Here is a 72089-nt window from a genome sequence, read left to right as displayed (position 1 = left end):
TAACCCTTTGATTGCCCTAGATATTAACCCCTTCCCAGCCAGTGTCATTATTACAGTGAAGGTGTATATTTTTAGCACTGATCACTGTATTAGTCTATATGTAGCAAAATACATATTGGCCTAAATCAGTGGTCTTCAAACTACGGCCCACGAGCCAGATACGGCCCTCTGAAGACATTTATCATGCCCACCGGAAAAGAAAACAAAAAACGGCGCTCTCTGGCAAACAGCTAGGCTGCTCCCTGGGTCCTCGGCTGTGAGGACCTAGCGAACGGCAGCATGCAAGCCCCAGATTTCACTTGCTGCAGCCAGAGAAGCAACAGGAGAAGAAAGGAGGAGAGCACACCAGGTACAGTGCATTGCGGTGTCCAGTCCATTACAGTGTACAGTGCATTGCTTTGTCCTTTGCGTTACAGTGTACAGTGCATTGCGGTGTCCAGTGTGTTACAGTGTGCAGTGCATTGTGGTGTCCAGTGCGTTACAGTGTACAGTGCATTATAGAGTATAGTGCATTGCGGTGTCCAGTGCATTACAGTGTACAGTACATTTCAAATACTGTATTGTTTTTTCCTGTATTTTTGCACTACAAATAAGATATGTGCGTTGTGCATAGGAATTTGTTCATATTTTTTTCAAATCCACAGCAGTGTGAAGGTCCGTGAACTGGCCCCATTTAAAAAGTTTGAGGACCCTTGGCCTAAATGTATGAAGAAATTAGATTTTTTAAATTTTTTATTAGATATGTTTTACAGCAAATTGTCAGTTATTTTTTGTTTATAGCGCAAAAAATAAAAAACCCAGCTGTGATCAATTACCACCAAAAGAAAGCTCTGTTTGTGGGGGGAAAATGACATAAATTTCATTTATATACAGCATTGCATGACTGCTTAATTGTCAGTTAAAGTAAAGCAATGCCATATAGCAAAAAATAATGGTTGGAACATGTAACATGTTCCCAAAGGTGAACTTATTCTTTAACTAATGAATGTAAGGTGATTTCACATAAGTATGCAGAGCTGTATGCTGCTGTGATGTTTAGTGAACAGGGGTAAGGTCCATTTTAAGTATATTGTTACCTCCATCCTTCAAAACACTCAATGCTTTTGTTTTTGAATAATGATGGAAATTACAATACACATAATTCAAGACTTCTGTGACAGCATTACAAAAAGAAATAAAGCAGACATAAAGACAAAAGCTGGTCCAGTGCTTTACTGCATCCTGGTATCAGGATATTTTTGGTGATCATAATATTTTGTCCAGCACCCGTATCGTTTGTGATCCTTAGTACTGTAAATTCCCATAAAACGATTTAGAAAGTGTTAAAGTAATTGGAACTCTTTGCTAACACTGACAGCTTTCTAAATAGGGCTTCATTGGGCCCACTAACCAATATATTTAAAAGGATATATTACATGGCAACTTATTATAAAGATATGTCAATCACAGTGGTTTGTGGTAGCAGAACTATGAAACTAAAAGCATTACATAAAACACAATACATTCCACATACTGTATGTATAACATTGTTCTTTGTTCAATGAATCACATTATAGAGTGACAGCCTGCAACATTTTATTTTCCTAACTTGCATATTGTTGACAAAAGCAATAACTGCATTCATAGATCTTTGTGTAAAGATGTCCACAATGCTGTACTTACATAAGCCAATTCTTTTTTTTTCATCAGGCCTTTTCTGTGCAGAATTGTGGGAGAAATGAGCCTATGAATGTCAGATCTAAAATAAATATGCTAAATTCTTTTTCCCAAAAATAGGTCAGCACCATATTGAATCTAAGGACTCATGAATATTGTATTTTTCTCAACTACACGAAGGCTTGCCAGATTGCCAGCTGACGCTAAAAGCAACATGGAAATAAATCAGCAGTAAAAATGTATCCATTTAACCTTTCCTCACGCACCTAATCATTTAGCTGCTGCGAAACACACAAATCCTGTTATACAAGAGACTGCAGCAAGCCAACATACATTCTGTGAGCATTAAAAAATACTCATTTGTTATCATTAGAGTGTAACAATGCATTATATGTAACATTTTAAGCTTTTCAAAAAACATTGCACAAACTACTTATGAAAATGGAAAATTGATTAGACTATTGTATGCACAGACCAGTAAAATCATAAGGCATTAAAATGAAATGGAAGGAACAGCAGGTTGAAGCAAAGGCTACAAGGATTGTGCATCTATGCAGGTCCACCTTGTGTCATGCCTGCTTGACTACCCCTCAAGGACAACACCATCATGACAGATAGGCGTTGCATTTAGTAGTAAATTAGAATACATATATTTATTTCTCCTTTGCTTTTCTTAGTAATAAATAGTAAGAACAAAATGTTTAAGAATTGCAAGCGCAACATTTACATAATTTGTGCATCCCAATATACACTATACTGCCAAAAGTATTGGGACACCCCTCCAAATCATTGGATTCAGGTGTTTCAATCACCTCCATGGCCACAGGTGTATAAAATCAAGCACCTAGGCATGCAGACTGCTTCTACAAACATTTGTGAAAGAATGGGTTGCTCTCAGGAGCTCAGTGAATTCAAGCGTGGTACCATGATAGGTTGCCACCTGTGCAATAAGTCCATCCATGAAATTTCCTTGCTACTAAATATTCCACGGCAGGGGCGGACTGACCATTTGGAAACTCAGGCACTGCCCGAGGGCAAGGGGTCAGTAGGGGGTCCCATGAGATGCCCCTGATACCTTTTTCATAGGCTTTTTTGAGTTTGGGCAAGGACACAGGGGCCCCATGATCCCCTATTGCCCGGGGGCCCCATGAGTTGTCAGTCTGCCCCTGTTCCATGGTTAACTGTTAGCGGTATTATAACAAAGTGGAAGCAACTGGGAACAGCAGCAACTGTCATGTAAAATGACAGAGCAGAGTCAATGCATGCTGAAGCGCAAAGTACTTTGAAGACAGCAAGAGTCAATAGCTAAAGACCTCCAAACTTTGTGTAGCCTTCAGATTAGCACAACAACAGGGCATAGAGAGCTTCATGGAATGGGTTTCCATGGCTCAGCAGCTACATCCAAGCCTTACATCACCAAGTGCAATACAAAGCGTCAGATGCAGTGGTGTAAAGCACACCACCACTGGACTTTAGAGCAGTGGAGACCTGTTCTCTGGAGTGATGAATCACGCTTCTCTGTCTGGCAGTCAAATGGACGTGTCTGGGTTTGGCAGTTGGCCCCTTAGTTCCAGTGAAGGGAATTCTTGGGGAATCAACATACCAAGACATTGTGGACAATTTCATGCTCCCAACTTTGTGGGAACAGTTTGGGGATGGCCCCTTCCTGTTCCAATATGACTGCGCACCAGTGCACAAAGCAAGGTCCATAAAGACATGGATGAGCGAGTTTGGGGTGGGGGAACTTGACTGGCCTGGACAGAGTCCTGACCTCAACCTGATAGAACACCTTTGGGATGAATTAGAACGGAGACTGCGAGCCAGGCCTTATCGTCTGACATCAGTGCCTGATCTCACATATGTGTTCCTGGAAGAATGGTCACACATTCCCATAGACACTCTTCTATACCCCGTGGACAGCCTTCCCAGAAGAATTGAAGCTGTTATAGCTGCAAAGGGTGGGCCAACTCAATATTGAACCCTATAGACTAAGACTGGGATGCCATTAAAGTTCATGTGCATGTACAGGCAGGCGTCCCAATACTTTTGGCAATATAGTGTATATTTACCCCTAAATAAAAATTCACAAAGTCTGCTAGTTAAAATGCTATGACACTGGTGCAATATTTATGTAAAGTAGCAGAATGGTAAAGTTCAAAGTAAACATATGCATTGTACTTTAGAATTGCTTTATTCTCCTTTCCTTTGCTACAGACACAGGGGAAAAACGGTTTAAGTAAATCTTTTGTGTAACACTAGGATAAGATTAGGTCGAGTTGATGACACTGAATGACATTGCGTTCACATAAATGTGTATTTGATGCTTGTATGGTAGGTGCAAATGTGCATTTTTTTAGGCAGATGTTTATTTTGATCAGTTTACAAAATGAAAAGTGAGCGGACATAAAAAGATCTAAATCAAATCAAAGCAACTCAACATTTGGTGTGCCTACCCTTTAGCTAAAAATCAGCATCAATTATTACACTTGCACAAAGTCAGGGATTTTGTAGGATTAGAGTCAGGTATATGATTAAGCAATTATACCAAGCAGGTGCTAATGATCATCGATTGCATATGGAGGTTGTAACACAGTTATTAAATGAAACAGAAACAGCTGTGTAGGAGGCTTAAAACTGAGCGAGGAACAGCCAAAGTCCGCTACTAAGGTCGGGTTGTGGAGTAAAGTTTCATGTCACAGGTCATACACCGTGGCATGACTGAGCACAGCAACAAGAAAAAAAGGTAGTTATACTGCACCAGCAAAGCAAAGATGTCAAAGGAGGCTGGGGTTTCAAGATGTGCTGTTCAAGCTCTTTTGAAGCATCACAAAGAAAGGGGCAACATTGAGGACCGTAGATGCAGTGGTCAGCCAAGGAAACCCAATGCAGCAGGTGAGACACGTCATGTCTACTTCGCTTTGACATCAGATGTTCAGTAGTGCCATCAGCACAGAGCTGGTGGAAACCAGTGTGACCCTGGTACCAGGGGCGGACTGACAAGTCATAGGGCCCCCGGGCAATAGGGGATCATGGGGCCCCTGTGCCCTTGCTCAAACTCAAAAAAGTCTATGAAAAAGATACCAGGGGCATCTCATGGGGCCCCCTACTGACCCTGGGCCCTCGGGCGGTGCCCGAGTTTCCAAATGGTCAGTCCGCCCCTGCCTGGTACACCCATCTACTGTCCGGAGAAGTCTGTCCAGAAGTGGTCTTCAAGGAAAAACTGCATCCAAAAAGCTATACCTCCAACATGAAAACAAGGCTAAGCAACTCAACTATGCATAAAAACGTAGGAACTGGGATGCAGAAAAATTTCTGGTGCTCTGAACTGATGAATCAAAATCTGAAATATTTAGCTGTAGCAGGAGGCAGTTTGTTCGCCAAAGGGCTTGAGAGCGGTATAATAAAGAGTGTCTGCAAGCAACAGTGCAGCATAGTGGATGTTCCTTGCAAGTTTGGGGCTGCATTTCTACAAATAAAGCTTGAGATTTGGTCAGGATCAATGGTGTCCTCAATGCTGAGAGATACAGGCAATATATATCCATCATGACAAGCCTTCAGGGAGGCTCAGGTCACTGGCCATTGGGAGCTCAGAGGAGCCATTGAGACCAAAATGGTGCTGGAATAAACAGCCACTATCCCAGCTAAACTTATCTTTCTTTCAATGGCCCCCATCCCTCGCCGGTGTCAGCATCTTCTTCTTCTTTTGTTCCATCCCCGAGAGTATACATATTATAAACGAGCAGTTAGTATTGCACACATTAACCATTTGACGCCCGGCCAATAGCCATATGGCGTCCTGAAAAATGTACTAGCTTTCCGGGAGGCCGCCATATGGCATCCTCCCGCACATGCAGTGGCGCGATCTGTCACCGGCCGTGTACCTCGGACACGGCCGATGACAGATCTGAGTACCAGCCCCCGTTGCCGGTACCATGTGACCTGCTGTGACCAATCACAGCAGGTCACATGACAGTTGTATACAATGGATGGCTTCATTCATGCCATCCATTGTATACTACTGCCTAGCTGTGAATGGTCACAGCTAATCACATGCACATGTCATGTGATTAGCTGTGGCCAAATCACAGCTAAGCACAAAAAAAAAACCCTGAATGAATCAATGTCATTCAGCTAAATGCTTGCTTATAGCAAAGTAATTCTTTGCTATAAGCAAATTGTGTAAAAAAAAAAAAAAAATACTGATCACTTTCCCAAAGTAGTACAATGTTACTATGGTAACATTGTACTACTTTGGACATAGTGAAATATGAAAAAGAAATCTTAAAAAAAAAGAAAAACAAATTAATAAAAAATTTAAAAAAAAAAATATATATATATATTTTTTTTTTCACACGGTCACCAGTCAGTGTCCCTGATCACCGCCATGCCAGTTATATGATGACGCTGTACTGCACTGGTGACAGTATGTAAAAAAAAATTAGTGAAAATATTTTTTTTTATTTTTTCATTTTCCGAAAAATTATGACATAAAAAATAAAATTTCAAAAAACTCGCCATGCCTCTTATAAAGTACGTCGGACTGTCTACTTTGCAAAAAGGGGTCATTTGGGGGATATCTGTACTGTTCTGACATTCTTGGACCTCAAGAAATTAGATTGGCTGTCAGTACTTCAGGATTGATCAATATTCAGATCTATACCATAGTTTGTGTACTCTATAACTTTCCTACAAACTAAATAATACATCCTAATTTGGGTTATTTTCGCCAAAGACATGTAGCAGAATACATCTCGGCCTAAATTTATCAAGAACAATTATTTATTTGCAAACTTTTATAACAGAAACAAAGACAAATGTGGGGTTTTTTTTTCAAAATTTTCAGTCTTTTTTTGTTAATTTAGCAAAAAATAAAAACCCCAGCGATGATTAAATACCACCAAAAGCAAACTCTAGTTGTGTGAAGAAAATGATAAAATTTTAGTTTGTTGCATGACCGCGCATTTGTCATTCAAAGTGTGAGAGCGCTGAAACCTGAAAAATGGCCTAGGCAGGAAGGTGTAAAATTGCCCGGTATTGAATTGGTTAAAGAGTAACTCCACTTTTGTTTTTTGGATTATGTATGATGCTACAACCCATTTGTGGGAAAAAAAATGTTTAACAAAAGTGGACAAAAAAGCCTTTACCCAAATGTTGCAAGTGGACTATGCCCAGAAGCTCTACTCTTTATGCTCAGTCTTCATAACTGGTGTTCAGATGCTGGCAGCAATGTAGAATGTACTTATCCTCACTAAAATATGATGTTAATTTTTGAGGAACTTTGCTTTCTCAAAAGGAGCCATTGACAGAAACAGCACATCGTGTGCAGGTGTTCTGTACCTGCAAGGGGTGATGTGCACCATTTTGCTGGACCTGTGAAAGTCATTGTGGACATTGTAAGTGGTGACATTCAATCTGGGTCTCTCAGAAAATGACATTACCAAAATGAGAAAGAAAATTCTGTAGTTGTAGGGGTATTTCACCTGAGCAAGCCCAACATGGGCCCAAACAGAATTTGTCAGTTTGGGAATCTGCAGAGGACTAGGGTAAGCATCATTTAGCAGCAGAGATCCCAGCTACAGATAGTGGAAAGCTAGCTTTGAGTGTAGTGAAAGAGCCAAAAGCTATCCAGAAGTCCAAGGTGAGTGCTGTTGCCCCTAGCAATATGTGTGAAATTAGACAAGCTACAATTTTAAGCTTCTGGTGCCTACTGATGATGTAAAAGTATTTCTCACTCCCTTTGAGAAGATTGCTGCTTGGGAAGCATGGCTTAAGGAGCTGAATTATTACAACCTCTTCTGCTGATGAAGTTTTGGGTAATCTACCAACTGATGGGCTAAGGCCTCAACAACACATGTTTAAAGCAGAAATTCTTTTGGGGAAAAGATCCAGTGTGACAGGGAATACCAGCAAGCCTTGGATAAGTAGAAGCCATCTTCCTTAGCAACAGGTGGGGGTGTGTCTCTGGTACACCAAATTTCCAGAGCATGCATTGTCCAATGGCCCCAAAGACATGTGTGCGTGTTTCAGCCTGTAGTGAGATGCCAAACTGAAAGCTTGACAAAACATGGAGCAGGTGAGTTGATTGGTATGCTTTTCTAAAAAAAATTCCCTGTCTCTGAGTACAGTGGAAGGTGATCAGATTGAGGTTTGTCATTACCCACTAAATTGAATGACTGGTTCACCCCATGGCTGCATGGGTGGAATGGCAGGTCCAGAAAAAAAATGCAGCTGATTGAGTCGTCACAATCCCAACATTCCCAAAAAGAGATGAAACCTTTGTCAGTGAGTGGTAAGACTCATTGTTCTCCCATAAGTTACATAAGAGAGAACAATGTTCCTGCATATGCTATGTCAAGCAAAAAAGAGACTAGCAATGATGTTTCTGCCTTGAAGTGGAAATAATCCCCATTTGAGGGACTCACTATTTGTTTCAAGAGAGACTTCCCACTGTGCCGTGCCCTGTGCAGTGAATTTGACAATGTTACCCTCTATGTGTGTACCTAAGCTACATAAAATGACACTAAATGATATCTTTATTCTCCAAAAATAATCCATACACATCCACTATTAAATATCCCTGTTTTCATTTCATGCTTGAGGTGATTGTAACTGTATTAGTGCACTTGCAACAAGAACAATTGAGTACTGTCTGTAATACTTTTTTTATTTGCACTAATATCCACATTTTCAGGACAAGCTTTCAGGGTGTGTCCCCTTCTTCAAGGTCCAAACAGTACTTATGAATACATTTCTTACTGTGATTTTCTGCCTCCTTTTAACGTTCACCATGAGGTACCAAACATGTCCATGTGTACTGCTCTATGCACACTATAGATCTCATAGTCTATAGTCCATCTCAGAAGTCAGCAAGAGAGGGTGGCTACGATCCCACATACAATGGAACCATGGAGAATGTTCTAACAGGAAGCTGGATAAGCAAAAAAAAAAGAATTTGAAAGAGGCTGACAGCAATAGAAGGTATTTTTTTAAATTAAGAATACATACTTGCATAATTTTTTTTCAAAACCAGAGCTTAGTGTCACTTTAAGCAGCATGTAATATAATTGTGCTAGGTGTGATTACTGGGGAAAGTGTTCCATTTCTCTTCTGCGCACTAGTTGGGGCCCAATTGGTGTGAAGATGATCTAAGATGTAGATGATAGTTAACAAGTACTTATCTTAACCGCTTCTGCGCTGCCCTACAGCAGAAATACTGCTACAGGACAGCATGGGTGCACAATATATCTATATATATATATAGATATATATATATATTTATATCTGGTTTTGCAATTCTGGGTAGGGGGTGCAGCCATTCGCAGCCTTGGCTGTCAATCTCCGGCACCCGGTGATTGCCAAGTATCTCCGACGGGGGAGAGACCTGTCTCTCCCCTGTCAGTTCTTGCACACTGCCATACAAAGCAGTGTGCTTACAGTGAAGCACACACACAGTCCCCATAGTGAAACAGCACATGGTTAACCCTTTGATCGCTCCACATGTTAACCCCTTCCTGCCCAGTGTCATTAGTACAGTGTCAGTGCTTTTTATTAGCACTGATCACTGTATTGGTGTCTGTCTTTCTCTGTAAATAGGTGCCCTGATTCAACATCCCATCTGGTCTCCTGCTTACAGACTGGCTCACTGGGCAGCGTGGCAAGACTGATGATCAGCAAACATTTTGCTCCTCCTTTCACTCTGGCTCTGGCTCCATGGCCTGGTCCTCTCCTACAGCAGTCAGCACACTTCCTCCTCTCTCAATCTCTCTCCTCTTACTTCCTGCTCAGTCTCTTGGGCTTTTAGATATATACTGTATGCCACCGCCCACATGCAAGTTCCTCTGGGAAATGTAGTTTCCAGATGTACTGCTCCTTACTAAAGTCCTGCAATGCAGCATACAAATTCCTTATGGCTGTTCTTTAACATGTGAATGCTACTCTTCTTCAGGATACTGCCATCTTGCGTTGGCTTCAACATCCTGAGCTAGACATTTATAGCAGGGTGTTACAACAGTAATGTATAAACTATTGAATATCCAGTCGAATATCCAATATACTACAGTATCTCCTCCGAAGATTGCACTAGTACTGTGGAGTACTAATAATTGCAGAAATGTGTTACAGGCTGTACAGCACAAATGTTGACAAGATTAGAACTATTTGGTGCAATAGTCATTGATACTAATGACAGAGGTCTCATAGTTCACGTTTTTGTTCTTCTTTGTTGCTTCTAGATCATTTTGGGCATGGGGAACATTAGACAGTTCTAACAAATTAGCGTTGTTGAAGACAACCTTGGGTAAAATTATGATGGGCAACATTTCTGTTGTTCAAGCCCGAGATGCTGATGACCAGTGTAAAGTAAGGCGAATGCTTGCTACAGCAGCAGATAACTCTTGCAAGATGAAAGGGTCATGAGATGAGGAGGAACTGGCAGAAATCCTGTCCATAACCCAGGAAAGGGTTAAAGAGTCTCCACTGCAAAATAAATAGATATTGATAAAATTATGGAAATTATGGGTAAAGAAATCGGGGTCACTGACAAAACCGTGGATTATTCTGGCAAGCTCAATAAAGCTGCTGAAATGCAGGGAGAAATTCTAAATCCTATATATGATAATTAGGGATGCACTGATGCCCTTTTTTGATTGGCGAGTATGAGCACTGATACTTCGGTCAAGTACTCACCGTTACCGAGTACTGATACTTTGCGGTGTGAATTGCAACAATACAAATTGTATGGATGCAAATTGCACCGCAAAGAATAGCATGCGATTTGAACAGGAATGCAGTTCAAATTGCATGCTATTCTTTGCGGTGCGATTTGCATCCATACAATTTTTGTGGATGCAAATCACACATAAAGTATTGGTCTCAGGTATGGGGAGCATTTTCACAAGTACCCATAAAAATACTCGGTAATGGCACCAATACCAATATTGGTATTGGTATCGCTACATCCCTAATGATAATGATGAATGGTGACCAGCATGCTGTGACGATCGCGGCGTCAGACCCCAGCCCTTCTCACCAAACTTGTGACCGAAGGACTAGCCAATCTAAAACCATGCGGTCACGTGCGTAACAATGCCATGCCCAGCTGCACCCTGCACAACGATTTTCCAGCTAATGGACCACAATCGATGTACCTGCAGCCTGAGCGCGATTGTTACTGGGTCAGGTTAGTTACGAAATTAACCCTTCACACTGCCACCACCTCCTTTTTGTACAGAGAAAGAGGAAACTCGGCAATATCAGCAATAACACTATGATGGTTGAAATAATCATCTGTATACCACTGTCCCCGCAGGCAGGTTATACAGAGGGCTAAACACACACAGTAGCGCTCTTCAGCGGCAGGAATTCGTAATTTGCATTAAAAAGCTTTAGAAACACTTTCAGAAAGTAAGATTTATTACTAAAAGGTCAAAAGGGTGCAATAAAAATATTTACAGAAACAGATGTAGCCAATATATATATAAATATACAGAGAACAACAGCACAGCACAGATATAACAGAAAGGAATTTAGAAGGTTAAAGTACTTGCCAGTCAGCCTTGGTTTAAGCAGCTTCAAGTTTCATAAGTCAAAAGGGTTTTTCTTGTCTCTCACTGTCAGTTTCGATGTCAAAAACAGGAGACCTTCTTTTTTCTCCCTTAACTCAGCTTAGCTTTTCTAGTATCTCCACCGGGTGCCTCCCTGAAGCAGTAGACCAATGGTCTCCTTTTGGGGAGGGAAGTGTAGGTGGAGCCCTAAGTTATGACTAGAAACTCTCCTAGCTGCTATTATGATTTATAACTCATTCTCAGGGCATTTGGCAGCCTGGGCACTAGTATAGTAATACTCAGCAGCATCTGCAGAATGGTTAGAGATGAAACATGTCATATACACTTGAATGGTTCAGGAGATATACTTTCCTGCCCTCCTGTATATTCTAGCTAGGGAATGTAATATACCAAACGATTTGTATTAACTTAACCAATCTGACGATATGCCTGGTTTTATGTAAGTCTCTCATATTCCAAGATATGAAATCATAGGGGAAAATGGATGTTGAATGTGGTGTCTTGTTTTATGCCTTCTCTGGAATGTCTTTGAACTCCCGTGAAGGACTTGGTTTAAGCTTTTACGATATCCCTGATTGCACAGCTACTAGACAGCTAGGCCCCAGCTCCGTTGGGGGTTTCATAGCTCGGAGCTCTCCTGCTGTGCCTGGTTTGCCTGTGACCTCTGTTATCACAACCACATGCCACTCAAAAGCGAGGGGGGGATGAGTGGAGGAGAAAGTCTGCTTTGGGAGGGAGAGAGATGAGACAACATGGAAGGGTTCTTTACAAAATGGAGGACTGTGTCCATCTCTGTGGACATGATTGCTACACAAGCCATACTAGAAGACCCCTCACCCAGTAAAGACCTGGTTGTCCTTAGTAAAGGTCAGATGCCAGGACACCTGCCTATTGTGTATCTGTTGATAAAGTTGATGTTTCATAAGGTACTCCAAAGCAAGTAAAGACCCATTAATTTGATATGCAAAGCCATGTGACCTGTCTCCTCTTCTATCGAAGAGTGTTTCCTGCAGTGCTATGGAGAAAGCACTCCAAAAGACACTGCAGAATCTGCTCTACTGTGATGTACAGTGAGAGCAGATAGTGGTATCTGCCTTTACTAATGAACCCCTAAGTGTTTTATTTTCTTTTTGAAGTCATTAAACATATACAGTAGGTTTACAGATCCTTTGCAGGTCTCAATATTATTACTGAAGAATCTAGATATGTAGCAACCTCCTAGTTTAGCTAGGGGGAGCTAGTGTTTTAATTGTTGGTAAGGAAGACAGAGTAGCGGCCTGGGTGTAATAGCAAGAAGATCAAATCTTGATTAGGAGCTGAGAGGCTCTGCAGGCTAGCCACTCTGACATTTCCGCCTGCTCTAGGACTTTAGAAGAAGGCCCTAGAAGCAGTGGGTGAATCTGAGCTGGCACATTTGAGGGGTCCTAACGAATTCTCAGTGGGAGGTTGGCAAGGGGCTGGGACATCCTTAAAAGTGTTGGAGCCTGCTCAATTGCAGGGAGAATTCAGTAGAAGATAGAGAGGAAGATGTGAGGCTGAAGGAAGAAGACTGCAAGGAGGCCCAGTGGGATAGAGCCTACCTGCAGGCCTGGAGCTGGAAAGAAGGAAAACTCAGAGCTCACCGGCCCCCTGAGAGAGGACCGCCTGTATGGCAGAGAAGGAGTGGCCCAGCTGATAGGCCTGGTAGCAGCCATCATCCCACAAGTGCTACAGGAGAGGATCTGAGTGAGTACACCTACACCCCCTGGGCAGATAAAAGAAGGGGCACTCTGGTGGCAAACCAGATTGGCCACCTGTCAGTGACTGTTCATATTCCAGGATACCTCCAGATTGCTAGGTGAAGAGAAGTCTAGGGTCTGCGGTGGTACACTAAGGACATGCTGGCTAGCTCTCCAAAAAATACTGAGCTGCAGAAAAGGCTTATAAATAGTTCCAGGAAGTTGTCCTCAGTTTATCAGTACCCATGGGCATCTTGTACACACCTAACCCTATCCCAGTTCAATTCCCTCAAATAAAACAACAAAACCATTGCTCAGGGACTGATTTTTGACCCTGGAAGCAAGCTTTTGTGACATTGTGTGATGCCTGGCTGTGCAGGACTATAGGGGGACACAAATCTTCTAGAGACCCCTAAGGGGGTTGTGCTACATATATTGTATAAGCATGGGAAAGAAAAACATGAAACTTACAACAATGCATAAGTTAAAAAGGGACATGTGACGAAAACAGAGCTGCGTGAAGAGAACACAGGTATTATGTATAAATTAAACAAAATTATTATACAAGCTTGTCTCAGAGTACCATGAGCAGTGTCTCAATCTATCAAGTTGCTAGGTTGTTTTGCTGCACATGGGCACCTGTAAGAGATGACTTTCTTAGTTGCTGCTGAAGCTTATCACATTGCGCAGATGCAGCTTATGGAGCCTAAAGATAATTTCTGTTATCCTGTGAAACTTTACCAATATGTCCTGGAGCACAAAAGGCATGTAGGATACTGGAAAACACCCTCAAGGGTGTAAAATGCTGTATTCCTCTTTTGCCTCCTCTGTCAAATGAATCTGACAATATTCTCTTGTGAGGTTAAAGGAGAGATTACATATCTTTCAGGGCCCAATGTTTCAATCAATTCATCAACCCTTGGCTTGGAGTACATGTAAGACTTTGACACTTCATTTTGTTTCAGGTCATTTCAGTTGATCGATTGTAAACACAGCTTTGGGTCTCTTGTGATTGCCGACTATTCACATGACTGCAGCAATAGAAAGTTTTATTCTATTCTAGTATTGTAAAGCATGACCTCCTTTTTGCACATTTCTGTAGTGATGCCTAACAGACCAAGTAGGTGTTTACCATGTACCATTTCAAAGGAAGAGAAAACAGAAATGTGAGAACTAAAACTCCTCTGCAATGGTGGCAGCACGCAGTTTCAGTTTCTCCCATGTCTGTCCACTTAATTTAATGTACTTTTCTGGGTTTTGTTGATCAAGCCCATCTATCTGACATTAGTACACAAATGTATGAGTCATAAAGGGTGTTTCTTGGTCCATCAGGACCTCTTTAGGTTTACCTGTGTGTGTGGCTGGACATGTAAAGCAGTACTATAGTTTTGCGGCTGGGAACAGCATGAGTAGTGAAATTTATTATAGGCAATGAAAAGGGCTATCATAATGGGGTTAGAGGCAATGCTTACTATTCCATACTCTCTGGCATTTGCATGAACCCTTGCCCAAAAGAAGCACTAGAGAATTTGTTGTTTGGCCTTATCACAAGCCATGTAACCCTGTGGCCCTGTGGCCTGGTATGGTTCAGGAGTATAGTTTCCTGGCTTGCCTGACTACATAAGGGTAAGGTTAAGGATTAGGGTCTGGTATAGATTTTGGGGGGACCCCATTTTGTTCTTGCTTTTTCTGTGGGTTTCTCCTTGACATACACACTAGATCATCTGCTAGAATATGAGAATTATCTGCTAGATAAAGAGAATTCCCTGCTTGTTTACAAATGGATTGCTACCTCTTGAGTTCTGCAGCTTGACTCCAAGAACAACCTCAGCCCTCTGGTACACCTGGTTGAGTGAAAGTTACTACACACCAGGGGTGGACTGACAACTCATGGGGCCCCCGGGCAATAGGGGATCATGGGGCCCCTGTGTCCTTGCCCACACTCAAAGCGCACCCAAAAAGCCTATAAAAAAGGTGCCAGGGGCATTTCATGGGGCCCCCTACTGACCCCGGGCCCTCAAGCAGTGCCCAAGTGCTCGAATGGTCAGTCCGCCCCTGCTACACACACATACACATAGGCGTATACCCTGAAGATGTGTGTGAGCACGGAACATGTTGGGAGGGGCCTTGCGTGCAGATGTCATGCCTGCTGTTTCCGGATATTGAATTGGCGCCCATTTTAGTAAGTCCAGACCGATTGCCTGTTTGATATTGTCACATAGTTATTTTAATTGCTATGTATTAGCTATTTTACAATAAAATGCTACACCATATACCTTTATCTGGGCTCCATGGTGTGAGCTCTTTTCCATCTGGGAAACCTGATTGGCAGCCAGGAGCTTGAATGCTGAGTAGAGTACCTGGGATATTCAGCATTGGCTACAATATGTGCCTTTGTGTTTTAGCCCTTTGGTGGGTGCACAGAGGTGGAGGATTGCACACTGCTGGTGACAAGGTGGAGATGTTTTTTTTTTTGCACTTTAAGGCTTTTTTATCTGGATATACACTATACTGTTTGGACACATATATATTGTAGCACTATTGATTGATTGTTCTATATAGTTATTGTATTATTTAATGTATTTATTTATGATATTCTGATCTATGTAGAACCTGTGATACTAATTTTATATTATTGATTGGAGGTGTTTCTTATGTTTGTCACAGTGATATTCTTTTTCCAGTGTTGAACAGCTTGAGGACTGCTAAACTTTTGGCTGCCCTCCACAACTCATGAGATCTTGGCACAACTTTGGCTACACTGTTTAACTCCTGGCTGTATTGTACTATTGCTTGGCTATACTGCACGGCTATACTGCACACCTTCTAGCTGCACTTTCCCAACAAAGTCCCATAGAATCTCCAGCTGCCTGTGGACTGTACTAAACTCAAAGTCCCAAGTATATAACTGTCACCTTGCAGCACTGTAATCACTGTACTAACTCAGCTGCCAGGATCATCAGTTGACTCCTGATGATATCCCTCCAGGCTTTTCCTAATGTTGAAGATGTAGACTCACACCACCTCTGGACAACTTGGTCTCTCTCCCACAGCTTCCTCCCTCTTGTGAGCTCTTTCCTGACCCTCTGGATAATTGGGTTGGATTTGCGAATAGACCCCCCACCTAAGCCTAGGTGGGTTCTCTGTGTCTTCAAGCTGCCTTCCTTTCCTGGCTTCTGCCCAGGAGGGCAAAGCCCTTCCACATGGGTCTCCTCATGCAAGCTGGACTCAGAAACACTGCCCTACACACGTTGCAAGCTTTCTCTTTTTCTGCTCAGGCCTCAGACTATTTATAGGCTCTTCCCCACCTGGGCAACTCTTCCCCAGGGATTGGCTGAAGTACCATAAATATTTAGGCTGCCCTCCCTCCCACTATGTTCCATACCATTTTGGAAAACAGGAGGAAGTAGCAAAGCAGCAGCCTGTGAAACCCTGAACAGCCCCAATTAATCAACCATTCTCTTCTGATTACCGAGGACCCAAGACTAAATGTTCCTAGCAGCCTGCTGTAATCTAGGAGGGTGCTACACATGGCATCTTTAAGACTGTTATATCATTCAATTTGGGTATATAGAAAAACAATGAAAGCTGAGCAACAGTTTTCAGCCACTCTGTTTTGACCCACTTACTGACAGAAGAGGAAAGGATCTACCCCTGCTCAAATGGAGATTAAAAAGATGTGCTAAAACTAACACCTCTTGATGCTAAAAAAAATAGGAGCGTTGCCTATTGTCAGGCAGTTTCTATTCACCCTCAGGAGAATATTTATAAAGCAGTTTATATTTTAAACCGTATGCATCAGGAACATTCACCTGCAGCAAATGTTTATTAATTGTTACATTGACTGCTTTAAAAATATACCCCATAAACAACATTATGTGAATATTATAGGCATAAGAGACAGCAATAGCAATAGTCCCTGAAAAAAAACTTTGCTGTTAGGCACCTATTTTAACTGCTCAAAAATACTTCAACTAATATTCTTCAAAGCTTAGGTCTCTTAAAAGTTTCCTATTATTCTATATATTCACTAATGCTTTCAATAGGATAATTCTGACAGTCTAAATATTTTAGACATCTTTCTTCAAATGTCAAAATCCTAGTGATAAAATAATTTGGCATTAATTGAAACTGTCAGTAAGCTGGATTTTTCACAAGGGAAAGAAGCCATGACTAAACACTAGGAGGAAAAATGAATAGGCAACATTTCAATCACTAGTGTCACATAAAGGAACAATAACCATTTTTTTTAAAGAAAAAACCTCCGTGCTAAATGGATACCATATAATACATAAAAACTAAATCAATTGTAAAAACTAGTGAATAAATGAAAACAATATTCATATTACATAAGTGCATTTCAGTGCATGACATTTGAAAAATATGAAAACAACTATTTATATATATATATATCTCATCAAGTGAAAAATTCCTTAATAAGTCCATAATATCAAATCAGTGTAAATTAATGTGCTCCAATGTCCAAGGACTTGCTGCTTTACACCCAAGACACCTTGGACATTGAAGCACATTCATTTAGATTGATTTGATATACGTATTTTGCATAGTTTATGGATATTAATAACCATTTTTGTTTCTTTATGTAGCACACCCTTTCATGATGCTTGGCTAGATATATAGGTTCCGCTCTCACCTGAATCTGGTGACACCTCTGATTATACCCAGAACACTTCGACACTCTGAGAATATTTTATATGGGTTTTATTGAAGAAGACAAACCCTGAAAAAGAACTAGCTACAGCTAGAAGAACAGCTAAAAGAACAGATACCACTTTGCATAACACAGTAAGAAGTCACTCTTTACTCTTCACTCGCCAAAGACTCCAAAACTGACTAGTATCACACTGACTAGGGTGACATTGACACATGAAACAACTGTTAATGAGATTTAGCAGCTTATTGACATTTGCTATAGCAGTACTATCTAGAGCAGAAATATCCTACCTAACCACTGGCCAGTGGAATGAATTTTAAAGTCTCTCAACGTTGGGGCCCTTTAATCAATGGAAGAGCGCTCACTCTCTGCATGGGAGAGTATTTGTAATCCAGGGGTAGCAGGATAGCACAGTCTCCTTTAAGCAGAATCTTCCAGTGAACATTGCAATAGAAAACAACACTTCAACAAAGTCTTTACCATACAGGTGAATCCTGATGTATTAACACTTGCTCAGTATATTTAAAACAGCAAGCTTCTGTGGGGACTTGGAACTAAACACACTCCTCAGCCACAGCACAAGTTTTGAGGAGACAAACCAGTAATATACAGAGACAGAGTTCTCTCATCAATCAGCAGCAGGAATAGCTAATTCTGAGCAGCTTGGGCTTTCCAAGATCTGTGTCACTCTGTGAATTAAGAGAGCAGGCTGTCTCATGACCATTCTCCAGAGATGAACAGCAAATGCAGCAATATCAAATCCTCATCACAGAGTACTCACTGTTTCTGGATTGTCCTCTAGATAGCATTAGACAGAAGTAGAAAACCTCTCTCTTTCAGCAGCTCAAGACTTTGAGAGACACATGCACTTGAGTGGCTGTAATCCTGAGTGTCAGGCAGGACAATCCTTAGTTTGCACACTGTCCTCCTGCAACAATTTCTCTGCTACACACTACCAGCCCAGTCCATGGGCTCTAGCAGCACAGAGAGTGAGACTCTGTGACTTCACAGGAGTCTCACTCTCCTGTGAAGTCACAGGAGAGTGAGACTCCTTGCTCCATGCGGTCCCCTGAAAATGTCTGCCTCTCCACATGTGCTTTTTCTTCCCTTTTCCTCTCTCCCTTCCTCCACAGCCAATCATAAGTTCAGCTGCAACAGTGCTGCTATGGGTGGATCCTTCTCAGCTGTAGCAAACACCAATCAGAGCACAGTCCTGCTTTTCCTGTCTGTCACTCACAAAGAGGGAAAAGAAAAAAAAATGCTTTGCAACTGCTGTTTAAAATTTAAAGCAACCAGAACATCTCTACATTTATATAACAATATTTTGTGTTTATATAGTACTGACATAGAATGAAGAACTATAATGTGTCTAAAGATCAATTCATGTCATTCTATCTCCCATAAATAGCTTTTGTTTCCATACACACAAATGCATTGGGAACACTACACATTCTATTCCAAATCAAAACATGAAGAAAAATATATCAAATTTCTGTTGTTCCTCTAAAAAAATTGAATAAAAGTGAATAGAAGACTGTTCAAAAAAATAGCAGTGTTTGCATTCTTTACAAACTCAAACATTCACTATATAAACTGAAAAATGTTTGAAGATTTTGCTTTCCTTTGAATCACTTAATTAATATTTAGTTGTATAAGCACTGTTTCTGAGAACTGCTGTACACCTGTGTTACATGGAGTCAACCAACTTCTGGCACCTGTGAACAGGTATTCCAGCCCAGGATGATTGGACTACATTCCACAGTTCTTCTCTATTTCTTGGTTTTTCCTTAGAAACTGCAATTTTTATGTCACCCCACAAGTTTTCTATTGGATTAAGATCCGGGGATTGGGCTGGCCACTCCATAACGTCAATCTTGTTGGTCTGGAACCAAGATGTTGCACATTGACTGGTGTGTTTGGGGTCGTTGTCTTGTTAGAACACCTATTTCAAGGACATTTCCTCTTCAGCATAAGGCAGCATGACCTCTTCAAGTATTCTGATGTATTCAAACTGATCCATGATCCCTGGTATGCGATAAAGAGGCCCAACACCGTAGTATGAGAAACATCCCCATATCATGATGCTTGCGCAACCATTCTTCACTGTCTTCACAGTATACTGTGGCTTGAATTCAGTGTTTGTGGGTCGTCTGCCAAACTGTCTCCGGCCACTAGACCCAAAAAGAACAATCTTACTTTCATCAGTCCACAAAATGTTACACCATTTCTCTTTAGGCCAGTCAATTTGCTCTTTGGCAAATTGTATCCTCTTCAGCACGTCTTTTTTTCAACATTGGGACTTTGCGGGGGCTTCTTGCAGATAGCTTGGCTTTACATAGGCGTCTTCTAATTGTAACAGTACTCACAGGTAACTTTAGACCTTCTTTGATCTTCCTGGAGCAAATTGTTGGCTGAGTCCTTGCCATTTTGGCTATTCTTCTATCCATTTGAATGGTAGTTTTTCGCTTTCTTCCATGTCTTTCAGGTTTTGGTTGCCATTTTAAAGCATTTGCGATCATTTTAGCCGAGCAGCCTATCATTATCTGCACTTCTTTATATGTTTTCCCCTCTCCAATCAACTTTTTAATCAAGGTACGCTGTTCTTCTGAACAATGTCTGGAATGACCCATTTTCCTCAGAATTTCAGAGAGAAATGCACTGTAACCAGCATGTACAACATTTGCTGCCTTCCTTCCTTAAATAAGGGCAATAATTGCCACCTGTTTTTCAAAGAATGAATGACCTCACTAATAGAACTCCACACTGCTATTATTTTGAACATGCCCCTTTCAATTAGTGATTCAATTACACAGAATCTCTTCACTCCTTTCTATATCTTTTCCTTTAAGCGTCGTGACGTCAGAGGGGCTCTGATGTCACAACGCTTAAAGGAAAAGATACATCAAGTATAAGCAGTGGGGATAACACACAGAGGATCAGTTAAAATTGTACCAAAAAAGCGGTTTTATCATGTTTGCCATGTGAGTGCACTATAAATACGTTTAAATAAATACATTTTAAAGGAGATAAGGCACTATATTATATTCTTTGATTGTATGACATCTACATTCATGAGGTAACGAGCCAAAAAGGAGTGAAGAGACCCCCTAGAGGAGAGAGGGAAAACTCCATCCATCCATCCAACTCCAGGAGGAAAGATTCATAGGAAACAGCGAGACCCCCTGTTGGAAAAAGGGAATACTCCATGCATCCATCCATCCATCTGAGATAGGGGTACTTTAATCCATATATTTCCAAGTCCAATTAAAGGGACACAAGCTGTTTATGACCTCACTTAACGGTTTGGTCATATAAATCAGGTGAGCGCACACTGGTGAAGGAGCACATAAGTTAAAGTTTTGTGGACTTTTATGTTTCACTAGAGGAAGACACGTAGAAAGAGCACGGATTGTGTCATAAAATAGGCAGGCAATGTTTGAAGGACTGCACACAAAAATTGGACTCACATATAATATATATATAATTTTTTGAAAAAAATGTTTTTATGAAACGGATTTTTTGAATTTTATATTGTTTATGAATAAGTTTGTTAAATATATTTCATATTAGTGGAGTGCGACACGTTTTGCATTTGTTTTTGGTTATACTGACATACAAGTATGAGTATGTGTATGGTGCAGGCGACCCACTTCAATAAGTTAGTATATATATTTTTATGTTTGAAAACTTAATAGCAGGCTATGTAAAGGGGTATTTATATTTGAATTATAAATTTTTCACACCAAAAAATACACCATAGTAGCTCACAAGAACTCAGCTTTATACATCAGACATAACCCTGAATGCTTAACTTTGTATACTGTGCTGACCTGTGCATTTTGGAAGCTATGCTGTATGTTACGCACTCCTAACTGCTGCAATCTGTTAGCAGTGCTTTATGTTATATTCTTCTGATTTATACACTCTGTAAGCTGTTCTGTAAATTACATATTTCTTACCCCTGCAATCTGTTGCACATTACGTACTTCTATTTACTGAATGCTATATGCTTTCTTATAAGTTACTTGCACCTGGCTGCTGCTGTGTTGTACATTACTTACTCCTGACCAAAGGGTTAATTGTATCAACAGTTAGTTAGGAGGACCGAACTATTTTAATGAATTTCCCCTTTTTAATGAATTTCCCTTTTATGGTAGGCCAAACAAAGTATTGGTCCAATATCTATTATCTGTGAATGGAAAAAGATTCCTTTCATTGATGGTTATATATTTTATATCCTTATTTTCTTTTTAGGGGGAAATGTGTCAAAAAAGGCTGCTATAACTGTATTTTTGTAGTTTTGGTGATTATTTGTTTAGGTGGTGCCTGCTGCCCACTTAAATTCCTTTTGTTATATTGCATTTGTTATGACATTTAAGTGTAGGAAGATATAAATGACCACCATTTATTTTGGTTATGTATTAGTAAAATACTTAAAGGATAAGTTCACCTTTTGTAAAATGTTTCATGTTACACCCATATTCAGGGTGCAACCTGTTACAAACAGACCACCCACTACACCCCCATTGATCCCTGTTGTTACAGCTAGCATTGGATCTTCTCCCTCCCGCTGTCATGATTTTAAAAAGTACAGCCATGCAGAGCTCCGCCTGCCCAGCCTCATCACTCATTCACAGTATTCTGTGGATGAAAACACTGCAAGCTGTGGAGCACAGTCATAGTTCATTGATTCTTCCTGTCAATATATCTGCTTGCTTGTACATCCTGTACGGGCAAGTAGATATACTGACAGGTATGCAGGAGACCTGCATGGCACCAGTGATCTACTGATCACTGGTGTAATGCCCTACAGGCTCCTGCAACAAAAATAATAAATACCTGCAAAAAAAAATGTACATTTATTATTTTTTGTTAAAAGTGAACTTATCTTTTAAAGCCAAAGTCCAGGTTTCCTATCACTGTAAATAGTTCATTTGGGCCAAGTTGACCCAAGCAAACTATTTTTGTTAGTAAGTTATTTAGTGTCTGTTAGCATTGTTTTGTACTGTAGTAACAACAGCTACATGCAGTATGAAGCTCTGTATTCTAGCAGCAGTACAGTTGACTTCCAGTCTGCTGCCAGAGCAAAATCGAGTCAGTCTGAGTGCTTCTTTATCTTTATCAAAAATTCAAGGCTTCCTCTGTTCTTTTGTTATCAAGTCATTATCTTAACCAATATGTATTGCTTTATAAATGTAAACTCAAAGTGCTGTGCTAATTTAAGCAGTGATCAACATCTAAAGCAAATCATACTGTATAGTATAAGTGAGTCCATATGCAGTATTATATTGAAAAGAAATACCAGTCCCAAAGTGGTAAGAGAATCCAAATTTGTATCTACAAAGTTCAGCGACTCCTCATTTGGTGTGCCAGCTTAGTGATCCACCACCATGTGCTCTCTCAAACTCGCTTACCACAGAGTATTAACTCTATCAATCAAAAAAGAGTCAAATGCACATATATATCCATAAGATCCCACTTAAGATGTTGTACACCTCCCCTGGGTCCGGCTTCACCATTAGTAAAGCCTCATCTTCCAACTTGCAAAGCCATACAGTAGAAAAAGAGCCAAAGGAACCACATAGTGTAAAACCACAATATTAAATGTATTAAAAAAGTACTAATTACTCCAGGGGCGGACTGACCATTTGGGAACTTGGGCACAGCCCGAGGGCCCGGGGTCAGTAGGGGGCTTCATGAGATGCCCCTGGTACCTTTCTTAGGCTTTTTTGAGTGAAGTTTGAGTGTAGGCGAGGAAACAGGGGCCCCATGATCCCCTATTGCCCGGGGGGCCATGAGTTATTAGTCTGCCCCTGAATTACTCACATTATAAAAATATATAAGCACTTATCTATCATACACCAGTCCCAAGGTTTAGACTGGCTGCTTCTTGAGATCGAGGTGTGTGATGACGCCATGAGCGTTGGCTCCACTTTGACGGCAACTGAGACAAGTAAATGATTAAGACATGGCTTTAGAAACCAGGAAGGGTGTAGGTTTTAGAAAAGTAAACTGAATTATTTTTTAATGGCAGACAGTATATGAATAGGTATATTAACTGTATATTTACTGTTTGCCTGCACTTAAACTTTAAAGAAATTCTGTCACTGGATTGAAAGGGGGCAAACCGGTGCTGGTATGAAGTGCAGAAACCTGGAGGTACCCTGCACGTCTGCACCACTTTCCAAATCATTATTGCTATGACCAAATCTCAGTCCATTTTGTAAGACAAAGCTCCAGCACTGCATCTGCTGCAGGTATATGCAGGGGCTTCTAGATACCTGTGCTTCATACCTGCAGAAGCCCCTTTAGCTTCCTCCGCAAAGTCTTTTTAGGTCTTCAAAGTAAAGGACACAATACAGGGCTGATACAAAGATCATATACAGAGGAGGACTAGCAGTCAGACAATTCTGCTTCATAAACTCATCTTTGTGAATTACTGATTAAAATAAGTATGTCCTAATATATAGGGAGATTCAACAGCTTGAATGAGACTGAACGCGTTCATGTTTGCATTTTGCATGCATTTACAAGGAAGTAGGGAAAGACTCTGGAGAAACTAAATATCCCAGAAACCAATCAGTAATGACAGAGCAGATGAAACAACAGCATGCGTTTCCTGTTTGCATGGTTGCTGTGTACAGGACGATAGCTGCAATTACTGTGGCTGTGCTTATTTATGTAGTGCAGCAGCATCCGGAGCTGTATAAGCCCTCTGTGCTCAGCTACAGTGATACATACAGAAAAAAAGAGTCCTTGGAAGAAATTTGCAGGCTTGTATTTCCTAGAAAATGGGAGATTTTTCTTCTAAAGAAACACATAAACAGAGTTAAAATTATTTTTAATTATTTTCTTTGTACATTTATGCTGGTATTTCTGATTCAACAATAATGAAACAATATAATCTATATAATTATATAAATGTGTACTTTTATTAAACCTACAAACCTTATAACTAAAGAATAGAAGTATTGGAGATTTCAATATATATATATATATATATATATATATATACCGTATATATATTTATATATTTATTTATTAAAACCTGCTCACAATCCTTCTTTGTTCAATGTGCAAGCCAAATAAAAGTTCCTGCAAGACTGATTTAAAAGGGATCTAAATGTAATTGCTAAACATACGAGTGGATCTGGGGCACTGAAAGTGAGAATGCTAAGTTGTTGTTAGGAAGATTTTCTTTGACTTCCTGTCAGGGCCAGAAACAAATGAAGCTCTCTCCAATCCTTACCAATGAATTAAAATTAGTGTTTTAGAATGTTTAGAACATTGGGAAACCTTGCAGATACTGAAGATAGCATACATTTCTTTAATAAAGATGAGGAATTAGATGTGGGGGGAGTAAGATGCAGAGGCTATTCCCGCTGGCCAGTTATCGCTTTCACAGTCAACCTGATGCGCCAGTGAGCGATTCAGGATAAAAGAGGCTTAGAAACTTTCAGTGTCATAATCCAAAAAGCTATTAACAATCCTGAATACACAGTAAGCATCATCAGCAATAAAGACTGCATTAGGAGGGATGAAAGAGCAACTTCAAGTCTTGTCACAGAGAAGAAGATGGATGAGAGGACAACATTACTGGTTTACTACACTAACTGGAGTATGACATGACACTATTTCCCCTGATACTGTCTTTCCATACATATGACCTCATGCAGGTGGTCCAACACTACCTCCACATACCACCTCCACTGCTTCATTATCAACAAACATACAATTATCTCTCAACATCATACTCACTGCCATCTACATACACTCACACTCTTCCATGACAACATACAGAAAACATGCCCATCAAGCATCACACTCTATACTCCCTTCACATATTCACCATATTCTGCTTACATACCTCAAGCCTCATGGTTCAGTGCAGGTGATTAAAACTCAGCAAAGTTCTTTCACTCCTACCACTCTGTCCACCGTACCTCCAAACTATTCTACCATAACTCACAACTTACTGCAATGCAGTAACTTCTAAGTTTTGGTAGAACCATTCTACTGTAACTCATTTTAATTCTACCATTACTCATAAATGTCTGCAGTGCAGTAACTTATGAATTATAGTTGAACCCTATGAGTTATGGTAGAATAGTTCAACCTTAACTCATAAGTTTATGCATTGCAGAAAGTTAGGAGCTAGGCTAGAACAGTAACTCTTAATTTACCGCAATGCATACGTGCCTTTTTTTTACCTTGTTTTGATGTATCTGGCCAAGAAGGGAGCAAACGGGAATGTCACAAGGGTTGCATACTCTTGAAATACATCAAATGTTTGGCAATTTAGCAGTTTTATGCTATTTTATGCTGTAATTATTCTATATGCCAAACCGGGTAAATACCTGTAGTTGGTGTATGTGTTTGTTTTGAAGGTGCAATCATTTTCCTAGCAAATAGAAGTAACAGCACAATTACCTGTACAGGTGGCATCATAAGAGTTTGTGTCTGCATTACATTTCAGTTAATCAAAGCCCCAGAGGAATCACCAAAACCTCAGATCAAACACCAGAAACTAGCCACACCTCAAAGTAGGTTACTTCATGTACATTATTCTTCTTTAAATTGCTTCCTTGATCTTAACACTATAGGCATGTAAGGCACATTGAACATTTGTTTTTGTATTAACAGTCAGTGAGCCAGATCTAACAACAACATCTAGGCTTACAGAGTTGACTTTGTACATACTCTTACATCTTTCATGCATCTTTCTAATGAAACACAAGTTTCATTAGACCAGTTTGTGTTTATAACCAAGGAAAATTATTGGTATACTGCTTTGCTACCTCCCTGCAAAAAGAGGAATTGACATCATTAGCATAATAAAGGTTTATGAACTATATCCCAGTTCATTAGTGTACTACAAGATTGCTTCAAATCCTGGAAGAAGAAAATGGCACTAGACAACACAGAGAACTGGTTGCAGAGCATGTTTGGCCTATAGATCCTACAGGCGACAAGGCCTTAAGGGAGATTTTGAAGTTAATTCCCAAACTGACCTTCCTCCACGTAAAAAGCTTGGCCAGATCTTTCAGTCAGGGGGAGGAGGAAGTAGCTCATATAACATTGATGTAGCAAGCCATAAAATACAGGATGGCTGTGGCATTATATTTGAAGGCTCACTGTTAATAGCTTGGCTGTCATAGCTTTAATACTATGGGGTTGATTTACGAAATCTGGAGAATTAAAAATCTGGTGCAGCTATGCATGGTAGCCAATCAGCTTCTAACTTCAGCTTGTTCAGTTAAGCTTTGACAAAAAAAACTGAAAGCGGATTGGTTTCTATGCAGAGCTGTGTCAGATTTTGCACTCTCCAGGGTTAGTAAATCAACCCTTATGTGTCAGTAACCCTAACCAAGTATGTAGATAAAGACTGGTAAGTTTCCAGATATTTCCTGATACTTGTTCCAGGAGGTGACCCAAACCATTGAACTCACTGAGTCACAATAAAAGACAGGCAATTAGCATTTTTTTTCTCCCATAATAGGCTTACTTTTTATTTTAAACATTGACAGAGTTTTTTTTTCTACTGAGACTGGCACTTTCTGGGTCTGTACAAAATACTGTATGTAAACCTCTCTACTCTTTGTGTTTGCAGCTTACCACATACAGATGTTATTTTTTTTTTGTTCTATGTTTGAAAGGCAAGTAAAGCAGCTTTGTTTTGCACTCACATGACAGACTTAATTGAATCACTTTCATCCGCTTTCACAAAGCCAAGTCCATTCAGGCATAGTAAAATTTAAGTGCTATCTCTCCAAGCAGCATCCCTTCAAAAGAGCTTTTTCAAATGAGGAAAATTCTGCTGTTAGAGAAAAAATGTTTGGTGCAAAAGATGTTGATTTTGATACTTCTATTAAGAAGGACGAAAAAAGTGATATTTTATTTCCAGGTCAGGTTTATGCCATCTGTATCACTGAAGACAGGGTCAGAGATCAGGAAAGGTAACATGGCTTAAGAAAAGGTGACGATGGCATCGGTGCAAAGGTCGCCAATTTGAACATTTGTATGTGGGAAATGGAAATCAGTGAGAGCCATTTTGCTTTTGCCTTTTTTGCGAATATGGTAAAATAGAATTGTACTACAGTCCTTCCTAAAAGTGGCCTTTGTACGCAAATTCAAGGTTCATTCATTAGATACAGCACCTTCCCCTTTCCAGCTTTTTGTGTGATAATAGTACCAAAATACGAGGGGTGTCAAGTCAAACCGGGACTTTTAAATTTTCCAGGTATAAAAAGAGATGCTAGTGTGGCGGTACTACAAGCAGTAGTAAGTGGCAAGTGTGTCCTATTACTGATAGTTGGCGCACATGTCACGGACCAGTCCAGAGACCATTAATCAAGATGGCAGACAACACTGTTACTGCGTGCATGGAACAGCATGTGGTGATGACGTTTCTTGTGAACGAAGGCATGAAACCCACGGATATCAATCCCCTCTCATTTGCATCCAATGTTGGATGTAGCGGATCAGCAAAATGGCAGCCGATGTCGTGGATCAACAGTCATGTTGTTTTGAGGAAATCTATCTAATGGGGAGAACAGAGAGAGACTCTTAAACTAAAAAGAAATGTATATTTATATTACTGTCTCATAACCTTCTGCAGATCAGAAATATGTTTGGAAGTAATAAGTGTTTAAGTGTTCTTATAGATAAGCAAATCTGTTTAACTACTTGCCTACTGGCACTTTTACCCCCTTCCTGCCAAGGCCAATTTTCAGCTTTCATTGCTGGCGCACTTATGACACTTATGACACTAAATGGCAATTGCGCAGTCATGCAACATTGTACCCATATGACATTTTTAGCATTTTTTCACACAAATAGAGGTTTCTTTTGGTGTTATTTCATCAACACAGTTTTTTTTTTATTTTTTGCACTATAAACAAAAAAAGACTGAAAATTTTAAAAAAAAAGTTTTCTTTGTTTCTATTATAACATTTTGCAAACAGGTAATTTTTTTCCTTCACTGATGTGCATTGATAAAGCTGCACTGATAGACACTGATGAGGTGGCACTGATAGGCAACACTGTTGGGCACTGAGAGTCTGCACTGATGGGGTGGCACTGATAAGGTGGCACTGGTGTGCGTTGATCAGGGGGCACTGATGAGGTTGCACTGATATGCTGCACTGATGGGCACTAATAGGCAGCAATAATGGGCACTGATATGCAGCACTGATGGGCACTAATAGGCAGCACTGAAGGACACTGATGTAATATAAAATGATGTAGCGCTTACACAAAATAAATAATGCATAAACAATAAGTATTGTGCATATACAGTGACCCCACACACTCGGTGACTTGTAATCGAAAAGTGAAAAATATAAATATAAGTGCAGCCTGTGGGCTGTAAACCTACATGAATATATTGATCACACACGGCTTAAGCAATAGAGTGAAACAAAGTGAACAAACAACTTTAATAAGGATGATGTAATTAAATAAACTCTAGTGATCACACTAATTTCCCCATCAATTGATCTAAATGAGATCAAAAAAGCTATCTAAAGTGCAAAAAAAATATAGTCCAATGACTATATCTGTGCTCTGAAAAAAAGACACTGAAAAGTCCAAGTGAAATATTATAATAAACAGGTGTACATATACACTCAAATAATCAAAGCCAAAGTGAGAAATACATAACCACATAGACTACTGCATGCGTAATGGTGACAAATAATATTCCAACGTGAATATATAAAATAGAAAAACTTCAAACTCCCTACAAATTCTCCACAAAAATAAAAAATATATTTAAAAGTCCAAAAGATGGTGTTTTCCAAAACACTTAATCTTCCAACAAACACCCGTGTTATATATATATACATGTTTATACAATTTTTATCAGTAACTGTGTATTTAAGGGCCAGTTATAGCCATGTTTTGCACCTTCTCAAGGACATGTGTTGCTGCACAACATGCAGCATCACAATAATGTGTGCTGTGGTGCGTCACACTGTCAATAATTAGGATATGCCCTGTTTGGCAATGCACTGTACCGTATTCAAAATGAATTGCACTTCATTTTACCAGTCCACTTAACCTGCTTTGCCGTGTGTTATGGTAACAAGCATGTTGAAGAAACAGTGTGAACAAGCCCTAAAGTTGTGATTGATTATGTCTACAGCAGTTGCATTTTATATCACTACATTGTTTCAACATCTAGTCAGATAGATCTAATCCCAATCCTCAATCTTGGAAGATATTTAGGTCCCACTGCAGGTGCTTTCCTACTTACTGTACATAGCTACACCTGTTAGAATCTTAGAATCTGTTAATAAACTGGATTAATGTAAAATATAGGTAATTTGCTTTTACAAATGTTTATTACTTCCTTATACTCCTGACAAAAGTAGCAGAGAAGGATCAAGGGTCTGGTATGGATTTTTAGGGGGCCCACATGGGTTTCTGTTATTCTCCAGGGCATTTCAAGAAGGAAACACCCTCAATGCCCCTCCACCTCTCCTTCTGGCCACCCAGTCTGCATGTCTGGATGGATTTGGATGGAGATCCCAGTAAAATAAATGGCATGGGGTGCCCCCAGAATCCATACCATACCCTTATAGGGTATGGTATGGATTTTGGGGGCACCCCCACATGCTCATTGCCCCTCCTTCTCCTGACCAGCCAGGCTGCATGCCTGGATGAGAGTCTGTATGGATTTTGGGGGATCGTTGCTTTATTTTGTTAGGTTTTTTTTGCGCTGCGTTGCGTTGCGTCCCCTACCAAATTCTTTAATCAAGAATAAGGCTACTTTTACACTGATGTGCCACAAAAACACAGCAAAAATGCATAGGTGTTTTTACCGTGCTTTATGAGCATTTTTAAAGGACATGTGACTTAAAAACTGCACCAAAAACGCTTCCCAGAAGCATTTTGAGGTGCTATTCTTTTCTAGCATTTTCCATTCATTTCACCAGTTCCAAAGACTGGGGATTTGATAGATTTCTCTGCTGAGGAAAAACAACCTGGTGAGCCTCCAGCAGAAGAGCTGGCAAAAGGGCCAAACATTGCTGAACTCTGCCCAGCATTGGTAACATCTTCTGGGTTCCACGGACAGGAGATGGTGAACCCCTATCCCCAGGCACCAGTTCCAAAGACTGGGGATTTGATTGACTTTTCTGCTGAGGAGGAATCAGCCAGTGTGCCTCCAGCAGAAGAGCTGGCATCAGGGCATGGAGTTGTTGACTTCTGCCCACAACAATCAGCACCGCAAGAGCTACAGGAAGAGGATGCAATCAGCACCTCACAACTGCAGCTTGAGCTGCTGTCCATGGACGGGACTTCGGTCTACACTGACACAACCCCAGAAAAGGGTCTGGCATTGGGATAGGAGGATGTCAGCCTTACTATGCGAACACTGGGGGATGTCCATCAAGTCAAAGTGGATGAGACTACAGTCATCACCTGGATATCCCAGGGATGCTGGGCAGTCGGCCCAGATCCCCAACAGCATGATGGAGTCAGCCCAGCCACCCTGTCTTCTCTCCAGTGGCTGAGAGAACTTCAGGGAGAAGGACCAGTCCGTACTTCTCCCCAGCGGCGGGTATGTTCTACAGGAGAGGCAGAGGCTGGCTGGGTGAGTAATGCTATGTGTGGGACAATTTGTTTGGGGAACTGTGTGGGTGCTGGTCTTGGGGGACTGGAAGTACAGACTAACTTCGGAGTCCACCCATCTGGGGTCTCCTCCTGTGTTAGTCTTCTGCCAAAAGGGAAGATACGTGATGGGAGTCACTTTGGGTGGGGGGCCCATGGAACACAGCTCACTTTGGAGACCCCTGTCTCAGCTCCCCATCTCCCTCTTATGTGTAAGTCACCCTGTGCCTGTTAGGGGAAGTACCCAAGTACAGACTGGGTTGGTTCCGTTACACATGTCTTTCTCTTTGTGGTTATTCTGCTCCATTTATATCTACACTGCTCAAAAAAATTAAAGGAACACTTTTTAATGAGTATAGCATCAAGTCAATTAATCTCCTGGCATATTGATCTTGTCAGTTCAGTAGCCGAGGAGTCTGTTTCAGCTGCTTTGGTGTTAATGAAATTAACAACAGGTGCACTAGATGGGCAACAATGAGACGATCCCCAAAACAGGAATGGTTTTATAGGTGCGGGCCATGGACATTTTTTCCCTACACATCTTTTCTGACAGTTTTTCAGTAGTTTTGCATTTGGCTAGGGTCATTTCACTATTGGTAGGGGGGTGGCTCTGGGGAGCCTGATATAAGAAGGGATGATTCTAGGGAGGGAACCCTGATGAAGGGGGCAAATGTGTGGACACTAATGTAAGGAGGGGGGGTTCTGAGGACCCTGATGTAAAGATGGGGAAACTCTGTGGACCCTGATCTAAGGAGGGGGCTTTGGGGGCCTTGATTTCAGGAGGGGATAACTCTAGGGACCCTAATGCAAGGAGAGGGGCTCTGAGGACCCCAATGTATGGAGGAGGGCTCTGGAGATCCTGATATAAGAAAAGAGACTCTGTGGACCCTGATATAAGGTGGGGTGATTCTGGGGACCCTATTACAAGGAGGGGATAATTCTGGGCAACCTGACCTAAAGAGGGGGCTCTGAGGACGTTGATGTAAGGGAGGGATAACTCTGGGGACTCCAATGTAAGGAGGGGGCTCTGAGGACCCCAATGTAAAGAGGGGGGCTCTGGGGACCCCAATATATGGAAGGGGACTCTGCGGACCCCAGTGTAAGGAGGGGGGCTCAGGGGACCCTGATATAAGAAAGGTGACTCTGTGGACCCTGAAATTAGGTGGGGTGATTATGGGGACCTAATACAAGGAGGGGGTAATTCTGGGCACCCTGATCTAAGGAGGGGGCTCTGAAGACCTTGATATAAGGGAGGGATAACTCTGGGGACCCCAATGTAAAGAGGGGGGGCTCTGGGGACCCCAATGTATGGAAGGGGGCTCTGGGGACTGAAGTGTAAGGAGGGGTGGCCCTGGGGACCATGATATAAGAAAGGTCACTCTGTGGACCCTGATATAAGGTGGGGTGATACTGGAGACATTAATATAAGGAGAGGATAATTCTGGGGACCCTTATGTAAGGAGGAGGGCTCTGGGGACCCTGATGCACAGAAGGAGGGTGACTCTGTGGACCTCAACGTAAGGGGGAGGTCTCTGATGAAGAAGAGGGACTCTGATGGGGATTTATGATGTAAGGGGGGCTTGTCCTGACTGCTGCACTCTATGGAGTTGATTTACTAAAGGAAAATACACTGTGCACTTTGCAAAGTGCAGTTGCACTTTGCAAGTGCAGTTGCTCCAGGGCTTAGTAAATGACCAGAGGCTCTACTGACTTCCACCATCCAATCATGTGCAAGCAAAAATGCTGTTTTTATTTTTTAATTTTCCTTGTATGTGATTGGGTATTTTCTACAAAGTGAAGCCGTACCTCATTTACTAAGCTCTGGAGCAACTGAACTTGCAGAGTGCAACTGCATTTTGCAAAGTGCAAGGTCTATTTGTCTTTAGTAAATCAACCCCTACATGTTGTTTTGTCTGATAGACTGGCTTCTGATGAACAGTCCTGCAGCATTTGATCAGCACATGCAGCTTGTGGCTGCATCGCTGATCTGTTTTATTCTGACAGCGGAGGAATCACTCTGTCAGAATATAAAGACATAACAGGGAGGATTTCCCCATCCACCTCAAATGTGTGGATGGGGAAATGTTATTGTTTATTTTGTTCAGCTGCTGGCTGATTGAAAACTACTGAACCATGTAAAGTCAGCTTTACTCCTGACCCTTGAACTCTATACATTATGAGGTACATAGTCCTGACCAAAGTGTTCATTGTCCCAACAGTTGCTGGTTTTAATGAAGTTCTTCTTTAAAGTAGGCACAATCAGACAAAGTGATCAGTTTCTGTACAAAGTAAAGCATATGTGATGGAAATGGCTCATCTTTTTAAAAAAATGTTTTCATTCTGAATTGTATGTGTGTCTGTACAACTCTTTCTTGTGGCAAAGTAATTAGGAATATTTTGTGGTACAAGGACTGTGGTATGTGCATGCAGTGTATACAGCAAGCAGGCGCAGATCCTGTTTAATCACCTCCCCTTTAAGCCCTTTCCACTTTTAGCTGGGTACACACTAAGATTTTTCATTCAACCAACAGGATAAAAACTGAGAGATCCCCACATATAGACAAGCGATCCTGATGCAAGGATATCTGACACTGAGACATTGCATTCTGACAGAGGGACTCCCCCCTGCCAGAATATACTGATCAGTGCTTGTAGCCATTGGCTGAAAGTGCAGATCAAATGCTGGTTTTCCAGCATGCCTGTTAGACTGGCTTCTTTTGAATAGGCAGTGGTACACACAGACTGAAAGTTGGTCAGTTCCTGCTGAACCAGGAAATTTTTGGCCCATGTGTATCAGACTTTGGGCAAAATCTGTCCATCATACACCATGGCATGCTATGCGTGCAACTGAACTTGATTCAGGGTTCGTCACGTCTTTCATTATTCTAGTCATGCTCACATTTTCTCACTCTGTTTTGACTTGTAAACCAGAAGGTTACTTGTTATGGGTGTTGTAAAAATTTAAATGTTGTTTACACCATTTAAATATTGATTCTATTATTTTTTAATAGGAATTTCAATCATAAAAATATGCTCAGTAAAAATAAATGCTGTCATTAAATTTTTCATGGTTTGTCAGTAAAAAAAAGTTGTGGGAGACTGACAAACACTGGTCTGCACCAGTGGGGGAACTACTAGGGTCGCAAAGGTCACACTTGCAACTAGGCCCTGGTGTTCCACTGTTGGGGGCCCGGGTCCTGGGTTCCTCCTAGTGCACGACAGTGCCCAACCTCATGTGGCGACAGTATGCAGGCAGTTCCTGGAGGATGAAGGAATTTATACCATTGAATGGGTCCCACGCTTGCCTATAGAACACCTCTGGGATATCATGTTTCAGTCCATGTGACGATGACAGGCTGCACCTCAGACTGTGCAGGAGCTCAGTGATACCCTGGTCCAGATCTGGGAGGAAATACCCCAGGACACCATCCGTCGTCTCATTAGGAGTATGCCCTGACATTGTCAGGCATGTATACAAGCATGTGGGGGCCATACAAACTACTGAGTACCATTTTGAGTTGCTGCAATGAAATTTCAACAAAATGGACTAGCCTGCATAATTTTTTCACTTTGATTTTAGGGTTATCTTTGAAATCAGTCCTCTGTAGATTGATGATTTTCATTTCCATCAAACAATGGTGCATCCTTACATTCCTAACACATTACCCAGTCCATATCAGTATAGATATCCAGCATGATATTTTTCCCCATTGAGATCTGATGTGTTTTCAAAGTTTTTCCTTTTTTTGTGCAGTGTATATATCTGCTCTACATTCTAGTCCGTACCCCCACCACCACTTTCACTCGTTTTCAGTTTCCTTCTTTTTCATCCATGCCAGCTCTTCTCTTTTATCAGCACACACTCTTCTTGCCCTCTGATCATTCTCCTCCTCTGCCATCCTGGAGAGATCAATTAAGTAGCAAAGAAGAACATAAAACAAGCTATATTAAACATTATAAACTAACAAAATATACTACATAATGCGCCCACTCCAAAAATTACATGAACAGGCACACATTTGTCAATATATATATAATCAGGTTTACGCCCGACTGTATGAATAAACTATTTAAAATATGTTTCATATACAAAAACTTTAAGTACCAAAAATAGATCAAAGCTTCATGAGTATACAAAGAAAAACAATCTGGCACTGTAGTTCTAGGAATTGGCTACATCGAATGATAATTTTGAATGTAACAGTGTCTAAATTATTTAAATGCCCACGGGCCTAATTAAATTATTCAAATAACAGCACTGTTGTATTAATATGCAATTACACTATCACATCATACTAACTTTGCTGAATTTATTTAGATGCTGTATGTAGCAGGATCTGTTTAATTTTTATTACAGAGAAACATACACATACTGTAAATCAGATCTGGTTCAGTAAACAAATAACAATGTATAACCAAACAATGTTATGGTAAAGTAAACTTAAAGGGGTTGATTTAGAATCCATTCACACTAGTGCTACTTGTCAGGCGACTTTGGACACATAAAGTTGCATGACAAGTCACAGCCCATTTATTCAATGGAATCCATTCCAAACTATGCAACTAAAGTCACAGCAAATCTGAGAAAGGTTCCTGCGCTACTTTCCTGCAACTTGAGTGTCACAGAGTGTAAAGTTGCATGAAAGGTGCATAAAAGCGCATTTCAAAGTCAAACTGGAAATCACATGACTTTGAAGTGGCACTATTGTGAACCAAGACTCACTAAAATTTGACAGTGCAAAATCTGGTGCAGCTGTGCATGGTAGCCAATCAGCTTCTAACTTCAGCTTGTTCAATGATGCTTTGAAAACAGCCTGGAAGCTGATTGGTTTCTATGCAGAGCTGCACCTGATTGTGCACTCTCCAGTTTTAGTAAATCAACTCCAAAGTGTGCGTATAGCTAAACCTTTTTTGGATAACACAAGGAAGGGTAAAAAAAATCCCCTATGCAGTAATTGTTTGCTATCTGTGCATAGACCGCAGGAGATGCAGCTGGAAAAGAGAAGATGGCTCGACTCTTGTCCAGTTCAGTAGGGACTGGTGGAGATTCAAGCCATCTATGGGCAAGCTGATTGTACCCAATTGTATTGTTGTTGACTTGGGTACAACCAGCTTGTCGGATTTTTCATGTGATTATTCCCTTCTCCTTCCCTGCTAGGAGAACACAATAGTTCAGCATGAGGGATCCCTCTATCAATACTGACTGTGTTGATGAGGGGAATCAAGTGATTTTCTCTCCTGCAACCCATGGTTGCAAGACAGAAAGTCACATTGTATATGGCCGGCTTTAGATTTTTTTCCACCTAAACATTTGTTCCCATTGAATGATTTACTCTCACCTCTTGCACTGTTGACTTCTCTAAAACGTACAATTTCATTACAATACAGTACATTTTAACCACTTGCCCTCCAGAGGATTTACCCCCCCCCCCCCCCTCCTGACCAGGTCATTTTTTGCGATACGGTGCTACGTTACTTTAACTGACAATTACGCAGTCATGCAACGCTGCAACCAAATAAAATTTTTGTCTTTTTTTTCCCACAAATAGAACTTTCTTTTGGTGGTATTTGTTTGCCTGTGCATTTGTTTGTTGCGCTATAAACAAAAAAGACTGACAATTTAAAAAAAACTATATTTGTGACTTTTTGCTATTAAACATATCCAGGAAAGAGAAATTAAAAATCAAATTTGGGTATACATTTAGGCCAAAGAAAATCCCAATAAGTGTAAATTAATTGGTTTATATGAAAGTTATAGTGTTTATAAATGGAGGTATATATACTGGAATTTTTTTTTCTTTTTACTAGTAATGGCGGCAATCAGCGACTTATAGCGGGACTGTGGCAGGCATTCTGATACTGGGGGGAACTGACTTGGTGTCACTGACATCCCCAGTGACACCAATACAGTGATCAGTGCTAATAAAAAGCACTGACACTGTACTAATGGCAGAAAGGGTTTAACATGTGGAGCGATCAAAGGGTTAACTGTGTGCTGTGTGTGTTTTACTAAGGGGGCTGTGTGTGTGTTTCACTGTATGCAGACTGCTTTGTATAGCTCTGCTATGCAGAGCTATACAAAGCAGTGTGCAGGAGCTGACAGGGGAGAGATCTGTATTGTTTACATACAGGTCTCTCTCCCGTTGGAAATCCTCGGAGATCTCCTGGTGCCAGCGGGGAATCACCAGGCAGAGCCCGGTGATTGACAGTGCGCGCCCCCTGCAAACTGCAAAATCACATACAGTATATATATATATATATATGTGATTTTGTGCACCCATGCTGCCCTGTAGCAGTATTTCTGCTATAGGGTGGCGCGGAAGCGGTTTTAAAGGAACCAAAAAGCTCTCCTTTAACCTGCGTACAGCATAGTACAGCAAAACAAACCCATCACAAATGGAAAATAGGGATACACAATGTTAAGGATGGAGTTCTTGCTCAGTCAGAAAGCATAGGCATGACTTCTCAGTCATTATCATGCAGCTCTGTGAGTTCTTCCCAAACACATAAAACAAGATATACCTGTGCTCAAATCCCAACAGCTAGTGCATGCATTTATCCATCAGGTGCTAAAGGGGTGCAACCACATATTAACACTAGAAATTCTGAGGACCCTCTGCACACTGGTATATACCTTTTCCAGCAAACTCTGCAATAAATAGGGATTTTTAGTTCACACATATTGCAATACATGCTTAAGCTGGCCAACTGCGTCAAAGTAATCCCTCTCTGGCCAGTCCTACTCTGCTCTGCCTACGCAAATGCTACTGTGGACACAATGCTAGCATAGGGGAAAAGACAAAGTGGGGGAGAGCTACCAGGTTCAGGTCTGGCTACTGACCCACAATACAAAAATAAGATATACCTGTGCTCAAATCACAACAGCTAGTGCATGCATTTATCCATCAGGTGCTAATATTGCAATATGTGTGAACTAAATATCCCTATTTATTGCATAGTCTGCTTGACAGGGTATATAGTCCAGTGTACAGAGGGTCCTTCAGAATTTCTAGTGTTAATATGTGGTTACACCCCTTTAGCACCTGATGGATAAATGCATGCACTAGCTGTTGGGATTTGAGCACAGGTATATCTTGTTTGTTGTATTGTTGGGTCAGTAGCCAGACCTGAACCTGGTAGCTCTCCCCCACTTTGTCTTTTCCCCTATGTTAGTATTGTGTCCACAGTAGCATTTGCGTTGACAGAGCAGAGTAGGACTGGCCAGTGAGGGATTACTTTGACGCAGTTGGCCAGCTTAAGCATGTATTGCAATATGTGTGAACTAAATATCCCTATTTATTGCAAAGTCTGCTGGAAAAGGTATATACCAGTGTGCAGAGGGCCCTTCAGAATTTCTTCCCAAACACATGGCTGTTTCCTACCACCCTCCATTTCCTGCTAACATTACTTCCCGTTTAACCAGCCTTTTCAACTGTCTAGACAAGTTAAAGTAAAGTTCCAGTGGAAAAAAATTAAAATAAAAATAAAAACTGTAGCTGCTGACTTTTAAAATACAGCCACTTATCTGTCCCTCGGTCCAGCAGTGTTCTCATTACAGCTGGTTTCACTGGCCGTCTTCTCTCCCTGGTGTGGGCACCCAGCTGTGAGAGCTTGTGGCTTCACAGCCGGGTGCCCACTGCACATGCACGAGAAGTGCTGCGCTTTGTGAATGGCCCCGTAGTCTGTTGGGACCTGTCACATGTCCCAGAAGACTACGGGGAGGACAATTTCCACTTCCGATCGCCTAGGTGATCGCAGCGGAAGTGGGAGAGGGTACCTGTCAAATTCGAGTACCCACTCCCCCCCCCCCGCTTCCCCCCGCTGCTCAAAGGTGCCAATCCTTAATGGGGAGTGGGGTCAAAGCATTAAAGCGGAACTTCCCTTTTTGGGTGGAGCTCCACTTTAATTAGCTTTAAATAGAGGAAGCCAAGCTACTGACTGAAACACAATTAGCCCTTTAACTTCCAAATGGTAGTTAAAATGATATTCTATATTTGTTACAAAAAATTATTTAAATAGCCATAGAAACACACACTGAAGAGAATGAGTCAGAATAAGTTACTCATTCCCCTTCCCACTTACTATGAACAAACAGCTGCATACAAAGTCGGAATCCAAAAGAGAAACCCTGAAGGAGAAAAGCCTCTTTAGAGAACCCCTAATGTTCTGTAAAAATTCTGAGTCATCGTTGCATCCTGTATAATATTTTTAAATCAAAGTTATAATATACATAATATGAAAATAAACTGAGGATACATTGACAATAATTCCTATTTTGTTTCATGTACCCTTGTGCATTCTATGTCAATAATTCTTAAGGGCCGTACAGTATATGTGTTTTATCAAGAGTTTTACTGTTGACAAAAGTACATTTAAATTTCCTGCCTACGAATAATTTGATCCCTCTCCAGTGTTGATGTTCTGGTATATTCTGCAGTGAGCAGCCAATCCTATGCATGCAGTGGTTAAATCGTACTTTACACAAGATACAGCAATAGGTGTTCACAAATGTAGCGCTATCCCAGCAGGAGCTGCTTAGTTTTGGGTCCCCCTCTAGCTCTGCACAGCCAGGCAACATGCATTTTCCAGATACAAGAAACAGTCCATGGGTTTTTTAGTTTTATTAGGGAGTTCAACTTGGATAGTGTAAATGGGTTATGGGATGCCCAATTTGTTCGAAGAAATAATAGAATGAGGATTTTTCCTGCTATAGCACACTTAGGAGAAACAAATGACAGCTTTAGTGTCCCCTGACTGGATTTTTAGCAATGTGACAACATGTAGGAGCTCTTGGTTTTTAGTGCACAGAATACCAGCCCACAAGTGTACGATATCTGATCCCAGGACACGAGATTGGATAAGCTATGAACTGTCCCCTGAAAACTTGCCAAAACTTGCATCCTGCAGACCTCTCCCTCCTAGGCCCTGGGGATATAGAGGTACTTACACTGTCCTTGTCCTGCAGCTGCAGATATAACTGCTTTCAGGCCTCTATAGCTGGGTTGGTTCCTTTCCAAGCTTTGCAGGCTGTCTTTCCCAGGTGGACTGCAGGGCAGTGGAGAAACCTCTTTCAGCTTCTCTTCAGATTCCAGCCTGGAAGCTGAACTCCTTCCTCCAGGGCTAACTCCAAGGCTACACTGCAACACCTCTCAGCAATCCATCTTCCACCTGTCTCCCCTGCTAGCATGGCTCTGTCAAATTTATGGGCTAGTCTTACTACACTGCCAGGGCCTCTTAGCCTGGGATTGGTCAGACTCCCATAAATATGCAGATTGAGGCCTTCCGTCCACTGGCTTCTGGAAGCTTCCATGGGCCTCCAGAACAAGGTGGAGGCAATAGAGTCCCAACCTGCTGAGTCACCAAGCCTGACCTCAGACAGAATCCACAATAATTCAGGCTCGCTCACTACTATGAGCCAAAAATAAATATACCCCAAACTAGCCCCACCTAGTGGGCTCTACACAATTTTCATAACAAAAATTTTAACAAAGCATAAGAGTTCTTCACATGCTTTTATTTATTATAGGTACTTATATAGCACCGTCAATGTATACAGAGTTTTACACACACATATATATATATAACATTCACATCAGTCCCTAACCCTCAAGGAGTGTACAATCTAAGGTCCCTAACTCACATTCATCCATACACATGCTAGGGCCAATTTAGACAGAAACCAATTAATCTACCAGCATGTCTTTGGAGTGTGGGAGAAAACCCATGCAGGCACAGGGAGAACATGCAAACTCCAGGTAGGTGGTGCCATGGTTGGGATTTAAGCCAACAACCCTAGTACTAGCAGGCGGAAGTGCTAACCATTTAGCCACTATGCGTTTCTTTACTGTACAGGTGTAGAATTCTAAAAATGTAATGAAAATGAAATGGAAAAGATTTGGGTTAGCTTTCTGACTTCTCACCTTCAGTTACTAACTTCTTTTAAAGAATATGTAAACCCAGCATTTCATATTCCTGATATGTGCCTGCTGTACCATGTTCTTGTATAAAAAAAAGTATCCTGTTCTCTTTGTATTGCTTCTTTTGTGTGAAATCCCTGGTGATCCTACCAGTCCTTCTGCTTTCCTAATAAAAAAAATTGACCACACTAGGCAGGAGACCACAGCATGTTCTTCTCACCTCCAATAATCAGACATCTGCTGACAACCCCCCCTTTCATTTCTGTTTTAAACTGAATGGGTTATTAAGAATATGCAATTGCAGCATTGCATATTCTTAACACAGTTTGCAGCAACTGACTTGTGCCTTAAATGTCTGCTATCTTGGCCTTTTACTTTCAGCACTTGCACTTATATATTCTGTACTGTCAATCACCGGGTCCCAGCCAGAGATTCCCGGACGGCACCGGCAATCGCCGTGCAAAGCTGACAGGGGAGAGACTTGTGTGTAAACAACACAGGTCTCCCCTCTGTCAGCATGGACATGCTGCTTTGTATTTCTCTGCACAGCAGAAAAATACAAAACAGCATGCCTCCCTAGTAAAACAGCACACATAGTAAAACACACAGCACACAGTTAACCCTTTGATCTCCCAAAAGTTATCCCCTTTCTGCTCAGTGTCATTATACAGTGTCAGTGCTTTTTATTAGTATCACTGGGGATGTTAGTGGCAGTTAGTCAGTTCCCACCCAGTGTCAGAATGCCTGCCACAGTCCCACAGTCTCACTATAAGTCGCTGATCACTGCCATTACTAGTATAAAAAAAAGTTTAAAAAAATTCCAGTATATATAATGCCATTTGTAGATGCTAAAACTGTAGCTGCTGACTTTTAAAATACAGACACTTACCTGTCCCTCGGTCCACTGGTGTCCTCACCATGGCTGGTTTCATGTCTTCTCTCCCCAGTGCCAATTGCCTAGGCAATCGCAGTGGAAGTGGGATCGGATACCTGTCAAATTCAAGTACTCGCCCCCCCTGCTCCCCAAAGGTGCCAATCCTTAATGGGGAGCGGGGGACAAAGGCTTAAAACGGAACTTCCCCTTTTGGGTGGAGCTCTGCTTTAATACTAAAGTAACTAGAAACTGTTTGTATGCAGATAGAGTATTTTTTTATCAGAGAGGTTGAGTAATTACAATGCATTACAAAGATTCCCTTTTGACGTTCCTACAAGTCACTATATTTAATGCACTAAAAAATGATGGAACAGTAAATTTATAAAGATTTAAAAGTCACAACTATGTTGTTTAAATCTACTGAAATCCCTGTGTGCATTAAAGCGGAACTACGCTGCATGTGAGCACCACAAACCAAAAATACTATTTAATTCATTTTTATTATTGAAAGCAAACTCTCCCTGTCATCCATGTCTCCATGCTTTATTTTGCTGAGAAATCACTTAGAAAAACACCCCTAGCATTTTTGGCTGTGGCCATCTTGAGTAAGGATGATTCATGTAGCATTTACTTCCTGGAATCCATCTGCCCTTAGCTCAGTCATGCAGGCAGGAGGGTGTGCTTAGCTGAGAAAACCCCTCCTGAAGACTACTGAGATGTATGACATAATTTGCCTAGCAAGCAACCAGGAAGTAATTTAAGAAAAGTAAAAAAAAAAAGAAAAGGTCAAAGTAAGTAAATATAATATACCTTCCTATCTATTTACTAATGCTAGCAGCACAAGGATTAAAAAAAAGTAAATATTAATTGAGAAAGGGAAGTTCCGCTTTAAATACATTACAAAAGTTAAAAGTAAAGTGACTGGCTTTCTGACATCTATAATGTATCAAATGGATACCATTAAAAGTACGCTAATTTATCAGCATTGTACACTTTCAAATGTTTTACTGTTTTAACTAGGTATTAGAGTAGCTATAATCCAGATGTCATTTGTTTACCTCAACATGGCTCACATGTTGTGGTTGCAGTTTGTAGTGTCATGGCTGATTAATTCCCATATCTCCACTTATTAATGCACCTATCTTGTCCCTATTCACCAGAAGGACATTAAACTTCTTATTCTGGGTCACATGCATGCCTAGCTATTCCCCTGTGTTGCATGAGAAATGTGTGCTAATTTTATGGCACAAAAACATTTCTTCCAGCATGGTAAACTATTCTTTGCTTTCACCTGTTGCAGCACTAGACTGAGAGACCTGGGGATTGAGGGATGTGTAGTTTCTTCACGGGAAATGTCAATTCATAGACCAGAGTGGTCAAATAATAACCTGTGCAATGTTGTGCTGCATGTGTCATTTTTCAAATAAACAGAAATTTCTGACACCAGAATGTCAAGATTTACTCTATTATAGACTGTCCACAAAGACCAACAAAGGACACCATGAAACTACATGATCAGTGCACAACTATTCCAGGTGAAAAACACAAGGTGCAGGTAGGAAGGTTTATAATGCCTTTAAAGTGGTTCTAAAGGCTGAAGGTTTTTACCTGCATGCATTCTATGTATAAAAAACCCTCAGTCCCCCCCAATACTTACCTGAGTCCAATCTTGATCAAGCAATATGCAAGAGCAGCAGCTCTCCAGGGCCTTCCCCTCCTCATCGGCTGAGGCACAGTAGTGGGAGCTGTCAACCGCAGCCAGTGGGGAGGGAGCAGGGGGGCAGGACCAAACCACTCTCTGTGTGTCTCACAGACATACAGAGGTGTCTGGGGAGCGAGCACACACTCAGCAGTAGAGAGGAGCCAGGAGTGCCAGGAGGATAGGGGCTGCACTGTGCAAAACTATTGCATAGAGCAGGTAAGTATGACATGTTTGTTATTAAAAAAAAATTTGAACCTTTAATATCTCTTTCACTTGCTTACTTTTGTTGCTCTTCCCTATATTAACTAGCATGAAATTCTCTTTTTAAGAATATGCCCAGACATTACCCAAAAGTAACCCCAAACCTCCCTCTTCCCTTCTAAAACTTGTTCCAGCATTTTTGTTTTCAATAGTCAGAGGGGTCAAATTCTGCTCAGGGCTGAGAGACTCTGCAGGTCAGCCCCTCTGAAAATTTCCTCCTGCTCTGTGGTTTTCGGAGGAGGACCTTGGAGGCAGTGGGTGGATCTGAGGAGTGGTTGGTTGCACTTTTTGAGGGACCCCAGCCAATCCCCAATAGGAGGCTTGGCAAGGGGCTGGACTCCCTTAACAAGTGTCGGAGCCTGCTCAGTAGGAAGAAAGTTGGGTGGAAGAAAGAGAGAGGAAGATGTGAGGTTGAGGTATATGGCTGCCAGCCTGGAGCTGGAAAGGATGAAAACTCAGGAATCACTGGTCCCCTGATAGAGGCCCACCTGTATGGCAGGGAAGGAGCAGTCCAGCTGATAGGCCTGGTAGCAGCAGACATTCCACAAGCGGTACAGGAGGGCAGCTGAGTGAGTACACATGTACCTCCTGGGCAGATAGGGGAAGGAGCACTCTGATGGCAAACGAGATTAGCCCTCTGCTAGTGACTGTTACCCATTTAAAGGAATAGGAGCCAGATCCCCTGCTCAGGAAGAAAGTCTCCAGATTGCTGAGTGAAGAGGAGTTATCTAGAGTCTGGGGTAGTACAACTGGAGCTGCTGGCTAGCACTCCAACAGAGACTGTGTGTCAGAGGGAAGAAGCTGTGAATCATTCAGGAGGTTGCACTCAGATTTTGGTTCCCTTGGGCTTCCTATACACCCCTTTACCCTATCCAAGTTTAATCCCCTCAATAAAATAACAAAACAAACACTCAACGCCTTACTTCTGTCTACAGATGAAAGTTTGTGTGGAAAATGCTAACTGACTGGCTGAGCAGGACTTTAGGGGGACCAAAATTCATCAGCAACCCCTAAGGGGGTGCTACACAATTATGATTTAATTGCATAAGAGACTTACAGTAAGAGCAGAGTGAAAGGTTTCATGTATCCCTTTCCAAGCCTGTCAAAAAAGCCACAATACTAATTCTTTGATTAAATTAAGTGCTTCTAACCCTTAGAAGTATTATTTTTTATTATAATAAATATATATTATAATATTATTTAATGCGAGAAAAAAATAAATGAACACCCTATTTTATTTTATTTCCTGTGCTTAATAGTAATACGGTAGCTTGTATTGCTTGGGATACAGGTCTTATAGATAGGTGACCTAGGAAAGGTTATGATTATTGGGCTGGCAGGGGTACTGTCTCCATGACAACCACATAAATACTCTAGTCAATTCTGAATCATAGTAATCTGTTCTTTCTCTACGAGCTGTGAATACAACTTAGCACAACTCAACAAAGCCTGCAAATGAACTGCTTATTGTTACTTGGCTGGAAACTCATACAGCTGTATAGAAAATCTAAATTTATTTTTCATCAGTATGTATCACTATATTTCTTATGGAAATAATAGGTTTACGAACCTCTTTAACATTGTTAACCTTGCAACTGTGTGACCTTAATGGGATATATGAAAATATGAGATCTCATACCGACCACATTTTAAATATAGAATTTTGCAGAGTGCCAACATTTTCTAGGAGGTATACATTTGCAGACTATAATAAACCAGAGGTTGTTAAAATAGTAGAGCACCAATTTGCTTCAATTCAAAATAAAAGCTGGTACATACTGTTTATTAAACAATATCATACTATAAAAAGAACATATGTGCATGAAATTTCAGTAAACAGTGTTTCTCTTAGTATTCATTAAACTAGCATTTTATCCCTTCATATGTGAGCCATTAAGCGTGTCTTACATTTCAGCCACAATATAGTCCCCTTGTACACTGCTTCCCACATCATGATAAATAGGACAGGCAGTGCTTTGGAAGTGTATTATCCTTAATAAGTCTCACCACAATGCTTTCAATAGACAGAAATGGGATACTGTTTAAAATAAAGGAAATAAATCAACATGCATTGCATATGTCAAAAGAAATCTACAGACCAGTGTGGTAGCTACAGTAAATGCTTCTTAGCCCCAATGCAAAACACATCCAAGACCTTGTGACATTATTTTATTATTTACAACAGACATACAAAATAGGGAATATTGGAAGCTATTTCTAGCTTATAAACATCTAAGTACACCTTCATTCATAACAGAATAATAATAAATAAAACAAAGATGTCTTTTGATCTCAAATGAAAGATACTGTCTATGTAGCGAGCTGAAATACATATATGGAATGGTTTACCTGTCAACAGATCTGTATTCACTCAACCCTGACAGCACAGTCAGTTTCTTATAATTTCTATTCTTAATGCAATTAACGCAATACATTCCACCAATGGTATATCATGGGTAGGGTGACGGGGGAGCTCTGCCCAGATGCAACCAAGCAAAGTATGTATTGTAGGCACTGACTTACGTATGGTCAAAGGTCATGAAATGCTAGGTACTGTCCTATAGGGAAATGTAGCAATGCAAAAAAAAAAACCTGTAAATGCCATTCAGCAGGGAGATACTCTAAATCTGCTTGTGAAGTGCACATCTGTAGGATGTACTAAAGAAAAAGTGACATTAAAAAAATACCATTATGACATTTTCCTATTGGTTTGTATTTTCGATGTAAATAAACAGAATGGGAACCTTCTGTGATGTAACTGACCAAATGTAGTCCATGCCCATATTTAGTCAAAGAACTCTTTTTTTTACCTAGGCTAGGGAGCTATCTGTCGTGGTGAGTCTCCATTGGGAGTGGATGTGCCAACTTGTTTCTTGTTTCAGTGGGTCATCAGATGTCATTCATCATGACTGATGTGGATATACATTGCTGAACAATATGACTGATGCAAGATTTACACCATGAGTCAATTTTTTTGGTTTAGTGTACCCTTATTTATTAATAATGTAGAAGTACAGTAACTGGGGGTTCCCTAATTTTAAAGGGGTCTTCCAGATTCTGATAAATCCCCCAACAGACCCCAACAAGCACAGGACTTGTGTTGTAGAGAAGAGGCCCTTGTTCTTATCAACACAGGGACAAGGTGCTTTGGCAGGGGTTTCCTCCTGTCAAAGTATTCCCCCAGTTATTAAAAGCATGTGGCCTGATATGGTTCAGGAGAAGAGAGAGTGCACACACTTACTTCCAACCTCTTTCTGGGACAGCCAGGCTGCAAGCTTGAATAAGGGTCTTACATGGATTTTGGGGGGGTCCCACTCTTTTACTTTCTTCAGGATACCGACTTAAAATCCATACTGGACTCAAAGGATCTGGGACAATGCCCTCCCCACATTCTTGGCCTCTGGCTGCGGGAGTCTGCGGGCAGGGGGCTAATTGGAATCATGAAGCCCCTTTTAAAATAAGAGGCCCCCAGAAATCTAACTTCCCTTACATGAATAAGTATGATTGGCCATTCGCCATTAGCCAAAAAAAGTTTGATGTACAAATAAACACACCACACGTTTGAAGAAGTCCCTTATTAAAAAAAAAAAAAGTCTCATAAATCCGTCGAAAGTCATGCAGTCCAGCAATACAGATCCTTATCAATCAAAATGAACACTGATCCCAGTGACCCGTTGAAAGACTCCATGTCGCAGCTGACAACTTGGTTGAATATAAAGAAAGGGGCCTGATGCTGTTTGAAGCCATGATCATATATGGTCAATGGCATCCCCTGGGATTTCAACCAGCTTGTTTACAAGCTGGCAGGCAGGGAGATAGTGGCTGCTAAGATGCCAGGGTCCACCAGTTGTGCAGCCTGCACGGAGGGAGTATTCATTTATGAGTTATACCACCAATAAGTGAATGACTTCCTGCTGTTTCTGCAGGATGTTCGGGTTGGGGAACTAGCCAAATCGTTTGGCTGGCCAAATATGCACAATTCAGGTTGAACCCTGCATTGGGCCAAATCCAAATCCTCTCACTAATCACGACCAGCAGAGAAGATACTGTATAAGGAGACTGGAATTAGTAGAGCAATGAGCAGTAACACAGTTTATTTCTTGTGATTAGTTGTCCAGAGAGCAAGCAACATCATAAAAACTTAAAGTAGAATCCCAGCCTCAACCTAACTAAATCTATATGGAATTATTGGTATTAAGATTATGTTGTCCAAACTTTAGACAACTTGTGGCAATTTCAACCACTTTCAATCATCTTATGATTGCAACAACAAGTAATTTAAGGCAACCTACCACCAACATGTTCTATTACATTTTTTTAACAGTCAAATCTGTCGTAGGAACGCATTCTCAACATTTGATAATTTTTACAAGAATAACATTTGAAGATAAGGTATAGGGGGCAAAACCTTTGACCAGCCCTTGAAATCAGAAACCTTCACCTTTCTTTGTGATTGTTGATGTTTGCCAGCTTCTATATACAGTAGTTACAACAGTTTTGAAAATGCAAGGATATACACTGGCCAATCCTAAAGAGGGATGAAATACTTAATAAATTGTTACTGGGGAAACTGATTTTCATATATAGAAAACCACCAACGTTAAGGAGCAGATTGGTCAAAATGTTCCGGAAGCACCAATGAAGTTGCCAACCTTTTAGATAGGGTTGGCTTCTTTAAATGTGGAAGATGTTTGGCATGTAAAAATATGAGAGGTGACCGTAAAAGGAGCTACACTAATTTTCAATCATGTTTGAATGGATTGTCTTATAAAATTAAAGAATTCATATCTTGTGATATTACCTATGCTACCTATTTAATGGAATGCCCTTGTCATTTCCAGTACATAGGTAGAACCACCAGGAAATTATCTACCAGATTAGGGGAACATATTAGAAACATAAAAAAGGGTTATAAATATCATAGTTTATAACAACACTACAGGGTGTGTCATAATAGAGATCCATCATCTTTAAAGTTTTGTGGTATTGATAAAATAAAAACTCCATGGAGAGGTAGTGATATGGTAAAAAGTGTTTCCCAGAATGAAACTAAATGGATATATCAAATGGGGACGTTGATACCCAAAGGGTTAAATGTAGACATTGATATAAACTGTTTCTTGTCTAATTGGTAAAAGCTATTTCTGAGTGCAAAATTTAAACTGGATTCATTATAAATTATTTTTTGTTTTTTTGTATAAGTATATTTTTTTCATTTTTTCTTTTTTTCATTTTTCTTATTTGTTTTTATTTATTATTATTTTTATTTTCATATTTATTATTTAAATTAATTTCTTTCTATTTATTTTTTATTATTTATTTTTCATTTTTTATTGGGTATGGTTAATATTTTTTCTGGGTTTATTTTTTCCGGGATTACTTGTGTAGTGATTTTAGTATTTTAACATTTTTATTAAAGGTTTCTATTGTGAATGATTAATAATTGGCATGATTGCGTTCCTGGATAATGTATAAATGTTCTAGCGTTGTAAAAGCTACTGTTTTTGGATTGTGTGTTTACCATCTAGAGTATAATGTAAAGAAGCTCCATGGTAGCAGAGGATGACAGTTGTAGTTGCTTGATTTATCAATTTGCATACAACCTATCAGTAAAGAGGGGAGGGTCTTCTATCTAGATAAAGATGTGCTGGATGTGCGCTGTCTTTGAAAACGCCCTGTGGGAGGGGCGAAACACGTCAACGCACTTCCGGTCTGCCGTTCTACGTCCTACGTCACTTCCGGTGAGTGGAACGCACGCCGCAGCGCTGAGTTCCAGGGGCCATCTTGTGGATGGGTGAATAGTCCTACTGTCATCTGCTGCTGGCTGTGGGTTTTCTAATCCAGTATCCTGAGGCTTATGGAGTTATGATGTCTATGGTGGCAATAAAAACATGCTGTTTTTTATCTTACTTAATGTGAGTGGCCTGGTGTTTGTGATTATATACTAACCGGATGTTGCAGTATTACGCTATGTGTTTTTGGTTTTCCTACACTGCTTTGAGTTTTTCTGACAAGAGGAGTGTGGTGGTGTTGGAAGCTGGAGGAAAAGTTCTCTTGTGGTGAAAGTTGGAGTTCTGGAAATATAAGGGTCTAGGATCCCTAAAAATACCTAAAAGGAGTTTATTTCACCAGAATCTGGTGAGTGCAGTATATATTTTTGGTTTGAGCACTAATTCTTGGTGGAAGCACATCCCTGTGGAACAAGGACTTTTTGTTTTTTCTAGCATTATTTTTGCACCTGTGATTTATATTTATAATAATTTTTTCACATGTTTCACCTATTTTGGAGTGGGACTATTATATATATATATATATATATATATATATATATATATATATATATATATGTATATATTGTTGTTTATTGATTTGGTATATGTGAATTATTTGCGCTGTTTGTGATACTTAAATATTTTTTGGTGTTCAAGACACTTATGTACAGCAGCATTTAATTTTAATTTTATTTTAATTTTGCATACTCATTTCTTTGGCGTTGGTGTTTTATGGTCAAATGATATCATTGTACTTCATTTTGTTGTCACATTTATGGACAGCTTTTATGAGGATCACTACTGTACATTAACAGTATCACAAAAGACAATTATTGTATAAATTGTGTTATTAAAAGTGTCCTGGCAACATGTGTGTGCTTGATTACTCCATGCCATATGTTTGGATGGTTGAATCAGCAACAGGCCTTAACATAATGTAGAATAAATGTAATTTTAACAGAAAGAGTGAACCTCTTTGTAACTGTTACTGAAGATGAAGGTATGAAGATCTGAAAAGATCTTGCCACAAGGGTCAACAGAAAATATAGGTAATAACAAGGTAGTTGATTTATTTCTCTAAAATCTAACAAAGACTGAAATATCACTTCTGCATTCACTAACCTGTGGGTATTTTTGTCTTAGCTCTAAACAATAAAAGCAACACTTTTAATGCTGTATCTGGAATTTTATTGCTGAAAACAGCAATAGTGAGAAGTGATTACCCATGGGTCGGGATAATAGAATGGTTACACATTTAGGTTTATTATCAATATATATTGTTCTTATTCATAGTAACAAGTGAAAACAGTGAACCAATGCTTTCTTGTTTGTACTATAATTAAAATATGGATTTTTACAGCAAAGTGGAAAAATGTCATTACATACTGTATTAGTATTGTCCAACAACATGCTGTTCTTTCATGTCATGTTTATTTTATTTAATTTTTCTGCTTTGTTAACTTTTATTACTGAAAACCTTTTTGAACAACAGTTGATGAATGATTTAGACAAAACATGACATTTCGAAGAATACAGAAAATATGTAATGTATATTAATAAATGTGGAATTGATAGAGTACTCAAAATATTTTTTATTGCCCTGTGTGTCCATTTTGGGGAAATGTTCAAGTGACCCGCAGTAAATGGGCGTAATTTTCCCTAGTGGTAATACAGGTGGCAATAAAAAACAAAGGTTTCAACCAAAACTAAGAATACAATAGCAGTTGAATATCAATGAAAAAAAAAAATAGAGTAAACAAAGTGTTTTCGCATATAATGTACCATAAGTAATAAATATATGCAAGCGCACATAAAAACGGTCAGCCACTATGCACCAAGGTAACCAAATATACCTCAAATAACCAAAATATATAAAAATATGTGCAGCGCTAAAATTAAATAAAATTCAGTAAAAAGATACATATAAAAACATCATGATAAATAAATTATGAAAAATGTTCATAAAGTGACTGTAAGTGCTCCTAGAAATCCTGCGTTCTCTATAATTCGGTGCTTGTGCAATCAGGTATAGAAGAAATGCTCACTCACCAGAACGCATAATAAAATGCGTGTTTATATAATAAATCCTGATATCATCAAGGTCATCTGAATTAGGGCAGGAATGGGGTTGAATCCCTCACAGAATATATGGATCCTGGGGCTTTTGATGGATACTGGGTTGTCTGAAAATTAATGCTCCCAAGGGGAGTTAAAGTAGAAATATATCCATAGTGTAGTAATTAATGGTTTCATTGAGTATATAAAAGTATCCAGGTAAGACATCAAACATCGAGGTAGACAGAATCAATAGCTGTGTACAAAAATTTCCAATAGGACTAACTGTCCACAATCAAAGATGGTGTTCCCCTCAGGCGATGGGCGGGTGCACGAAATGCGTAAGGAGGAGCCAATAACGCCATGATGTCACGCCGCCGGAGCAACGTGGAGCTCCAGCGGCCATCTTTGATTGTGGACGGTTAGTCCTATTGGAAATTTTTGAACACAGCTATTGATTCCGTTGAGTGCCCATTTCTTCTATACCTGATTGCACAAGCACCGAATTATAGAGAACGCAGGATTTCTAGGAGCACTTACAGTCACATTATGAACATTTTTCATAATTTATTTATCATGATGTTTTTTATATGTATCTTTTTACTGAAGTTTATTTAATTTTAGCTCAGCACATTTTTTATATATTTTGGTTATAATGTACCATGCTTATCTGTAAAATCTTAAAGAGAACCTGTTAAAACAGTGTCAAAATGAAAAAAAGAATACACCATATACAAAGAACCATATTTACCTTTCGGGGGCCCATATTTGGAAAAGCCATGCCAATACTGCTCCCTGTCCCCTGAAATTATTCAACACTTTGGGTGGATCAAATACCTGCTCACCCCGCCACATGTTATGATTCTTTCAACTTGCTCATAGTATTGTAGTGAAGCACAAGCCAGGGTGAGGAACTACAGCATGTGGTGGGGAGCAGGTATTCCAAACTACTGGACGTTTTGTGCTACCATGGCAGCATTTCAACACATCGGCCACCAAAAAGGTAAATATAGAGCCTCCTCTATTACAGGTAATTATTTTTTTCTATTTTGAGCCTGTAGTGACCATGCAAACACTGGTCAGAATTTGCATAGGAGTGCCCTGGGTTGTAGGACTCGAGGAGCACTCTGAAAATATACTGAACATGCATTCAGGCAATAGGAGTTGCTTTCTATATAGTCAGGTGGGTAGTTTACTGCTTAAAGTTAGAAATGGTACATTTTAAAATGTTACGTAGCAATGTTTAAAACTTGCAACTTTTCTACATCCTCTTAATTACTTTTCCAGGCACTCACCATAAGGATATTTTATAGACATGCAATTATTAATTAGTGGTTTCCAAAGCATACTGCTTGAACAGATTTTATCACTAACAACCTTTTGTTGAAGTCCAAGGAAACTCATTCATTATACTTTATAACCATATTATTAATTCTAGGTTCAAAGCATTCAAAAATCTGGACAGTCATATCTGAAAGTTAATCTTTACACAATGCATATTCCATTCTACATTCAACTTAAAATGCAGCACTTTTGACCCAAGCCTAAAAAATAGGCATACAGCAGATCTTTAATTGTTGGTGGGCTATTCTTCATCTCACACATACAGTAAAGTACACATTGGTGTTGTAATTCTAACAGCCTCACTGCCTTACTGTTGCAGGTTTAATTGGAATAATCTGAGCACTGGTAAAATGAAACAAATGCCACTTCAATGTACAAGCTATTACTACTTTGGGGTACATTAATAAAGAACTGTTAAATAAATGGCTTTGTATTGAATATTGCTATTAACTCCCTGACCATTTTACAACTGTTTATAAAGTGGTTAAACTGTATGCAATGTAATCATAAAACAGCATTAAAAGGAAATGGAAGTCTTTATCCAACATAGCTAACTATTGTTAATGAGAAATTAATGTTTCTGGATCAGTGCTGCTTATTTTAAAATGTGTTTAATACAATTAAAGAGTTATTATAATGCAACTTAAAAAATAAACTTGTAATCCCCTAAGGGACCCAATGCATATAGCACTCGGCCTCGACTAGATTTCTGCTGTGGTTCAGAAGTAAAAGCACATTTTTATTTACTGTTTGTGCTGGCTGTAGCTTCACCCCAGGCTGAAGCCCAAGTTATGGGTGTATGTATGGGGGAAGTACAGCCAGCACTGAAGCCACCACCCCCTCCCCCCGTGTGTTGTTTATTTTCTATTCTAAGTAATTTGCCTAGGATCATGTAATCCAGAACAACAGAATTGTTATCAGATAATCTAGAGCACATACAAAAGTACAGTACAAGAAAAACAGTGCAGATTGTTGCACTGTACTTGGGTACTGTCCTTTATTGGCTACTATGCAAGCACTAATCTTGTTCTTGTACACAAAAGCAAGATTGGTGGCAGGACCTGGATCGCCTACTAGTGGCACTGTGGTTCCCAAACTGAAGGCTGCAATCCCGGTGGCCACCAGCAGGTGTCTCCCAGTAGCCAGATTAGTCTCCATCTGATGCTGGCTGCTGGAAAGGTATATAACCCCTCCCTTAATTTTAATAAGTGTGTCAGTGTTTTGCCTATTAGTCAGATACCAGCCCGCTGATTATCCTGCAACCTGTACCTTGCATTCTGTGTCCTGTTACCCCATCTCTGCTCCTCTTGTTCCCAGTCCCAGTCCTGGTCATGTTCTGTTTATGCAAACTTCTCTCTATAGTATATTATAATTAGGGTGTTGGTTTGGTTTTGATTTACTGTCATGTTTATTTTTTAGTTTTGCTTTGCTTATGGTTTGTTGGTGTTGGATAGGTGTTGTGTGCATTAATAAACCTTATTATAATGATACTCAATCTGATACCAGTTTCCTAAGTACAGCTGCACTGAACTGGCCATCTCTTCTGCCCTGCACTCGGTATCACTTACAAGTGGTGTCTAGTGTCTCTGCCAACGTGCAGTCTCACTTGTGTGCTGGCTCCTCTCTACTGTGCTATTGTCGTAAAGTGTTACTAAACCCACAACAGTAAAATCAGTCTGTATATGCAGTAAAGCATGATTGTTATACTCACTGTGGAACCTAAGGGGTTAATCCTCTGCATTGTGTAAAAAGGCTTTTTGATCCTTTCTACTCTGCCCCTTCTCTTGTGAAATGTCCACAGACTGAATCCATAGTCACATGCACATGATCAGTTTGGTGTGTATTGCTAAAGAGTTTTTTTTCTTGGGAGAGTGCATGTGATCAGCACAGGGCCAATCAGCACTGCCCAGACAGAGGTCAGGGAATTTCCATCCTCCTAGAGAAAACTCCTCCTACAAGCTTTAACCAGTGCTTTGCTGAAGTCACAAGACTTCTTTAACTGCTGATGAGAAAAGGTATTTAGCAGTTTATATTTACTAAAATAATTGCATTTCTATGTAGTGTGTACTGTGGGAGTTCAGATATAGTGAATGCAGGGTCCTGGGTTTAGTAACACTTTAATATATCCCTCTCTGTTTCTCAGCAGCTCTGTCTCTCCCCAGCCAGTTTTACATTTAGACAAAGAGCCAACCCCCAGCTCTGGTATCACTCCCTCTGTTTTCTACAGCAGCAGCTACATGAGTGAGTGAATGAGCAGTGCTGTGAGAACTACAAGTCACAGAACTACTTATTTGGTTTTTCTCACAGGCAGGGGAGGCTCCCCTCACTCTACTGTGGTGAACAACAATACTCAACTCTAGAGGTGCCTGCTGGCAAAGACAAGCACTGTCACTAACACCTAATTAAACATTTGTCTTCTTGCTATCAGTGTGGTTGTGTGTGTGTGGGGGGGGGTCAAGCTTTTCAACCACAATGCTCAGCTCAGCTTAGGTTATGGCAAGACTGAAATAAATGAGGAAAGTTATGATTAAATGTGTGTAATTTATATGTGTGGACAGTGAAAGTATTTAAAATACTAATACTAATTTCATTCTTGGTGGTGATTTCATATAAGCCTCCAACGCACCTAAAAATACTGCCTTGCACACCAGGCATATGGGCTAGTATCTCTATTGGTGAATGGTTAAAGCCAATGGGCAAGAGGATTAAAAAGAGGACTCTAAAAAATTGAAATCCCCAGCCTGGCCTTTTCCAAAGCAGTGGTGTTCTAAGTGGATACAGATAATGAAGAAGAATTTATGTGAAATTGCTCCCATGCAGAAAAATACACCCAAATTTTCTTAGATAAGAAAGAGGAAAGTATGTAGGAAAAGAACACACTCCTACTATGGCTGCAGTTCAGGATTGGAAAAATAAATGCATTAAAAATAATAGAGTAAACCCACAAACAATTACTTTTGCTTTATGCTAGCTTTTCAATATAATAAATACAATAATGTAGATGTTGAATGAAGAATAACATGTAGTATAACACTTTACAGAATTACATAGGTCAATTTTAATGCTCAGTCTTTTTATTAGACAAGTTTAGAATTCCAGTTCAAACATTTCAAAATGAACATTTCAGAAAAGCTTTCAGATGATACAAAATGAAAACCTATAATATGCTAACATCATCATAGCACAAGATATAAATTAATATCTGTCATCAGGCTTCATAATACATCAAGTCAAACAAAAAGCTGATTTACCAAATTTCCCCAAATGAAAATCTAATCTCGTAATAACAATACATCAAAAATAGAGGTAAATAGCTTTGAAGATAAATGAATAAATGATGGACCTGGAGACCTTGAGCAATACCTAGTTAATCTGCCGATCATATAGATACAGAAACATGGATATTGTGTGCTCATGGCTCCCAGACTTTTTCATATTGCTTTCTGGTATCATTCAGGTGCTCTTTTTAAATTGTGGGAAGCATTCTCTATATGTTCATGAAGCACTGCAATTTGAGGGGATTGCTGCCCTGATAATCCAATAATCCATCTCAGCAAAGCAAAAATTCCATTCCAAAATCCCCTGAATTTAGGACTTTCCCACCATATATGGTACAGGTTGCCCTGGAGTTCACATCCTCTACATGGATAATTTTGTATCATACATAATCTATACTGAGAGAAAAAGAGGGAAACTGAGCAGAAAAGGTACAGATGGATTTGGTTTCAAAGGAGAGACAGCCCTTATATATTAGGAACAGTTGAGAGCTATGTGTAAACTGAGAAAACTTGAGGCTATAATAATACAGTATAAAATGTACATATGCATTGTACTTGCAACAAGAAAAAAAATGGTCCTGCATGAATTACATTAAAGTGTGCAAGATAGCAATTAATACTGAGTCCATGTCTATATAAAGCCCAACATGAACCCTAATTTAAAGAGATTTTGTGGCAAAATATACAGGTACAAAACTACCAATGCAAATAAAATCAAGCACCATGTACCATGTGTTTAATGTAAATTAAACATAATGGTTTAGTGCTACTTATATCTTGTCCCCAAATCAATTTGCCAAAACATACATTTTTTTTTTGTAGATTAATAAAATTATCCATGTGAACTACAGTCTCTCATATGTCTTCTTTAATAATTTTCTATTGTGCATTCTTGCTCTTACTATGTGTTTACTCCACTCCTCCAACACCAGTTGTGCTTTCACCTTATGTTTATGACCCCCAAACAATGTAAGGTCATAAATATTGTGTGTCCCCTTTAAATGGGTTAGTCTCTCCTCCAATACCTTTTATCCTTCACTGAACAAAGGTTGCATGTGGTCCCTTTAAATGGTATCCTCTGCCCATCAGCAAGTAGCGTCTCCCCCGTTCCTGCAAAGCATAGCATCACAGAGAAGACAAAGGTTCTATAGTACATTACTGTATAAAAAAACCCTTTATTTAAAACTCACCCTTATGAAATAAAACTCAAATTCAATTGTGCACTAAAGCTCACCCACAAGTACCTAAACTAATATAGACTTTGCAGGTATTCCAGCTGGCAACTCGGATACTGCACTTCCTAGATTGGCATAATGTGTGCTGCCCCAACGTGTTCAATCACCAGCTGGCAACTCAGATACCGCACTTCCTGGATTGGCATAATGTGAGCTGCCCCAATGTGTTCCGTCACCAGGTCACCTCACTTTCACAGGGTGGATGTGTATAATTAAGAGTAGCAGTGCAAAAGGTTTTTGTTGAATAAGCACCATGTGTTGCTTTCAAATATCATCCACCAATCTCAAAATCTAAGTGTCATGGCCTTGTTGTACAGACAGACATGACACTGTCTGATCACCCAAATGCCCCCTTACTAGGCCACGTATTGTCACATGGGGGTGGGGTGGATATACACATGCTTGTGCAAATAATATTCATGAGAATGTTGGTATCTGCATAAGTAAATTGTAGGTTTCCTTGGGTGCAGTGGGAGACTAAGACTAGTAGTATATGCAGACACCATATTGTGCCTGCTTATTTTGCTCCCATGTATGAAGCCAAAGGCTCACTATAAGGATGCTTGTTTCCTTTCCATGATTATGATTTAAATTCTAGCAAAGGATTTCATTCTTAAAAATTTGTTATATTGTGTATAACACATTAGTGTAAGCAGGGCCGAAACTGGAGGGGGGGGGGGGGGGGGGGCAGGGGGCATGTGAGAGGGGCACCATAGCTGGTACTGATCTTCCTGCAGCTGAAACCCCTCATCTTCTGTTTTCCCTCCCATCAGCATTCAGCTGCTGCAGGAGGAAAATTGCAGGGATCGGTACCAGTATATGCCACCCCAGTTGTCACTCCTGTCCATGCCCCTTATTCTTAAGTTGTCCAGTCTCTGTAGTCCCCTGTAGTTCCTCTAGTCCCCTTCAGCCATCCCCTCCTCTCCTCAGCATAGAGAAGTTCAGCATGCGATCGGTAAGACAGCCACAAAATAGTTGCAACATAACCTTCCTCGGCACTCGTTCTCCTGGTCTTCTCTCTCCCCGCTCTCCATCCTGCAGGAAATCTATTCAGGATGGAGAGCGGGGAGAGAGAAGACAGCTGCTTGTCTGTAATTTTATCTCTTTCCTGTCCAAGCTCCTTCCTGAACTCCTGATCCTAATGCACCCCTAAACCCTGCACCCTGTACACAGCACGTCCCTGAACCCTACACTCTGTGTATGGCATACCCCTAAACCCTGCACTCTGTACACAGCGCACCCCTAAACGCTGCAGCCTGTACACATTGCACTCCTGAACCCTGCACTCTGTACATAGCGCTCCCCTAAACCTCACACCCTGCACTCTGTATGTAGTGCTGAGGCTGCAGAGAAAGGGACTGGGGAATCTGTCCTCAGTCCCTTTCTGTGCCTCAAAAATCAGACCTGTTTAGGCATTTTGGCAGTTTAACATCTTTACCCTGGGCACTGAATTGACTTGTTCCAGTACTGGGGGGGGGGGGGTTAGTTAGGGTGCCGAACTGAGTCTTTGCCTGGGTGAAACAATGTCTAGCTTTGCCACTGAGTGTAAGGCCTCGTTCTTCACATGGGCAGCAGGAGTTCACTACACCTCTGTTTGCAGGCACTCTGAAGGTGATACTGCCACCTCCTGAATGCCTGTTTTTTCTGATCTCAAGGAAAATTCTGCATTGCACCACAAACTCGTTCCAAGCAGTGACAGTGTTTTCTTATTTATTTCAATGGATGCGTTTGGCAAGCAGGAATGACAGCCAAATTTGACATGCCAGGTTAATGCTGCACCACAAAGCATCAGGACTGTGGCAAAGTGAACAGGCCTGAGTGAATGTCATGTTGTTTTGTATGTGGGTAGTTGGGTTGCCATAAATTCAGATGAACCGCTTGTTTTTACTGCTCTTATGCTGCCGGTAAATAAAGAACTCGCAGGTTTACATAATTCACTGATACTCTGGAGTTTATCTATGTTCCTGTTTGTATAACAGATCCCCCTATTTAGAGCATGATCCATTTACAAATAATAGGATTGGTGATAGGAATAATGGATGGAGAAGATAATTATTTATAGAATAAAAAATACCAAATACATGTGCATTTATTATTTTTTTTTAGTAGGAGCCTGTAAAGTATTGCACCTGCGAGTAGTGCGAGAGGTAGCACACTACAGGTGGAGGATTACTCGACCAGGGAATCACACTGAACAAGTCACTGTGTACACACTGCAACATCACCCCCTCCTTAGGGATGGGGGGGGCTCTGGTGACCAGAGACCAATGTAAGGGGGAACCCTGCGGACTCTGATGTAAAGGAGAACTTTGATTTATGGGAGAACACTCGGATCTCTGATGTGCAGGGGACGCTGGTGACCAGAGCCCCCCTTCACATCTCTAAGGAGGGGGTGATGTTGCAGTGTGGCACAGTGATCTGCTCATTGTGATCCCCTGTCACTGTGTGCAGATCTGGTATTGCTGTGTGATACTGCTCAAACAACCAGCAATGTGCAATCCAAAAACTTCCAGCCAGGGTGTATGCAGCTGTCCCTTTAAGATTTGGACAAGGTCGATGAGCAATCTGTAAACAACAAAGGACAGGGACGCACATACCTAGTGCCGCGCACTTCTTGATTGACAAACAACAGCAATAATTGCACACAGATATTCTCTGTAGTGTGAGTGTCATATCAAATCCGCCCAAAGTGCCATGTGCTGACGTTCAGGGCACCTTTCCCTGTGAGCTCTTGGCATCGGCTAACGGATCTGTAGCTGAAAGTGTTTCCCAATCTCCCAATCAGTGAAGGAAGACAGAGCAGACCGCCAATCACACTTAAGAGGCCATAGATGGATCAAAATTTGGATGATGTATGGGCAGGCTAGTGTACTGAAGTCGATCTTTTGGGGTTTTTATATGTTCAATCACTGCTATAGCTGACAGCAGTGATCATTGTATTCTGACGGATAGGAAACCTCTCACTGTCAGAATACAATAGCTCCACGGGATGGATTCCTCCATCAACACTGAATGTGTTGCTGGGGGAATCAAACTATTTTCTTTCCTTGAACTCATGGTTGAAGGAAATACAATTTCGTAATGTAAGGCCTACCTTATGCTTTCATTCATTTAACAATGCATTTAATGTATTCATGAACACAACTGCTGCATTAATTTGTGTCTTTTGGATCTGCCTGGAATTTAGCTATAAGCATTTTCTAAGTGAATGGAGATAAATGGTTTTAAGCCATTTGCTAAATTATCCACATTTATTCCTAGAGTGCAGGGTATCCTCTGTGATCACAACCAAAATATGTTTCCTTCAGTTTGTCTATTGATCATTTGGTCTTAAAGCTAGTCAGCAAAAACAAATTGCGTTGTCTAACAATTTTGTGTAAAAAACAGAGGTTTTAATTGCACAATGTTTGCAGTATATACAGTATGGAAGCTGCACTGACTCAAGGCCCCTCTGTATAGTACAGTTCTAACTCTAGTCTATGAGAGTTTCCACAATGGAGCATATATAGCAATAGATAAATTAAAGCCAGGTGTGCCTGGAGGCAGCCCATTCCTTCTTAACAACAAGCCTACAGGGCACTTATACCCCCTTCTTTACCAGGCCAATTTTCAGCTTTGATTGACAATTGCGCGGTCATGCAAGATTGTACCCATATGAAATTTTTATCATTTTTTTCTCAAAAATAGAGCTTTCTTTTGGTGGTATTTAATCACCACTGGGCACTTTACTTTTTGTGCTATAAACAAAAAAAGTGCAAAAAATTTGAAAAAAAAAGTTTCTTTGTTTCTATTATAAAATTTTTCAAACAGGTAATTTTTCTCCTTCACTGATGTGCGCTGATGAGGCAGCACTGATGGGCACTAATAGGCGGCACTGATGGGCACTGATAAGCAGCACTGATAGGCAGCACTAATGAGGTGGCACGGATAGGCGGTACTGATAGTCAGCACTAATGAGGTGTCACGGATAGGCATCACTGATAGGTGGCACTGATAGACAGCACTGATAGGTGGCACTGACTGGCATCACTGCTGGGCACTGACTTGTGGCACTGCTAGGCATTGACTGGTGCAACTGCTGGGCACTGACTGGTGGCACTGACTGGCAGCACTGCTGGACTGCACTGATGGGCACTGGTGGGTGGCACTGGTGGGCACAGGTAGGTGGGCACAGGTGGATGGCATTGCTGGGCACAGGTAGGTGGCACTTCTGGGCACAGGTGTGTGGCACTGCTGGGTGGCACAGGTGGATGCACTGCTGGCACAGGTGGGCGCAATGCTGGGCACAGGTGGGCGGAACTGGTGGGTGGCACTGCTAGGCACCGATCATCAGGGCACTGATCATCAGTGCCGATCCCTGCTCTGACAACTGCCAGTTCTCGGCAGTACTATCCCCACATTCTGACAGCGTGGGGAAAGTGTAGCCGAGAACCGGCAATTGCATTTCCCGGTGATCAGAGTGGCATTGGACACGGCTGATCACGTGGTAAAAGGCCGCTGTGATTGGCATCACGTGATCAGCTGTGTCCGTAGGACACAGTGATCACGAAGATTGCCAGGTGCGTGCCCCCGGGGGCGCGCAGGAGAGCGCATTCTGGGAGGACGTCATATGACCCCCTCCCAGAACTGGCCGGCCGCAGTGTAGCCGTCATTCGGCTATCTGCGGTTGGCAAGTAGTTAAAGACACAGGGACACACCAGAATCCCAGCAAATCCCAATGGCAGCTAAAGGTGTCTGATGTGTCCCCATGCCAATTCCAGCAAGCTAAACAAAATTTACAACCAGCCAAACCTCAGCCTTATACCCTGATTTAAAGAAAGGTACACATGGAAGGGTTTTTATCCGCATCCCCACCACCCTATAGCAAAAATACTGCTACAGGGCAACAGGGGTGCGTATATACACGTGATTTTGCATTCCCAGGTAGGGGGCACGCGTGAGCCGCGCGCACACCCTACCCGTGCCGCCATTTGCGGCAGAGGCTGTCAATCACTGGGTTCCAGCCGGTAATTACTCGCCGTTGCCCAGTGATTTTGCACAGCAAAGCCATCCAGAGCAGTGTTATTACAGTGAAACACACACACACACCGCCCCCTAGTAAAACACTCTCTGCACACAGTTAACCCTTTGATCGCCCCTCATGTTAACCCCTTCCTGCCCAGTGCCATTAGTACAGTGTCAGTGCTTTTTTTTTAGCACTGATCACTGTACTGGTGTCACTGGCGAGTGACACCAAGTCATTTCCCCCCAGTATCAGAATATCCGCCGCAGTCCCACAGTCCCGCTATAAGTCACTGCTCGCCGCCATTACTAGTAAAAATTAAAACAAAATCCCAGTATATATACCGCCATTTGTAAACGCTATAACTTTCACGTAAACCAATTAATTTACATGTATTGGCATTTTTTGTAGGAAAGACATGTAGCAGAATACATTTTGGCGTAAATTTATGATGAAATTTGATTTTTAAATTTTTTCACTGGACATGTTTAATAGCAAAAAGTCAAAAATATTGTTTTTTTTCAAAATCGTTGGGTTTTTTTTTATAGCACAAAAAATGAAAAAACGCACAGGCGATCAACTACTACCAAAAGAAAGCTCAATTAATGGTAAAAAAGGACTTAAATTTCATTTGGGTGCAGCGTTGCATGACTGCGCAATCATCAGTAAAAGTAACACAGCGCTGTAACACCAAAAATGGAGGGCAAGTGCCCAAACAAAACAAAACAAAAAAAAACAGCAAGATGTGTAGCTGGGTGTCTGCTGGCTAGAGGAGCACTTGAGCTTTCCCTCCACGTGCATCCCGCCAATGTGAGCAGAGTGACGCAGCTGAAAGCTGTGTGTGTCTGCCCACTTCATCACCCACTCACCCCCCTCCTCCTGGTAGCTGATGACGTCTGTGAGGGCAAGAAAGACTCGGCAATGCAGCCACTCGTCTCCCCTTCCCACCTAGATGATGCAAGTCTGCAACGGACACTATGACATTTAGTCCCCAAAGAGCACTGTACAAAAGCAAGTGAATGGGAGCTTGGATTTTAACTCCAAAAGATTCCTGCACACAGAGGAGGGGAGCCAGTGAGTTTTCTTGGGCAATTGACAGTTGGTTCGGGCAGACATTGGATCCTTGTGTGCCTGCACCAGTGAGAGACAGAGCTCTTCTGAGCACCCAGGGAGCTGTGAGACTGAGCCACGAAGTGTCGCTATGTCTTGGAACCCAAGCTGGGGAGTCCTGTTGCCATGTGTACCTGCATCAGAGAGGACCTGATCGTGAGGATCTGATCGTCAGGACTGAGCTTCTGGGGATAGCTGACCACCAAGCATATTGGACCAGATGTGTTGCATACCAGGAGTGGTGAGTGAAATTACCAAGCCTAATCCCTTACTGTCCACAGTTAACATAAAGGGAGCCTGCTCCTTACTTAACAGTCCATCATCCATCCATTGAGTACAGTCTTAAAGAGACAGCTTTGTGTGCACCACTTTACAGCAGTGCCCCAACGATAGCCGGCAAATATGGACAATTAGGTGCCAAGTACTTTGTAGCCTCCTCCAGGGCTACCCCTTATCAGGAACACGTATAACCACCCCCTAAAGGGTTGTATACGCAGAGTGCACTTGAGGACATCTTTTTGGGTTAATTACTGCCGTTACATTTTTCCATGTTTGTAAAAAATGGTTAGACTTGTCACAGCATAGTTCATTTCCATATTATAGGCCAGTGTTCACATTATTTAGTACTGTATATTTAATTGTGTTCAGTTGCTTGTCTACTTCCTGCATTGTTTAATCTGCTTTATGGACAGTCAGATGTAAACGGACCGGCTGTCCATTTACACCTGACTGTCCTCCAATCCAATCCACCCAGATGGAGGGGAATGGATCCTTTTCCAATTGTTATTTTACAAATTCTTTATTTAAGAAAAGCAGTCTACCAGCATAGCAAGGCAAGAGAGACAACATATGCCACATAATCCAATACACATCAGTTCCCTCCATTTGTTTTTAGTGGATCAGATTGGATTGGAGGTAGGCAGGTGTATACAGACACAAGTCCATTTACATCCACCACTCCATAGAGGAGAATAGAGGGTCTGATCAGGTCTGCCTGAAAAACGGACAGGACCTGATCAAACCAATCATGTGAAAGGGGCCTATTGTAAGTCCTACTAGACAACTTTTGTCTTTATGGGTGCCATTCCACACTTGAGGGGGGTTTTATAAGAAAGATAATTTAGTGTTTCTATAGAAGCTTCATTTTCTTGACTGTGAATATATGCTTGGGTTACATTTAACAAAAAGACTCTCATTCCAACTAGCCCCATCAAATGAAAGTGTCTTGCAATAAGGTACCCTCAGTGGCTGGGGAGGGGTGGGTTGGTAGGGTATGTTACACTGGCTCTTGCTCAAAGTTAAAGAGGCTTCCACAGCAAAGTTAAAGTAATATTAGAGGGATAATTGTAGGCACTTTTAGTTTTAGTCCTAGTAAACAAAACATTCACGGAATAACATTATTAAATAAACATGGACAAGCAGAATTTACAAGTTTTCATGACTCTTGTAAATTTAGAACAAGGAGCAGGTCCTGCTCCAAATTAACAAAAGGGGCTCAAGCTCCCTTGTTATTTCGGAATGATCTATTCTCTGTTCTGTGACAAGCAGAGCACACAGAATGGAGAGCTGGAGCTGCATGCTCTGATCTCTCTGCCTATGCCCACATCTTCCCCCTCCCCCACCCTTGTTCAACTCAGAGCAGGGTGAGCAGAAGGGTTTTTAACCCTGTAGGCTCTGCAAGTTGTTAGGTGGTGGAAGAATAGGCTTCTGTGACGAAAATGGTTTTCAGGGCTTGTCTAAAAGCAAACAGGTAGGAGATAGTCAGACAAATTGGGTAGGGAGATCCATAGGATGGGAGAGACTCAGGAAGAGTCCTGGAGGCGAACATGGGAGAAGGTGACGAAGGAGTTAGAAAGAAGGAGGTCTTGGGAGGAATGAAGAGAAATATTTCTATATAAACCAGCGCAGTTAAGACAGACGAAAAACAGGTCTATATGCTCAGTTAATGTAAATCACGCCACGCCTGACAATTTCCTGTGCCATTAAAATGGTGCAGGAAGCTTAGTTATTTCCCCAGACTGTGTCCACAAGGACATAGGGAGCAATTAGAGAACTAACTCAGGTGCTTGGTACCTTGGTTGGTGATTGTTAGAGGCTAAGTCAGTTTCACTTTAATATGTCCATGAAGCTTGAAGACTGTATAGAAAAACATGAAATAATAGAACATTATGACCCAAAAAATGGCATGTAACTTCTTTATTATGGTTTTGTTAAAGCAAGAATTTCTATACTCTGTTCATACAAATTATAACCTAAGATTAGTACCAGTGACTCAAACTACATATTGTAAACAAAATATTTTCAGGTAGCCACCATAGCTGACAAGTTAAAGTGGCACTGAATGAATTCTTATTTTCAAAAATAATCTATACATTTCTGCCACTTAATGGCCCTGTACTCTATTTTTAATTACATTGTTTCTTACTGTGTTTTTCTGCCTTCTTGTAATGTCTCCCGTAAGCTTCTGAACCTCTCCTCCTTTTCTCTCTTCTTTCCGTTTGTTTGGCATGAGCTATGTTGTTGTAGTTGCAGTCATGTCCACTACTCTTTCACACTATACCCATTCCATAGTCCACAGTCCATCTCGGAAGTGAGCAAGAGAGGGTGACTACATTCCCACATACAGAGGAGCCATGGAGAATACATGGAGAATAAATGTATGCACCCTCTAACAAGAAGTCAGATCATACCCGCAAAGAAAGAGGAATTTGGAGACTTGGAGGATTCTGAGAGCAAAAGAAGGTACCTTTTGAGTAGAAATAACTGCAAAACATTTTTTTTAGGGATTATTGCCCTATCAGTTTTCTGTTTGGAATCTGTGTTCCATTGGGGGGATTTTGTCACGCCAGGAAATGCCTTCAAAGTGAGGAAACCCTTGCTTGTCACTGGGTCACCAGATCTAGTGTGCCCATTGAAAGATTTCACCTCTATTCCTGTTCTGGTGACAACCTAAAATTTTAGATTTTCTTTCAATTTAACGGTAAGCAGTACAAATAAAAGAGGGTGAATCTCCCTAACAGGGACACACACAGAGGTTTGGATAGAGTAGAGAGGGATTAGAAACCCCTGTCAATTTTTATTGCTGTTTGTGCCTCTGTTAGTGTGACGGATCACCTGGCACGTCGATTGGGTGATTCCATCAGAGAACTGCTTCCTTGCCACTGGGACACAGGAACAAGGTATTATAGCTGGGCATGGCACCCAAGACTAGGTGAAACTAGCTTAGGTGCAGAACTGGAACTCTTTATTCAACAGAAATACAGGTTTTTTGTACACTCAGAAATAGGGGCAGTCCCCACATGAACAATAAACACATATATTACACACTGGGATAAACATCCCACACTGATTAGGTAGGAGCTTGATCACATTATTCTAAACAGTGCAAATGGTAAACAGTACAGCCAACAGCTAACAGTGATCTAATTAACAGTAAGCTAATCAACAGCCTAGCACCAGACCAGATAAGCCAGGGACCCACCCCAGACTCCCTCCAACTCTGAATACATCAAGTGCATTACACATGCTGTCTTTCAGGTGTTTGCTTTCAATTGTATAATCTGTCCATCATAAGACAAAACTTATACAATATTCCAGCTTTCTGAAAAAGTGGAATTCATCTATCTTCATAGATTTCTTGAGGGAGCTTGTTGATAAATATTTCTGTCACATTTGTCCCCCATCAAAAGTAGAGTAACCAGTTCCAGATCTTCACTTGGTCTGGACATGTGTTAGTCAAGCAGAGTGAACCCACATAGTTGATCTACATGATCTCCATTCTTGGCCACAGGGAAGAGTTGTCATTGGTAGTGTGGGCAGAAAAGGTCCCTGCAGCCAGTGTCCATGACAGTGCTCTCCCCTGTCCCATAGTCCGACAGACCCAGCTAGATCTATCACGTGTTGGCTTGGGCTGAGTTCAGTTTGCCAGGAAAGCCCAACAGCATTCATCATGTTGTTGTCCATCATTAGAGAATGATCTGTTCTCTCCATGGGCCTTAATCAGTGGGTAGTAAGCTAGGCCCTAGTCCCATACAAAAACCCCTGTCCTGGTTTGGTCTGTCACATGGAGATTCACCCTCTTTTTGTTCTGTTCACAATTTTCACCAAAAGTTAAAGAAAATCCCAAATTTTGGGTTGATACCAGAACAGTATTAACCTCCCTAGTGGTATGATTATTTCAGATTTTTGGTGCTGAAAGCGGTACCATTTTTTTTGCATGGAAATATGTAGTTTTTTTATTGTAGGCTGTAATTTAGGAATAACTCACTGAAATCTGTACGAACAAGAGTCTAGTAAACATTCCGGATATGATAAAACTTGAAACACGAAATCATAAATTATAATTTAATAAATAATCATAAAAAATAACAATATAATAATAATAAATTTAATTCAATAATATAATCAAACCAAAAACACTGAAATTTGAAATATAGCGCCAAGTTCGCACATCGCTGAGCAAAGTCGCAAAATTGTTTTCAGTGTCTGATGACGAATTTCCCACGAATCATTATCACTCAATTCTGCAAGTGGTTTTGATTTACTATCGCTGTTCTCTAGCCAGTCTAAAACAGATTTTGACCTAAAGGGACGCTTTTTGGACGCCATGGACTTTTCTAAGTTTACAGGCAGAAAGAACAGTCAAAATGCAGGCGGGGCACAGGACAAAGCAGTAGGGACAAAATGTATGTGAAATGCTTTGAAACAGCAATGTTTTACTATGTAATAATCATTTTTAAAAAAATTTCATTTTTTTAAATTTTCGGTTCCGGCGCCCGTACATCCCGGCGTCACAGGGGCCGGAACACGGAAGCCGGCATCGGCCGGAGGAGATGGCCGGGGACGCTGCAGGGGACGCATCGCGGGAGCGAAGGACAAGGTAAGCGCTGCAGTGAATCCCTGTGCAATGCTGCATGGTAAGCCCGAGTGTAGCTCGGGGTTACCGCTTGTGGTACTGAAACTCTACCCCGAGCTACACTCGGGAATACCGCTAGGGAGGTTAAAGGAAAAATATTCCAATGGGGACAAAAAACCCTGACAGGAATTATACCCCTCCCTTATTTTATCCAAAATGAAAAAAAAGGTTTTGCCTTTAGTTACACTTTAAGAATACATACTTGAAAAGATTTTTATACTAGGGGTTTAATATTCATTTAATGTTGCCCATATTATAAAAAAAATCTTAGCTGAAATCCATTTTTTCATTTCCATGGACTTTTATGCAATTTGACTTTTAACTTACTGACTACTGGTTTAATATACATATCAATATACAAAGAAGTAAGTGTTAACCATCCCTCGAGTCTAAGAGCAGTAGTCATAAGCTGAAGCCAACACATTAAATTCTTTACTTTTCACAAATTTTTACTGTGGCTCTTTTACACAGTTTTCCCACTTTACATACCCAAAAGACTTTTTAATTCCACAGAAAAAAATGTACTTTCAGAACAACTGTTATCTTTATGGGCCAAATTATAGCAGCAGCAAGGTCTGAATTAATGAGGCAAAAGTCTATTCATTGACAGTGCTCAGGTCAGGTAAAGCTGTACTTCTCTACAAAGGGGTCTGAACACAGAGTGCAGCCAGTAAAATGTATGCAGATGGATTTATGAAGACATCACATCATTTGAAATGCATCTTCTACCTAAAATACAGTATATTCCTCCAGAACATTGGTATTTTTATTAGCAACAATAACTTGTGTTTTAATGGCAGGGTGTTTTAATCAAATTGCTATTAAATTATCCAACCTTCAGTCAAATGAACTTATGTTCAACCATGCATATGATCTTAACAATATGCACAGATAGAAAGACAGATGTGCAAAGTGAACATGAAATATCAACTGGTTTATTTAAACCTTTTGTAACATAGATTTTTAATAGTTATTGATTTTCAAGAAACGTAGTAATTGTTTAATATTATCAGTTATGTTAATGTATAAATAATCACTTCTATCTACAGTGTTCAGCATACATGAGTACACCCCAACAGATTTGTCAGAAAACCTTTACTTTACTTTCAGAATCAACATTTTCTATGGGATACTATACTACAATAATACTCTCACAAATGTGAGCCATTGACTGCAAACAATGTTTGTTAATTTGCACACACAAAAAAGTGTTTTTCCTAGCAAATTCATTCAAGACCATGTTGCAAAAATGAATACACCCCATTGAAAGTCTTAGGAGCAAAGCTGTATTTGCACCCCACATACCAAAAAAGCTATTTAATTAATTTGTATTATTTAAAGCAAACTCACACATTCATCCATGTGTCCATGCTTTATTTTGCTGAGAACTCACTTTGAAAAACTTCCCCTGGCATTACTGCCCGTGACCATCTTGAGTAAGTGCAGATGATTCATGTGGCATTTACTTCCTTGGATACATCTGCCCATAGCTCAGACATGCAGGCACGAGGGTGTGCTTAGCTGGGAAAACCTCTTCTCCTCTTCTGAAGACCTCTGGGATATATGACATCATTTTGGTCTAGGTCTGGAAACCTGGAAGTAACTGAAGAACTGCTAAAAAAAAGTTTAAAACCAGTAAATATGATATACTTTCCTATTTATATACTAATGCTGACAGCATAAGGATTAAAAATAGTCCATGTTGACTGAAAGTCAGAAGTTCCGCTTTAATTATGTTTTACAGCTAGCTGTTGGCTTTTATTTCAATACTTACATTTGCATTTAATTAACAGGCAAGGAATCCAACCTACACCTTTAATGATTCTTTTTAGATTCTTTTAAAAAGGGCAAATGCAATCACTCCAACATTTTATATACTTCCCAAAATGAATAAATCTTTAAACAATCCACAAGATAGATCAATTGGGGATGATTTACTAAAGGCAAATAGGCTGTTCAGTTTGCAAGTAATTATCCTCAAATCTTAGTGAATGTGGTGAAATTTCACTTTGCAAACAATACCCAACCACATGCAAAGACATAAATAATAATAATAATAATAATATGTGAGCCCCCTATCCATAGGAATTTTTTATTTATTTGCTGTGGATTATTGGATCTGATTCCTGTTGTGGTAATGTTTGTCTGGTTTTTGTGTCTCACTCTTCAGTGTTTTGGGGTAGCCATTTTGTGTTACCACCAGTGAGAAATGTGGTCTGTTGTTTGGTTCTGCCCCACTGTCTACATTCATATTACTGTGGGTGGTGGGCCACTGGTGGTCGTGGCATGATGCCATAATTTGCAGTTTACACGTCATCCACCAACACATATATGTGCACTCAACTCTGGAGCGCGTGGTGTTTCATACGGAGACATACGGAGGTAGGGCCCATTGACATACGGAGGTAGGGACCATTGAGGGAATAAAGGGGTTTAAGAGAAAATTTACACTTTGAGACATATGACACAGTTGAGATGGTAATCGTGTATAGTTGGTTTGACAGATCTTCTGCCACCAGATTCACTATCTGATGCTAGTTTGGTAGGATACATTTGCTAGTTTCTGTCTGGCTTTTGGGTCACTGTCATTTGATGCTTACGGCAACTTAAGCCATGTTTTTTCAATTTGCATCTATAGATGTTTTGTTCTATTCCCTTTCCAAAAGCTCATAAATTGTATGCTGGAATTCCCTGTTGTCCTGGCCTCCAAAGCAATTTGTATATCTATTTTCCTGCCTTTATAATCCCTATGTTATGATAAATAGCTTTAAATTACTAGTGACCATTTTAATAAATCAGAGAGCACCGCTCCATGCACCATCCTGACCTCATCCAGTGACTCCCCCTGCCACTGGTAGGTGCCGGCATCTAGTAAAAGCTCTGATTACTAGTATTACCTGCTTTGAAAGTATGTGTTTCTGTTTCCATTTCACTGCCACAACATTGGTACCACAATTATTTTCTAGTGAAGTTCATTAATTATGATGCTATAGCATTCATTTTCCTTGTAGGCGTATCAACATATTTATGTGTAGGACCTGTCTGCAAACCTGACTAATTATATCAGAATCCTGGTTCGTATGTGTCTAATTTAAATATGTGTCTACTTTTTGTATACTACGGTGGTTCAAATAAGTATATTGACTTTATGCATGCACAAGCTTGAATATATATATATATATATATATATATATATATATATATATATTATACTGCAAACTGTATATACAGAATATACACTCACTGGCCAATTTATTACTTTATTAGGTACACCTGTTCAATTGCTTGGTAACACAAATTGCTAATCAGCCAACTCAAAACTCAAAGCCTTTAGGTATCTAGACATGGTGATGATGACTTGCTGAAGTTCAAACTGAGCATCAGAATGGGGAATAAAGA

Source organism: Staurois parvus, unplaced genomic scaffold, assembly GCF_062004578.1.
Source record: "Staurois parvus isolate SC_StPar_1 unplaced genomic scaffold, SC_StPar_1.0 ptg000537l, whole genome shotgun sequence".
Classification (NCBI taxonomy): Eukaryota; Metazoa; Chordata; class Amphibia; order Anura; family Ranidae; genus Staurois; species Staurois parvus.
The sequence above is the reverse complement of the archived record's forward strand: the minus strand, read 5'-3'. Positions refer to the sequence as shown.